The following is a 72,089-nucleotide window of genomic DNA, read 5'->3' on the forward strand; positions in this document are numbered from 1 at the left end:
AATATATAAAAAGCAACAAACGGTGGTAGTGCAGCCAGCAAGTGGCAAAGTGCTGGGTGTAAGGGAACAGACAGGGTGTGTCTGGTAAGTGTAGAAAAAAAAAGGGGGGGTTGGGGTGAAACTGTATGGTTACAGATACAGACCCCAGCGCAAGGGATTGCCTGAGGCAGTGCAGGTGGGTGGCAGGATGAGCAGGTACCTGGGCCCGGAAGTCAGAGGGTAGGCCAGGTGCAGGGTGCCAAGAGAGATCAGCAGGGGAGAGGAGGGGCAATGCCAGAAGCAAAGAGGAAGGTCTTGAGGTGCTTCCGGAACCGGAGATGGTTCTCTTCAAGTTTCAGAGTGGCAGAGAGGCTGTTCCACAGGGAGGCCCCAGCCAAAGATCGATCTACCCCCAGCTTGTTTCTTTAAAAAAACGACAATAGTGATATAGGCGTGCAATAGTAGTGATAAGGAGGTTCTGGCGGTGCAAGGGAGAGAAGACCGCAGAGGAGGTAGTAGTGTCAGAGGAGGTGGTGGTAGTATCATATGAGGTGGAACCAAAGTAGGGTGGGGGGGTCATGTGTCAAAAGAAGATGTGGTGGTGCCATCAGCACAGGGTGTATTAACAAGAAATGAGGGAGAGTGGAGGAAATCGTGGAAGAACCAATAGTTGAGGGGAGGGAAGAGGGCAACCCTTTAGCCGATAAGGAATGGACAATAAGAGGAGGTTGAGTTGGCCCAAAGCAGGCAGAGGACAAACAAGATCAAAGCAAGGAGGGCAGAAGAGTAGTCAGGCTAGCATTGAGGGGGGCAAAGCATTGAGGGAGTTGTGACCCCCGAGGCAAAGGGCTTTGCCAACAGCCAGTGGCAATGACCCTGGGACCGCCACACCCTTTTGCAGAACTGGTACTATACAGCAACTACCAGACATTCTTGAAGAATTTGCTCAAAAGACCAAGGTTAGGCGATCCCTTGGAAACCTACAGCACCATTAGAAGACGATGTTATCAAAGTTTTTGGTTATCCTTCATTCCAATTTGTTGACTTGTAGGTCATTAGAAGCTTGGGAACAGCACTTTCCCAGTTCCTTCTTCTGTGCATCCTTCATAAGCCTGTTGAAATGGTAATAGAGGGTGCTGCAAAATACTGTTGCAACATTTTGGAGGTTCACACCAGGCATGATCAAGGGAGTTGGTGGTCAGGATTGAGGCGTTTGAGAAACCATTTCGCCGTGTTTCAAAACCAGAGAGTAGCGTGCAGATGCTCGTGAGTGGCGCACCATTTGGAATGGTTTATAGCAATGTTGGCTTTAATTAGTACATGCATTTCCAGGAGTGTGGCATCTAAAGCGCGATAGCGGGGGGTGCTGCAACTCCACGTCAATGCACCATAGGTTGACAGACAAAGTTCTAGAATTGCACCAGTCAGGATAAAGTTGCAGACCAACATGGACGTTTAAAGACCATGTGCTTCTCGTGTAATTCACAACCTTTCAAACATTCACACACATTTTCAATAAAGGCAAAAAGCCCATGGTAGTATTTCTTTTTTTAATAAAAACTGTGTTGCATAACTCCATAGACTTACACATTGTCACAACCAGGTATTACGTGGTGGAAAGAGGGGCAGCTGCCATGATGGCAGAAGATACACACATTAATTCTTTATTTTTGCATTACAGCAAACTCTTTTCTACATGCCTCAAATCTGATACACCCCTAAACAAAGCCTAAAAAAAAAAAAGACGCCTTGCTTTAGGTATGAGCTACCATCGCAGCCCTGTGGGTGAGCTCCTGATAGGACCTAAACCGAGGTTGGGAGGGCACCATGCGGTGGGAGCAGTACACGATGGCTTTCAGGAGGTGATCTAAATAGCGGACCTCAAACATCATCCAATGTCGCTTTTTCCATACCGAGACATTAACAGCGAAGAACATGTTCCACAACCACACTACAGCCTTTGGACTCGGAGTTGTATTCCATTTCAAATCCCAGTGCAATGTTCTATTCATCTCTCACATGCGATCCAGTCCAACCTCCCAAAACGCCCACTGTTCCATCCCAACCTGTTGCACTTTGTGCCTTACAGACCCCGATCAAGACAAACCGGCTAGACTCATCAATAATCTTATTTGGTTCTGGACGACTGATTAATCCACATGATGGTGCTATAGGGGAATTATTACGTATATACATTAAAAAGGGGGCATTTGCCAATGTTCACTTGACCTATCATGAGAAGACTGCAATTTAGTTGCATCCGATTGTATATTGTAAACCCAGCTAGGCGTTTCCCTAGCTCTGAGCCAGGCACTTCTACAGGAATGCACCTGGAATGCGTCTTCTTGCAGAGCGATCCTATACCCCTTACCCACCAATCTCCATTGAAAAGGTTTGCCCTCAAAAGTCTCGACGGCTGTTGGGGTCTTGGGTGGCAATACATTGTGTTCTCCTGTCAAGTTTAGTCAGTGACCATACAGCCGGAACCCCCAAAGCCATACACTGACATTTTCCACCAACTGTTTACTTGTAGGCCCGCTTGTGCATAATCAAGCAGACTTCTGCAGTGCAGAAGTACCTAAAATTAGGACCATCAGTGATACAGGAGATTCCCTGTATGGAAAATGTCACTGGATGAGGCATCCAGGCTGCTCCTCTGCTCAATGCAGAACTCAGGCAATCCATGCAGGCACCTTAAGTGCCCTAATCAAGGGGATGGAATATAGAATCTCAGACGTCATGATCCACTTCCAATGAGCGAGTTTTCAGCCGGCCGAAACTGACGAGATACATTAGCATTGGAATACGTGAGTCACCCACAACCCACGCAGAACACTTGAATTGGCAATTATGAGCTTAGCAGAGTCTAAGAGCAGGACTTGCAAAGAGATCATACCAGTTTGTACATGCATGCATCCCAAACGGGTAGAGGTGAGCAGGTTTGGGCACTGGATGGTCACTTTTTCCCATGGGGAAAGGCAACCTCCCATCATGTTTTATTCTTATGCTGCAACATCCCATCTTGGGATAATGTACCAACCCCATGCATCCATTGCAAGGTTACTAATGCCAACACGGTTTCCAGCCACAAAAGCATATGTGGCCTTGCAAGGAAACAATGGAGTGTGAGGAGTCACAATCATCAATAATATTATTCTCTTTGGATTAACATTCTGCCTTCAAAAGACTGAAAGGCAGGGGGACTATGCCAGAATGTCCGACAGAGGACATGGTGATCCCCAATAAATTCTTTCTCCAATTGGTCACAAATGTAACCGAGATTGGGAGTTCCCACTTACTCCCATGTTCTGTCCCAGTTCATGCCCTGTAACCTTTGATTCTTCTATATTGTAAGCAATGCTTTTCACAGGGCATGCTCTGTGTGGTTCTGAGTATTTTTCCAGCAAAGCTTTTGCTATACTAATCTGCTAATATGTTGACCTGGAATCAGATTTTAGCACAGGGGCAGGATGGTTGCCATTTGTTTACACCACCCTGAGCCTCTTTTGAAGAGCTGACTGTTTCACTGATCTATCCCCGCCAGGCCAGTCCTACGTGTGCGATGCCCCTGAAGGACCATGGGTTCTGCTCGGCCTGCTATCCTGGAAATTCAGATTGGTTTATGTTCCTTGTTTATGATGTCCGTCTTCGTTTTGGCAGCTCATAAGCAAATCTGACAATTTGTCCTGGAACTGTGTCGCACCACGCAACCAAACAAAATGGCTTCCAACAGGTTAAGACACTCCCAATTAATCTTTCGCAATGCTCTAAAAGGATTATATCATTGGACAAGGACTGTTCCATCTTATTTAGGGTGCGAATCTACACTCTACAAAGGTGTCGGATGACAAAACTCCCAACAATAGAGCTGGTGTAGAGGAGTGCTAAGATAGTCGGACCAAAGCTGGGATTTTAATGTATTATTGTATTCTCTACATGAAACACCACCAACCCATTTGTAGAGACGGTTTGGGTAGCGGTCATGTCAGGGATTTTAGCAATGAAAATGCAACCCCCTCCCCCAACAGTAACATGTAAAAGCTACTGAAGCTGCTTTCATAACATTTCTGTCTTTCTAAAGCGCAGTAGGACCCAGGCACAGGTTTTTCCCCCCCATCACGAGTCTGTGTTGCATGAGACAATATGTTCTTTATCTTCTATTAAAAAGAATGGAAAATTCCGCCAATAATGCCTCCAAATAAAATGTCCGATTCTTTTATGAGAATGACTGCAATGGCATGGTTCATAAAAACCAAGTCTTGGCGGAAGTTTGGCCTATCCCACCACAGTAGTGAAGAACAGAAAAAGGCACGTGTCAAAGGTTGCAATGAATTCATTTTAAGGAACTTGAGATACAAAGGCACGTTTTGAAGAACTGCGAGATTTCCTGGTTACAGAGCCTGCAGGGCAACAAATGTGCTTTTAACACTAGGCCGTTTGAGATCATTGCAAAGCGAGATTTCTGCCGAAGGCCACAGCCCCGCTTGGACTCAATTTGGAAGCAGAAATGACTCCATAAATATGCCTACATTTGCGCTGTAGAATTAAGAGGCATAACGCACTAGCGCTACGAGTCTTGGAGCAGACCCGAAGCATTCCTTAAGGCTGCAACCTGTAGTTCTCCGACATATGCAGGTCGGACAGTGACCATAACCTACTTACACAGGTGTACTAGGATGATTATCCTCAAGACCATCGATTTGGCCACTGCAAGGCCTGTACCCAGGAGAGAAGCTTAACCATTCTATACAATGAGACCATCCAGCATTTCCGAAGGTCCACTTAATGCTACAAGGAAGCAGCTAAGAATTAAATTAACTCACATATCACGCCAATCGCGTGGTCTGCGCCATATAATATCGGGTTTCATTTAATCATTTCAGGGAGTTCTGTGGACTAAAAGCACAAATCTTGGAGGACTTCTGTTCTAACTCGGTGAAATGACATGAATGGAATATTTGCCTCTAACCAAAGGCAGATCATGGACCCACAATTCAGTTGCATAGAAAGATAGCCAAGGATAGCCTTCTGCTGCACATGAGGACGACGTATGGACTTTAGAAGGACTTTTTGGCGTAGCATTTTAAATAACTGGCGTTATGGTCCCAGTGGGGCAATGAATAAATTATATTCTCAGGATTTTTAAAAATCTGTTTCACTTATTACTAACTTTAAAACGGGTCTTCCCTGCCACCATATTTATTTCGGTCCCCCCAAAACAATCCTACAAGGTACAGTGGGTCGACTGCATGGAAAGTTTGTTCTGTGAATTTCTTTTTTGGTATTGTGTGTGCGCTGAAGGGAATTTTGGCTGTGTGGTGGGAGTACGAAAACAAACAAAAAAACGCAGACGGTGATGTCTCTTTAGAACGAAAAGCTGATGCACAACGTCCACTATTTTAAAGCTCTTCGTGTATCCGTTCCCTGTCCTCGTCCGTCTTCAGCTTCAGCTCCTCGGCTGTGATCTTGCCATCATGGTTGCGGTCTTGGTTACCGAACATGTCCGCGATGGACTTGTCTTGGTCAGCTCCAGGCATTAGGCGGCCCTTGGCTTCAGCAACTTGGGAAAGGATGAAGGTGGAGAACTGCAAACAAAAGGGAGAAAGGGAAGAGTTTAGGAAATGCCTAGTTGCCAAAGATGGGGCAAAAACCCAACTATAGTGTGAGGTGGCCTCTCTGGTTCCATCCTGCCCGGTTTCCTGATTCAGGAAATTACCATATTGGGGATGCAGCATTCTTCAAGGCAAAGGCACATGATCAGCTCAAAGCATGCAGGTGGAGTGGTCGCTAAAAAAAAAACCAGTGGCCATTTGTCAACCGAAGACTCTACTACAAACGTGTTGCAGGTGGTGATCTACAGCTCCCATGGTGGAATAGAAACAAAAGCAGTGGTCCCCGAATGTCCAATGGTGCTTCCACACCGACATGGTTCTCCAAGGAGTAAAGACACGCTTGACAACAGGAATATATAACATGGAATGGGTTTCTCTCTTTAAATGCATTTTGGCACAATGTAATGCGAGGAGACAACCCATCCATATCCCCCCCCACTGTAATTAATCCCCTTAGTATTTACATTTTTTTTTTTTAATGCGTTAAAGAATAAAAAAAATGTGATATGGGAGTCTAAAATAAATGGGCTTTGATGTTTTGGTACAATTCCACAAGGAGAACCTTGAATACTCACCTCCTCGATGGGAATCTCCCCACTCTTGTCCAGGTCCATGGCCTCGAACAGGTTTGCTGGAGGATCTTCTAGCCAGACGAACATGTAGCCATCAGGAATGCCGGCTTCCATGTGCACTAGTTCAATTTCGAAGAGCAGCACCGCACTGCCCGGCACGCCACGGGCTGCAGATAGGAGACAATAGAAGAACAAAGCCAAAGTGTAAGAAAAAGGAATATTGTGTGCTTTTATGGCCCTTTACAAAAAGCAACTGGGGCCAAGAAACCAAGAGTGCTCCAAATCACACTCCCAAAGGGGCAGTGCGGAAAATGGACAAGGCAAGACAACTGGCCTTAGTGTAACAGTTTAATTTGACATGAAAGGTCTCTGCCCCCTTGCTCCTCCTGAAAAGCATTCAGTACAACAACACAGCACACCTAGGGCCAGCTTTCCTGGCGCAGATCTGTCACCGCCATACAAACCACCAACCCTACCCAATCACCCTCATGCTCAGAATACACACAAGACGACAAAGGCTCCACTTTCTACCACGATATAACACACCGTACGTAACATTTACCCACTTAACCTTATTGTGAGCTTTGCAATAATGCCAACTGTTGGGACGAACATATGGAGTCTCAACCTTTCCAATAGCAAAAACCAGAACATACAAGGCCCCTCCCACCCCCCCTTCTTTTCAGACGTTAAATTGGTTCCTTTTAACACGCTTCATGCCGGAGGCCAGCCTCGAGCGCAGGCATCGAATCTGTGCCACACAGCATAGTTCTGTATCCAAGACGAGCACGTTGCTCTTGAGCCATTCTCCCAGCCCATATATAGTAGTAATGCTATTTATGGATGTCTTGGAGAATATTGACCATGTCAACATTTACAAAAAAATCTTCATCCAAGGCGGTAAGGGCTTGGATTAAGGCAAATGCCCTTAATACACAGACAGTACATGTACTTAGAAAGCATGAACCACTAAGCAAAATTGATCCAGAAGGTCCCTTACCTCCACTCTCTCCGTGGCCCAGATGTGGTGGGATAATGAGGACTCGCCTCTCCCCCAGGCACATGTCGGTCAGCCCAGTGTCCAGGCCTTCAATCACCTTACTCGCCCCCAGGGTCACCTGCTGAGCATTTTCATAATCATGCCTGCAATAAGAATTCAACAGGCATGAGTTCAGTTCAGGGATCAATTTGCCCCAACAGCGTTTACAAAACCTCACCAGGAGTACTATCCAATGACTGCCCGCCAGGAAGATGATGGCTGAACTCAAAATATGGTGGCACTCATTTAGAGAGTATGGCAGTGCAGTAAAAAGGTGGTGCAATGGCATTACTGCGCTCTTACTGCGAGACTCAGGGCGGTGGGACACGAGGAAGAAACACCTCAGCATTTGGGTGGATGCATTTCCTCCACATTAGCCCCCAAAACTGGAGGCATCACTGCTGCGGAATGTACACCGATGGTAGTTCCTTCAGAAACTCGGAGTTCTACGGAGTAACAGTAGACAAGTTTGGCAGCATTACTGGGGGGGGGGGGGGGGTAACATTGCTAAACTCATAACGTCCTCCATGGTTGTTTTTGCAGTGCCATAGGTTTTGGTAAAATTACATATTCCGATGCCAGAAACCTACAACTCTTCTGGAAGGATTTGACCCTGCTTTGGGAGAGGATGCAAACATAAGGGACAGTTGATGCCATGAAGGGCCAATGGCTCCTTGAAGGTAGACCACTTACGAGGAGAAGAGCCTGGTGCCGTCCATTAAGCTGCAGTTGTAGTGGTATTTCACAAAGTCGCCCTTCTTGCTGGTCACGTTACAGTCCTCCGGTTTGTGGGTTACTGTGAGCTCAACGGTGTCGGTTGGGTTGTGGAAGTCGATCACGTGAATGTCAAAAACGAGGACAGCTGAGGCTGGGATTTTCTCACCTGCAAGGGGGAAAAAAAACATTTTTCATCGGATCATTGCTCACAGACTGGTTAAGACCTACAATGCCTTTCTGTGGATTGGAACCAAAAATGGACTGAATGCATTTGGCATCCCAGGACCTGATGGCATTTGGCACCCCCCAGGTCTCATGTAACTGGATGGCAAGGCCCTTTAGGGACCCACATGGCTGGGCAATATGGCACCCCACAGACTAAGAGGCTTGACAGCATGATGCCTCAATGAACTTAAGTGCTTGATTACATTTTACGACCACCCCCCAACCCCCACATCCCCCTACCTGAGGGGCGGGACAACGGAGTGCCCCAGGGAGCCAAGGGCTGTACAACTAGCATCCAAATGAACCAATTTACGGCATTGTGCCTCTGGGGGCAAGCAGCATAGTGCCTCTGGGATTGCATGGCACCTGGAGATGCCCAAGAGGCTGCTTTAAAAACCCCAATAACGTGTAGGTTTGAATGGCACTCCAGTAAGATGATGGGATGGGCATCATGGAGTCTTGATGGATCGCATGTTGGGTGAATGACCCTGCAAAGCTGTACGGCATTGTGCCACAATGATCCAGGAGAGCTGAATGTCATGGCGCCCCAATGACCTCACAGGGCTGAATGTCATGATGCTCAAAGAAGTTCCATGGCCCTGGGTGGCATGGTGTCCCCAATGACTCCCATGGGCCTGGACTGCAGGGTGCACCAATGACCCCCCCCCCCCCCACCCACCCATCCACCCGCAAGGGTCTAGATGGAATGGTGCCCCAATGACCAATACTACATAACATTTAGTTAAGGAGTTAAATGATATGGCACATCAGACCTAAATGTAGGTCAGCACAACACTGGTGGCTGGACAGAGTGAGAGCCCAGTGAGGAAAATGGGACTTGGATGGCTTGGCATCACATGGACTAGAGTCTGCGTTTCACAATACTTCAGTAATCGGAGGGGGCAGAAGGCCACCCATGAGCAAAGAGTTGGGCGAGATGGAGAAGCCTTACTGAGGGCATCATTGATCACCTATATAACGGCAGACCCTTAAACCGCAGGGTTTTTAAAAACTCTGTTGGTGCTCCCTACCCCCAATATTGCAGTGTTGGCTAGACAAATCATTGATTTACTGTTCCAATCAGCGATTGCACCAAATTTTTCAAGGTAGCTCTCTGCAAACCAAAACAGGCTTCGATTACTCCAACAAAAATAATGTATGCGCCTTTCTGCTGAAGCTTGCAGACAAGGCAGCCTAGTCAAAAGCTGATGAGATTCTCAAAGATCAATTGTCTTAGATTTTGCAGAAGCTCAGCACATCACTGAATCAGTGTTAATCGGGGACCAGGACAGCACAGCCGCCTTGATTCTACTAGTTTTTCGAAATGCAGGTTAGGTAAAAGCTTACCTGCACCTTCCTCCCCATAGCCAAGGTGGGGAGGGATAACAATGCGCCTCCACTCGCCAATGCAGACCCCCTGCAGGCCCTGGTCCATGCCTGGGATGATGTACCCCATGCCGATATAAGTGTTGTATGTGCTGTTCCTTGAGTAGCTGTGGAATAAAACATGGGCCATTAGATTGCACCATACCATGCAAACTAAAACGCAGACACTGCTTTCAAGCAGAAAAGGGGGCTGTGCTCTAAAGGACATATTTCCTGTGATCTGGATGATCTAAAATTACCAGAATGTAAACTATTCAAAAATGCTGAAGATTCCGTTCTCACACAGGAAACAGATTTGTTTTATAAGAGTGAACCTTCCAAGAAGGAAGGGCGGTTTTGAGAGACATGGTGTGTAGACTCACAAAAGAGATTGCAAAAACATGTAATTGTACTAATCTTGAAAGTGTCTCTTAAAATTTGACAATATTCATGTTGATAATCATTTTCAGTATACATTATATTATATGATAATAACACGTGTTTTACTGAGACAGAACATCAGAACCTAGAATCACCATATCATTGTATTTCTGCAAGGTTATCAGTCCAAGATAGACACTCCTATTCTGGTACACTCCTAGTCTACTCTTAAAATCTCTATTTAAAACGAAGAATGGGACAAAACAGCAACGCGAGCTGCATGGTCTCCATAAAATCAAAGACATAGGCCCTCATTACGAGTATGGTGGTAGCCATGGCGCTAATTGCTCCATGGCAGCCTCCCATACCGTGTCCAGTTTGGTGCAATGGGGACATACCGTTCTAGTCCGACCCTGGCAGGACCAGTAAGTACCCATTGCACCAACCATTCCCCATTCCCATTGGGCCCCCCACAGGGCTCAATTGGAACGGGGAAGGCGCTATTTACGGGCCCGCTAATGGCAGGACCGTAATTAGCGGCTTGGTCCCCCAACGGGACCCGTAAGGGAAGTGTGGTCCGACCACACGTCCCTAGCGGTTCCCGTTAGGGGACCTTGGAATCGGGCGGTAGGGGATTACCGGCCCCGGTCTCCTTACCGGTGCCGGGTATCCCCTACCGCCCGACTCGTAATGAGGCCCATTGTTGGGAACACAATAAGGACCCCAGATCTTAACATTTCACAACTAGGACTTATAAAAAAGGCTTGTATGCCTGAAGCATTTAGTAGATAAGCACCAGGCTGCGTGTGCATGACTTCTCTTCATCTCACCCTACCTGTGGAGTGTTTGTAGCCATAAATCATACTTACCTATTGAGTCTGCCTCCTTTGAAGGCAAGGATGGAATGGTTGCAGCTTTTGTCGCACCCTCAGCCACTGGACTAACCTTTCACTGCATTTTCCTATGCACTTACATTTTACTTATTTGACAGTGTCTTTTAACCTAATTCAATACTCAATAAAAGTTCATCTCCCGGGAGTATAGTATTCATCTTTTCAATATTTCTGTGCATTTATATTTATTTTTAGTTTGGGCTATTAGATGGTGCTTGGGACACAAAGCTTGGAGGCATTTGTTGTTTTGCCCAGTTCCTGCCTCTACCCGCCAAAAACACCTGCGAATGGGAACTCTTTGAGCCCCCTTTAAATGAAGCCTTACCATCAAACTTTGCAGTGGGAAGATGGACTGGATTTACACTTTCAACTCATTGAATCTTTTGTGACAGGAAACTGCAAACAGGCCATATGCTATATGCAATAAATTACAGTCTTTCCCGGGCGTCATTTTCTTCTTCACCATGGGTGGTGAATGCACAAAATCAATAAAAAATGGCCCCCATAATAAAAATAGCACTAGGCCCCTCTATTTTAATGGCGGCAGCCATTTTCTTTTTTTGATTTTCCGTCGGGAGAGGTGAGCACATCTTCCATCGGAATGAAAAATGAAAACGTTCCGCACCCCAGGAAATCCGAGGGTGCAAATAGCATTCATGCTCCGGCGGGAGGGGGGGGGGGGGGGGGCGACAAATACATGGAATTTAACAGCCTGCGTCCCTAGCGGTGGCCCTCACTTTGCTTGGGGCTACCATGGCTCGGGCTGGCGGGCCGTTACCAGCCATTTCCACCCCCTGGCCAGGACATAACTCATTAAAAAGATTAGAAAGATATTGACGCTAACACTTTTAGGGGCTCAGCAACGAAAGGGGCAGACTAATGCCGTAAGGGAGAGCTGGTGACAGTCAGCCTAACTTCATATCCATACTCGGCCCCAAAGACCTCTTCTAGTCACCACAGTGGCTACCGGCCTCTTTACTCTGTGCTGCCAGGCTCCTTGAGGTAGCTTTGGTGCCGTTAGTGTCCAGATCGCCCAATAGAAAAGAAATCAGGGCATCATCTTGGCTACCCAGAAGACCTTTTTTTCAGAGAGGTACAATGCTTTGTGCCCTAAAAGAATCGTAGGCGGGGCCTGCTAAAAGGAAATGGGACATGTCCTTTCTCCACCATGCACATTGGATATTTTGAATTCAGGTCACCTGTCCGTTTGTTGGTAATGGCTGCTAGAGGTAGGGTATTGGCTTTGGCATGGGCAAAAGAAAAAGATGCCTCGTCTGCGGGTTGGCAAGTGCCGACATGTACCTTTGGTGGCCTCCCCCTACAGCCATTGTCAACCCAGGGTATATGTGCTACACCAACCAGCTCCTCGCCCTCTCTAGTCTTTGCCCGTGAGCTTCTTTAAGTTTGAGCAGCAGGGACCTGTAAGCTATCAGTTGCATAAAAATCTTCCTCCAATATAGGTCCAAAGCCCATTTCGGTCAGATCCTTATACAGGTTTTTCCTATGGTTCTTGGGGGATAGAGGATTCTGAAAAGTGTGTCAGATCCACCAATTTTCTGGGCTCAGAGGGCGCCCTCTTGAGTGCATATCTAGCAGGGCTGTGTCACACTTTTCCCTTGCTTCTGGAAGTTACAACTGCGCGAAGGGCAGCTGATGGAAAGCTTTTTGGTAGGCACAAGATATTCTTCGAGAAGAGCCGTTTGCATGGGCAGATTTGGATGGTTTATTTCAAGCCCCCATACCTCAGCCCATAAGCAACTGTTCCTCCAAACTTTGCACATTAAACCTTCTCGATTTCTACAGAAAGTTGTTCCCGTGTTTGCGAACCAGCTTATTAATAGCACTGCCTACAGCAGAGGCTTTCCCAGAGGCCAGTTCTATGTGAGCTTTCCAGCAAAGATTTGAGGTGAATGAAACACCCCAATAGAAGCCGTCTACTACTTCAATTGGTTCCACCTCTAGCATGAAACTGGGTTTGCACTTGCCCCAGTTCGGATTTCTGAAAATCATTACTTTTGATTTGCACTATTCAGAATGAGAGGTTATGTGAATAGAGACTGTGTCCTAGCAAGTAGGACAGAGCCATCGTCGGAAAGTTTCAATCACTGCACTATTTCAATCACCCCCTTCCTGGGGAAACTGCTGGAGAAGCTGGCCTTGCCCCAACTCAACTCGCACGCTGAACTTGTTGGTGGTCTCCACAATCATCAATCTGGATTCCGAGCATCCAGAGGCATGGAAACAGCTCTTCTAAACACCTGTGAAGAACTGCTTGCATCCTTGGACTCCAACTCCCCAGCTGTCCTCATTCTACTTGCCCCCTCTTCTGCTTTTGACACATCGACCATTCCATCCTCATACAAATGCTCCACAATACCCCTGGTATCTTGGAATGGGTAGTGGAATGGCTGATCTCTTTCTTAACTGACCGCTCTTCCCATGCCATCCTGGGCACCTTCTCTCCACCTGTGGTGTCCAAGGATCTATTCCCCCTACCCCCCCTGACTCAACCACCTTGCTCAGCTGGCATGCCTCATCTCCTCCATGTTGTGCAGATGACACTCAACTCTTTAAGACTTCCTGCATCTAGGGTTGATGCTCTTCCAATGATCTCTGCCTCAATGTCAGCAAAACAGAGATCCTTCCAATTGGGAAACGTGCTCCCTCCTTCTCTTCTCTGGCCTCCCACCTTGGCCTCTCCCCCTGCTCCTCCTTCTGAAGCCGGAAACATGGAGTCACATTGCTCCCTCACACGCAGGACATTGACAAGAAGTCCCACCTCCAACTCTTCCTTCTCAAAGGAATTCTCCCATTTCTAACTTTACCCCCAGAAGCTCAATGTTTCTTGAGCCCTGGTTCTCTCCAGGCTCGACTATTGCAACAGCCTCCTCTACAATCTTCCTTCCACTCTGTGCCCCCCCCCCCTTCAGTTAATCCAGAATAGAGCAGCAAGACTTCTCCTTGGCCTTAAGCCCAGGGACTGCAACTCTCTTTCCCTAAAAAGCCTCCACGGATACATTAAAATCCCCATGCATCATCCACAACGCTATCTGGGGACCACACTATCTGCAACTCTCTTACCAAATACTCTCCTAGACCTCTATGCTCCCCTGGCACCAACTCTGTGTGTAAACCATTTAGCTAAACAGAGCAGAAGACTGTTCGCTTTCCTCAGCTGGAACCCTCCTTTGGAACAGCCTCCCCTCCCTCTGCGTCTTGAGCAGGTCCCTCTTAAGTTCCAAAAGCACCTCAAGACTGTCCCCTTTTCCTTCTTCCTTCCTCTGCTAATCTCACAGTTGCTGTGATTGGTGTCTTGGACCCTTATGCATCCTCGGTGCCTCTGACCATTCACACCCAATCTCCCCAGCTTCCGTCTTCCTTCAGCACTTGCCTCGGCACATCCTCCACCCTGGTGATGACTTTCAACCCAACACGGCTCCTGGCCGCATAGCACCTACCGGGCACTTCATCCACGTCTCACCCTCGAGCACGGACACCACAGCACCTAGCCCAATACTCCTCTTCCTTGCTGCACTTGCACGTTCTGAATACTCACAAGGCATAGTCCGTTCGGCCGTCCCTTCCCCATTATTATTTTTTTATTTAATTGTACTGCTATCCCATGTTCCCCCTGTTGCCCTCTGGGTGCTTTGAAACAGAATTTATTTCCTGTATAAGCGCCTAACAAGCAAACAATAAGTGCGTGCCACAGTTTACAAAGCAGTCTAAGAGTGAATGACTTGGAGGTGTGAACGAGCTACGGGTGTAATAACCAGGTCTGCCTTTAGCCAGTCGATTTATAAGCACTATGCATGTCCGTCACAAAAACAAGCATTGGCAAAGCCAACAGTTTTGGCTTGCATATAGGTATTAGGCATTTGCCAGGAACTGCTATTAGATGCCAGGTACTCGTATCATTTTGCATCCGCTACCATCTTTGGTCAGTTAATACCACTATGGCTGTGCATGGCAGGTGTCTTTTCCATCCAATGCTTGTTTGGTAATGTTATTTTAATGTATCCAGTTATTTTTTTGCTTTTGTAAAAAAACAAGCTGCAACAAGTACAATTCCAAGTTTATCGAAATGAAAAATATAGTGCTTGAATGCTTTTAATTGGATACTCGCAGCGCTGCGTTGACGCAAAACTAGGCAGGATTTGCTTTTAGATTAAGAAACAAATGGGTGGTGCTGCTATTGTTCAGAGCAACAATGCTGTCATAATTGAAACAACTCCAAAAATGGCGACTTTGGAGAGCTAAGAAAGGGGCCTGTATTTCCTCTTTTTCCATAGTTACAAAATAATAGAGAAGTGAAGCAGAATTATTTCCGTCTGGATTTATGTGTACAAATCAGTAAAAATAGGACTCTTCATGTGTTGTGTATTTTACTACGTCTAGGGGAGTTATTGTACTTTGGTAGCAGCCTATCCCCTCCCAACAGTGCCGATGCTCTGCTGCGTTACCCAGTGAGGGAGTTTCAGTCCAACTCGGTGAACACCGTTCCTTCCACTTAGGCCAGGTCTCTTCACCACCATCAGCAGAGGGCTGTGGAAAAACCTTCCAAACCGGGGTAAAAGTTTATTTTGGAATGCATGGCCTTGGTTCCACTCGATTTTAGAACCAGTGCATAAAAGAAATGATGAAACTTATAAATGGGTCTGATCGATCCTGAAATTCAAGGTGGGATGAGAGGACAACGTAAGCAATAGACAATTTCAAGGCCATCATAACATAATGTGGGAGTGGCATTCAGGGGATGTGCGGCCCCAGCTGACTACGCATCAAAGGTGCCCAGGTGCCCTCTACATGAACCACGTACCTGGAATCAAACAGGACACCGTTCATCAGCGAGCCATTGAAGTGATACCGGACAAAGTCTCCTGTGACCGCTGTGCGCTTGCAGGATTCTGGAATGACCTGGTTCAGGATGGATATCCCGTCTTTGGGGTTGTGGAGATCCTCCAGGAGGACATCGAAGACCAGGGATGCTTGTGGGGGAATGACCGTTCCTGAGAAGGGGATGTAAGATGTAAAAAGATGAGCCAAAAGTGTAACCCTCTCCAAGCAGGGGACTCAGTAACATCCTCCTCTCTCATAGTGGGTGGAAGAAGGCAAAGGAGGTAATCACTGTGGCAGACCTGGGGTACTCAGCTAGAATATCAGACTGGGTGAAACACGGGGAAACGTTTCTCAAATTCATGAGTCCACCTTCCTCTCCATACACCTGATCCCTTGCATACAACACTCTTTATACCCATCTCCAAGACCTCCAACATGAAACCTTTAATAGTGGATCCTACTCATCATCATCTGGCTTTTATTCGACATTTTGTCATTAGCCAGAAACACAAAAACATTTAACAATGTAGATTAAAACGTTTACAACCAAGCAATACTGCAGAATGACAGTTAATAAGAATGCAGAACTTATTAAACACCCAAAGAAAATCCTCTTCATGTAAAAAAAAAGTAATGCTTTGGGTCACAACTGCATCTCTACACTACCTAATAAAAAGCTACGTGAACTCGATAACTGTTTTCACTCTTCTCTCAATTGTTTTAGCAGATTTTTCTGCAACAATATAAAGCATGGAGAAAAAAAAGGTATTCTTTACAGAAAATACATGTAAAGAGAAAAATGCATGTGGCAGAACGCCATCCCCTTGTTTCCAAGATAATTAGCTCAGAAGTCCTCCCACAAAACTGAGCTGTCCCTCAAGTTACCCAGGATGACAGTTAAGACACTAGAAAATAAAAGTCAATGGATGTGGCAAGGCAAAACGAATTAAAATTTCGGATTGGTCTTGAGGGTGCCCTCAGTGGAGTCCACATGCGCACAAAAAATGTGCAAGACGGACCCTATAAATCCTTGCAAAATAGCAATACAAAGGATGATAACTTGCCTTTTTAAGGATTATACCAACATGATCTGGACAGAACATTCGGTTGAGAGAATGACAGTTCCAATCATTATGTCCTAGTTCTTGCCCCCAATGCTCAATTTAATTGACAAATGTAATTAACGGAGGGGTGTGCAAAAATGGCAATACAATTAAAGTGCAATGCATTAATGTGCTAGCAGCATAGCTGGAAATGGAGAATTTGATCTTTGCAAGTTTTCTCGAAGTTGCATTTCTCCATTTAAATAACAAATGTCATCACTAAACCCATCAGGAATGTGCAAAACGGCATACAAAGAATGTACTAGCAGCATGGATGGAGATAGAAAACGGTGTCTTTACAAGTCTTCTTGAAGATGCATTTATCCATTATACAATTAAATCCTAGGTATTAACTCCAGGTTGTACAATCTTATTTGCTAGCCAGAATGATACCCTTCAGCCACCACCCATATTTAAGAGATATATGGGAACAGTGCAGCCAGAGACAAACAGGATCAAGGGCGGAGTTAATGCAATCTTAAGGGATTCTCAGCAGAATTACCTGTGCTATATTTTGGGGCCTCGATATTGTTAAATCGGGTTAGTTCCCAGTTTCGCCACCCTTCAACAATCTAGATCGTATACACCACGCCCGATTAAAATGGTTGGCAACAAAATATAGAATATTATTGTAATTCCCCCCCCCATACCCACGTTGTACAGTGCCCCGTTGCTTGACAGCTAGGTTGACGCAATAGAAAACCCAGTATGCACACAGCGCCAGTAGGCGGTAGTTACAATGAATGCCCACAACCTCCATTAATCGGCAAAAGACTCCACCTTCCCCCACCACCACGAGCACACATCCCTGAAAGGCATCTGGTTACACTCAAAGATGCTGCTTCGTTCGCATCTTTCCCCAACAACCCTCACAATATGCCAGTTCTCTCAAGTGAACTTCTGCCACTGGAATTCCATGTGCAAGGCATGCGGTTGTGTTGTGGATCATGCCAAAACCATGGGTATGCAGAAGGGTGGGGGGGGTCGGAGGGAGGGTGGGGGTGGGATTGATCCTGTCGAGAGAATTGGAATAGCAATTATGAGGACAGCCACGTTGTAAGTCTTTTTTAATCAATCTTTATTGAAATGGCTGTATTTGAACATTAGCCTGTTCCCGCCAATACAGTCAAAGCTTTACCCTAAAGAGTTTGTTAAATTTTAGTATTACAAGTTTACAGGCAGTAGTGAAGACTATGGCCCTTATTAAGAGTTTGCCGGTATTACCCGCAGGATACCGGCAAACTGCCCTTACCGTCTCCGCCACCCAATATCCCGGGATATTACGGGCAGCAGAGAGCTGGTATTCCCATGGAGTCCAATAGGACGGGATTTCCTGAATCACTGGCACTGGTGTTCAGGCATTTCTTTGCTGGTGGGGGCCTGATCTACCCACAGGTCAAGCCGGCTAGGAGATCTGTGACCCACATTGGCAAACATGTGTTTTGCCGGTCCAGAAAATATGCCGGAATCACCAGCATTTTTTTCTGGACTGGCAAAACCATAATGAGGGCCTATGTCTCTAGAGGGCTTTTAGGGCTGGACTCCCTCAGAGGATAATAAACATTAGTTTGAGAAATGTTCCTTGTTGCAACTTTTCCCCCTTTGATTTCAATGCAACCTCCAGCATGTTACCTATTTTTTGCCACCCTGGCTCTGCATGTTGTGTGAGAGGGAGTCCTTTTGTAAGCTCACTTGCTTAACTCCTTTATTTTGGAAGCACTGGTCAGTCTCTCAAGCTGCCAGTAGGGAGCCAGGGTGGGGGTGTGAGGGTGTTCTCCCATTTGTAGTTTCCTGTGTTCTCACTTTGCAACACACCCCACCCTAAGTGGAGAGTTGCAAGAACACACTGTCCCTTTTTCTTTTCGATTGTCAACATTGTATATGCCTGTGTGATGTGCTTACAGCAGGCTGGTAAACCTTTTCTGGTGCACAACCATACACCATCTTGTTTTACCATCATATTGCCATGTTGGTAACATTCGGAGCATGGCTCCTCTCCCTTGGCCATCTTCCTGACTCCATAACAAGGGCATGCAAAAGCCTTAGATTCCCAGTCAGTGCTTTGTGCGACGGACCTGGTTGAAACTGGCATGGAGATTCTCTGGTCTCATCAATTTTTTCTCCCAGTGGCAGTCTGCTGCTGGACAGGTGCGGGGTAGCTGCTGGTCTATGATTGCACAGCCACTACCTTTTTGAAATGGTGCAGATCCGTGTCATTGGAGGGCTGCGGTAAAACCCCCCTAGCCCTCCCCCCCCCCCCCCCCGCTAGTCTGAATTTTAGATACGAGAGGGTCTGGGCCCATTCTGGAGGTCACCCACTAGAGCCAATAATTATAAAGTCACTGCTGTGAAAAGCCAGAAGACTGCCGCAGAAAAAACAAGCATTGGCCAAGACAATCACAGGGGGGGACCCTCTGCTACATCTCCAGCCAGCTGGATAGTCCCTAGTGCCTTCCCTCTAAACTGGTGCTCTCCAAGCTCACATCCTACCTTTGGTGGACTTCAGTAGTGCCCCTGGATCCTCTTGGGGATGACTTTCTACCGACAAGGCACACTCACTGCCTCAGACACTGTCAGAGCTGGAGATTAGGGCATGGCAGATCTTACACTCTTAGCCCAGGAACCGTGTTGCCTGCAGCAGCTGCTCCCCACATGGAAGAGGGTCTTGTCTGAAGCCTGTGTCCCATTGCTGCCAAGTCCTCATCCTGCTGACATGGGTTCCTTAGCCACCACGTCTCACCTGCCAGTCCTTCATTGTGGGAGAAGCAGTGGTCATTGTTCAAGGTGCGTTGTCCTGTCCAGCTTGGAGTATCCTTAAGGGTTTTATGTGATGTGATCGAAATGTTTAGTGATTTTTTTTTTACTTATTGATTTTGCCACAAATATGTGGGTGAGACCACTTACCACCCGCACTCCACTGTTAACACCCCTACTTTCGTTATTCAACTAAACCCAACCCCACATATATATTTGGGGTCGAAATCGGTTGTAAAAAAAATGTAAGGAATTATTCAACAAAACCTTCTGCTCTCCTGAACACCTGTAAAGATCTGCTTACAAATCTCTATTCTAGCATTCCATCAGTCCTCATCCTCCTGGATCTTTCTCTGCTTTGGACACTGTTAATCATGCCATCCTGATAAATAGTCTGAGAACCTGGGCATCATGATCAGGCCCCGCCTTGGCTTACCACCTTCCTCCTGGACTGATCCTGGTCACCCCCCACATCCCCGCCCCCAGGTCCAACACAGGTCCTTTCTTTCCACCACATGTGATGTTCCCCAGGGCTCTAACCTCTCACCCTAGCTCTTCAATGTCTACTTGGCCCCTTTGGCCCACCTTCTCTCTACCTTTTCCTCTAATGTTGTGTTACACTGATGACTCAGCTCTCCGTCAGGCTACCCTCAGCCTCCTCTCTCGCTTATTCCCGACTGCCCAGCCGCGATTCAGGAGTGGTGCACCTTCTCTGCCTTAACACCAGCAAGACTGAGATCCTTCTCATTGGGACCCCTGCTCGCGGTTTCCCTCTCACTCTGGCCACCCTCCTTGGGCCCACTTCCTGTGAAGCTAAAAACATTAGTGTCATGTTCGACTCCTCTCTCGCTCTCCTCATATCACAGATGTTTCCAAGAAGGCCCACTACCAGCTGCACCTCCTCAGAGGTATTCTTCTTTTCCTCACTTTCCCCCAGAGGCTCACTGTCTCCAGAGCCCTGGTTCTCTCTAGGCTGGACTACTGCAACAGCCTCTCTCAATCTGCCTTTCTCTACTCTCTGCCCTTTGCAACTAATCCAGAACAAGACTGAGACGTGTCCTTGGCCTCAAACCCAGGGACCATATCTCTCCAGCCTTGAAATCTCTCCCTGGCATCCAGTGGCTGCAAGGATTAAGTTCAAGACCCTCATCATCCACAAGGCTTTCTGGGGCTGGCACCCGGGCTACATCCAATTCTCTTCCTAAATGCCTTCCTTCTTGAGCCCTTCACTCAGCCACCTCCAACTCCCAGGGACAGACGTTCCTACCACCTCCAATTCTGAGGGTCAGACACTTCTCCAGGCTGAGAGTAGTCAGTCTCACATGCTGCGTTGACAGCTGCCTAGCTACTCAGAGCCTCGTTGCCCCGATTGCGCCGCTCCCTTCCCTCCCCATGGAACGTCCCCTCTCCATCCCCTGGCACTTGCATCCCGCACTTGCAATCTGAATGACACAAGGCCTAGTCAGGTAGTGTGTTTTTCCCTCATCTTGTGCCTAGAACTTGTGTACAGGTGTGTTATAAATAACTCATCATATCCCTCCTTAAGTACATCTGGTTCAGAGATTGCCACCACCACGTAGCCAGACCAGAACCCCATTTAAACAACTGAACCTGGGACTTCCTGGATCTCCTGCAACAGGTGCGAGTAGCCCCCAACAACTGACTTATTCACGATGGTTGCTTCCAGAATCTGAGTAAGGGGTCCCAGTGTTTATAGAACTCGGGGTGTCCCTCTTACCCTAGAGGGATGAAGGTGGGGACAGGTATAAAGTCAATTTCCTGAACACTACTCTGACCTCTTCCCCCTCCCAAGAGTCGTAGTTCTGAAAATCTCACAAGTTTGGTGGAGGCTTTTTGTGGACCAGACTTGGATTTTTCCATTCTCTGGCTTCATTAATGGTTGCACTGACAATGACATTTTGCAAAAACAAATTGATTTCCTAAATAAAACCACCACCAAAAAGCAAGGGGATTTAAATTGTTTAGAGTTCCTGCCCGACCGAAGGCCATGGTTGAAAGGACAATGAAATGTTTTGGCCCGGACATGGATGGGGCACGGAGCTATTAGCATCCCCCAAATTTCAGTTGTAGCTATATACAGAAATGGCAAACATCTATTAACCTGTAATCTATACTAGATGGTGGCCTATGTGGATCTTAGCAGATGCACGAGCCTCAGAAATATATATTTCACCTGCAGGCAAGGTGTGCTGCAACAGCATTGCTGATCCAAGATAAAGATCTGCCCAACTTCTATTGCATGTGACTGCATATCATTTGCTGTGCCCGTGTGCGGAATGCAGCACTGCACCGCCTAGTATACAGCGGAGTCACAGTTTCCGCCGCCGCCACATAATCTCTACCATGTGCATGAACACTGCATGTATAATATAGCAGATCCCTCCACTGTAGGCGGAGTCCATACATTATTAGAGCCCTGTGCCCCATAGCATAGAGCAGAGGACCAGGATACACATTCAGCCAAGCTGTGACCTAGTTTCTATCATCTTTGATAGAATTGTTGCCCCTTCTCCATACTCGCTTCGGCTTCCAACACCTCCGCACTAGACTTCTCCGCTTTCCGTAGAATATCTAAACTTCATTTCTGCTGCATGCATTGAGCTGTTGGGTCTGCTGAAGGGTCGTGCATTCTACAGATATTCAACGCCATTACATATGGCAGGAGACACTGTACAAATATATATTACATTACACAAAAATGAAACGTATCTGCAGCCTCGATTTCTGGCTTGGGTTTAAGCAGCGATGTATAAAATAGCACTTCCCGGTAAAACAAAGACAATTTTCTGGGGGTATAAAGGCTGGAATTTGACTAATTTACATACCCACAATGCTTTACTCATGTGAATTTGAACTGGAAGTGTATACTTTTATGCCTGTGGGGGAGATAGAATATCTCAAGCATTTACCCAGTAATGTTCTGTGGCTTGCATCGGATTGGAATCCCATGCTTTGCATAGGCCACAATCTACTGGTTTGCTTGGAGTATTACTTTGTTTTTAGTTTTAAAAAAGGGCATCAAGAGGGTTGTTCTTGTCACTGTTCCCATGTTGAGTGTACATGGATCCTTCACGCAGATTATTTTGGCATTATGGGGCTCAGAGTTTAGCGGTAATACCGCCAAACTCTCTCAAACGGAATTATCGTTACCACCAAGACATTACAAGTGGTGGTAGGCAGTGCAAAACTCAGTCGAGTACACAGGACTATGGGGGTTTCGGCTGCAATTGAGCAGATTTTGTGGCAGAAACCTCCACCTCATGGCCAAACTAGTGCTGTAAAAGTGGCCTAAATGGAATTATCACTTTACCACACCGCCAAACTCGGAATAAGCCCCTTTGTGCGAGTTACAAATGCATTTAGAAAGTATCTGACAGCTTGTCTGTCCCCCTTGCTTCCATGCATGGAGGCAGGTCGGGTGCGTTGGGATTCTAAGCAGATGCAAGCCACGAGAAAGTCAATTAGTGGGTAAACAGGACTGCACTTGCAAAAGTGCTTAATAGATTGTACTCATTGGGTCCACCAAGTAGTCCAGCAAAGTTAAGAAAAATTACTTTTATTGAGGAATAGGCATCTCTGAGCATAGCATTTGATGAGTTCTACAAAACTGCACCATCAACAGCAGGCATTTAAATAGTCACCCAAACATGAAGGATACCAGACAGTCCCTTTTCAATTTTCATCCAAACTAGTCCCACTACAATTTCATTGGCATTAGCCACAGGAGAGCCATCTTGGTAGTTGGCAACTTCAGGCTCACATGTGGTCACTAAATTAATAGAAGTATATTCATCTTGGAGATATAAAGTAATGAGAGTACAACACACCTAAAGAGTATGTGATATTAATGCCTAATGGTTTTTGCACAATAAAGACGTTATTATAATAATTCCAATATATTGCGATTTATTCTGCCTAATGGGTGCAATAGTATTTATACGTACATTTAAAAGCGACAGATGGCTTCTGCATTTCAGGGCTATATTGCAGCCTTACCATAGTGTGCTGTTTTCTGTGGTAATTTACTTTGACAGAATTTATTTATGAGGTTAGGTGTATAGGAGGGGGCCAACACACGCACACTTTCCAGGCTCTCTGGCCTAAGGTGGTGTGTCTCCCTATGCGACTAGTCTGGTGATTGGCTGGTGGACCCCACCCCGGAGGATGACTTGCAGCTTAAATTGGGTGTTGGGTTTGGTTAGTCCCGCCTCGTAAGTGGCCTTCCCTCCGCTTGCCACATCCTGGCCCAGCCCTCAGGGGAGACTCCCAAAGCTTGATGCATGTACTTCAAGACCTTGTGTGATGATGTTTAACTGCTCATGGTTTATCTCTTGTTCCAGGTCCACCTCCCACCGTGCATGGGCTTTCTGAACCCGTACGAGGTGAGCCAGCATATTGGTGTTGCCTGCACTAAAGGACTGCCCTCCTTGACTCCAGTAAAGGGACAGGAGCATTTATATTTAAGGTGGCAATATATCAAGCACTTGCTTCCAGTCTGTGGCATCATGGGCTAGCCAGGGCGGGATCCTACCCATGCCACCACTGGTACCAGCATTACCTGGCGTGTGGTGGCAACAACAATCCCCCTCCTCCAACCCCAATGGTGACCCCAGCCATCCACAAGCAAGGTTAGGCAGAGTCACAACTCCCAGGCTAGGGTTACAAGATTAAAGCGGGAGAATTGTTGGACCCAAGCACAAGGTTTCAAAGGGTCTAGCATCCTTGATGCCATCTTGGCCACTTCCACTCTGTAAGATCATTCAATGAGAAGAACTACAAGGCAAGGTCTATTCTCTTCATAGAGACCGACTGCCCAGAAGCAACCCTCTCATTCGAATGATGAAGCGTGCATCAGTCCCTGCATTTGCTGCCACCTTCATTCCCTCCTCCCTCCTCCCTCCTCCAACTCTCCTACCCACGCTGCACTGGCTAACCTCCATCTCTAATACGCTGACGATCCTTGCCCCTTCCATGAGAATCCTCATGAAGCCTGCCTCCAAATGCAACTTTGATAGGACTCCAACTTGGCAGCCTTGAATTCTCAGGAGGATAGCTCAGCGGCAACACGCTTGCCTTGGAAGCAAGACAAAGCAGAGCAACACAGATTCAATCCCCGGTCCGCACTTAGAATCCTCTGGGTATTAAGCGCATTATAACCAATTAAAAACGCAAGTGTAAAGCTGCCACGCAGAATTGGCAGGCCTCAAGTACATCCTCTGACAAACGTGCCTGCCGCCTGCTCCAAAGGCAATATCGTCTCGTCATCCACTCCAAGAAGGGGGCTCATGTCCAAGCCTGCATCTCTGGTGCAACAAATAACATGGCTGAATTTTTAAAAATCTGTAAGTCACTTGCCAATCCTACTGCAGTTTCCTCCTCTCCTCTGCCCTCCCCCAGGCCCACTGCACTTGCCTCCCCCTTCTCCACTAAAACTCAGGACTTCCTGTCCTCACCGTCATCTACTCCCCACCCCCCCTTCTCCATTCTCCATCCTCTTCTAAAAAAACGCTGTCTGCAGACCTTTCATGCCCAACCAACTATCGTCCCATCGCCATCACCCCTTCCTTGGGCAAAGACAGAGAAGTTGGACATCCCCGCTCCCCCAACTGACACCACACAGAATCCGCTGGCTCCCTTTAAACCACCAGTCTGGCTTCAGAGCATCGAGAGGCACGGAAACTACTCTCCTTAACACACTCTCAAACCTGGACTCTAACTCTCCCTCTGTTCTGATCCTTCTTGATCTTTCTTCTGCCTTTGATATGGTCAATCATGCCATCCTCATTGTCTCTGTAATACCCTAGGCATCATGGACTGGTCAATGGCATTACTAACCTCCTTCCTTTCAAACCAACCCTCCCAAGTATAACTGGGCCCTTTACTTTCCTCCACCTCACTCTCTACCTGTGGCGTCCCTCAGGGCTCTATCCTATCGCCATGGCTCTTCAACATCTACCTAGTCCCCCCCTGGCTCACCTGATCACCTCTCCTCACTTCCAGTGTTATGCAGACAACACTCACCAATCCTTTAAGCCTCCATCCTCTACCTCATTCCTGAATACTATTCCAGGTGTAGTGCTCTGATAACAAGCCCTCCCTTAATGCCAGTAAGACAGAGATCCTCCTTATTGGGACACTTACCTCCTGCTGCTCCTCCTCACTCTAACTTTCCTCCAGAAGCTCAATGTCTCAAAAGTTCGGGTTCTCTCTAGGGTGGACTACTAGGACAGCCTCTCTCAATCTGCCCCCTTCTTCCCTTCACCCTCTTCAACTAATCCAGAATAGGGCTGCAAAACTTATCCTTGGCCTCAAGCCCAGGGACTGCATCTCTCCAGCCCTAAAATCTCCACTGGCTCCCGGTGACCGCATCGCTACCAGCACCTGCCCTTCGGCACCCCTCCCGGACTAGCCTGAACCTGGGCCACCCCTCCTCGCACTTCTCCCTTTCTCACTTACCCTGCACTTGCCTTTTGTGGCTCCCCTCAACACTTGCACTTCTGTCCTACCAAACTGGTATCCTCCCTAGCGCTATAATATTTCTGCGTTAGCTCCTCAAACTTTCCACTCGCTATCAAGAATCCTTCCACAACATGTAACCTTCTCTGGCATAACATGTTGCTGCGAGAAAAAAATGGAGGACACTTGAAATGAAACGTGTGCACTGCATCCACAAGTGCGTGTGTTCGCTCATGTGGTGGGGGGGGGGGGGGCACTGCTCACCTTGTCAGTTTTGCTTTCCCAAGACATAAAAATGAAGTACCAGAAAAGCAAAGAAAAAAAATTAAAAAAACAAAAATAATTAAAAAAACAGGCCTCTATGGATTCAGCCCCAATAATTCAGCCACAAGATGAGAGGGCATTAGCCAGCTTTTATTTTAATCCTTCATATAGTGCCTTTTGTCAACGCGCTGAAGATCTCTGCACGCGAGACCACCTCTTACCGTATCCTTTCTCTCCGTAGCCCAGGAAGGGGGGCACTATGATCTTCCGCTGCTCCCCCACGCACATCCCCAGGAGCCCTTCATCCATCCCCTTGATCAACCAACCGGACCCAACATAGGTGTCGTAGGTGCTTGAACGGCTGTAGCTGCGGAGAAGAAAACACATTGCTTTTGGCACCTACAGCAGAACTCATTCAGGGAATGTAGTCTTTGGGACAATGAGCGTACACGTCTAGTTTTGGGGAGCACCTCCTAGTACAGGCGCATACACACCCAACAAAACAAAAAAAAGACAACAAAAATGATCAGGGGTGGGGGTGACCAGGGAGGTTGCATACCCTGGTGCAACAATTTTTAGATGCATAAGATCTCATTAGCAGGTATTGTTTTTAAAATATCACCGAATCATGATTTGGGATTGATCGCATGGGATTTTTTTAATGGCATATGGGTACATACCCTATATTTACTGCATGGAGTACTTACTCTGTACCACGTGCCGTAAAAAGCCCATTTGATACAAACTCATAATTCAGTGGTATTTTAAATTTCACATGCGTTTATTGTTAATCTCACATTCACAATGCGGCTGGAATAAGTGATTTAAAATGAGGCGCTAGGGGTGCTAAACAAATCGAAATATATTGGAGGAACACCAGCAGAATGCGCTGATACAAAGGCAGGGTAGTGCTGAATACCTATTACCTTTTGGGGTATCAGTAGAGACCAACAAGTTTTTATTCTTGCATGGCAAATGATGGGGGTTTCATTTCAAAAGCAGTTTATTGCAACTTCTGAAAGATGCATACATCTCAAACTCAGCAGTGTTCACTCATATCTCTGGGCCGTCCTCTTTATTACGAGAGATCCCCGCCACTCAAATGCAAGTCCATTACCACCAACACATACCTGGAATCAAAGTAGGTTCCATCGAGCAGGGTGCCGTTGTAGTGGTACCGCACGAAGTCTGTGTTCTGCACGGTGCGGTTGCAGTTTTCAGGCTTGTAGACTGTGGTGATTTGCAGCTTGTCTTCCTTGTTCCAAATGTCCACCAGGATGATGTCAAAGTACAAGGTGACATCGGGGGGGATGAGGTCGGCTGAAACAGGAGTTGGGACCGTTAACACTTGCAGTAAACTCACTCTGGTTGAGAGCAAGTGTGCAATTCAACTGCCTCCCCCAAAAACACACAGATCCTAAGGCACACCGTCTATTGCTCAAAGGAGAGGCTGTATTACCGCCCCCAATGCATATCAGGGTGCTCGGTTACATTGTGAGGGCTACATCTGGAGAATTCAGTTTGAGGCCCTGTGGGGCATACAGTGTCTAGCTCTGCAGGCCCTCACCGGGCATTGTGTACAGTTCTGCAAGCCCCACCTGGAGCCGTGTGTCCAGCGCTAGAGACCCGATTCTTAGTTTTGATTCAGTTGCTGGAGGAGCTGGCAAATGTCGACAGTTGTCCTGAAGATGAGAGGACTTGGGTGTTGCTAGGTCTGGAAAAGACCTGGGGCTATGCTAATGTCAGAACTGGGGGCTAGCTAGCCTTTTCGTTGAAGCTCCTGAGATTCTATCTGGGGCTACAACCAAAAGACCAGGGGCTATAGCCCCCACCGCCCCCTAGCAACGCCTCTGACGTCAAGACATTCAAAACAGTGTGTATCCATAAGCATCCAAAGTAGTGTAGGATACACGTAGCATCGAGGGCATGTTCCTCAAAGGATCAGGGCATTCACAAAGCATAAATTGAGGTGCATCTGTGCAGGCGTTTTTCACATCCCACACCAGCTTCACAATACTTGTCCCAGGGTGTGAATATATAAAAATCGGGATTGCCTATGAAAACCGGATTGACCTAGTCAATGATTGTAGAGTGTTTTGTTCAGCTCAGGGCGCCTCAGAGTATTGTGGCAAGTTCTCCAGATCTCTGGAGTATCGTTACCAGTTTATCATCATTTGGAGTATCCCATACAAACAGGGGAGTCCAACTCCAGGCCTCGGGGACCAGATCCATGTCAGGTTTTCGGGATACCCCTCAATATTCAGGAGATACATTTGCATACAATGATTCTAAATGTATGCAAATGTTTCCTTATGAATATTGATGAGTGGATATTCTGAAAACCCCATCAGGATCCCAGCTTTCGAGGGCTGGAGTTGGACAGTCCTCTCCTGCCTTGCACAATTTTCTCCCGTTAGCCTCTTTTTTTCGTCCTCAATCTTTCCATGCGCTTACAGCGCTTTAAAGTGGCTAAAGGGTGACATGCAGACACTATACAGGGAAAAGTAAAAAGTCAGGATTCAGGCAAGTCTTAAAAAATATATAGGAGACCTAGTTAAGAGCTGCCCAAAAACCTAAACTTGTAGACTGGGGATCGGAGTAAAGGATGCAGAGTATGACCTGAAATTATCAAGTGGAATATACCCAGTATAAGGGGATCATTGTTCTTGTGCACACGTGTTACTAGAACTCAAGGGCTCAACAAGAAATCAATGCGGTGGAGGTCAGTCCATGCCACAACGTGGGTGTACAGAAAAGATCATGGGGAGGGAAAACAGCAAGCAGTGGCTTGTTAAAAGAAGACGCAATATTACGAAAGGTGACATGCTCTTCAATTGCGAGAAGCATCGGCGGGTTGGATTTCCTTAAGCGCGGGGGTCTGCACCTGCCACGCATCATCCTCAGTAATGCGAAAGGCAGAAGCCCGGAGAGAGCCGCTGCGACGTTTGATAGTGACATTCTGCAAGCATAGAGGAAGCCTTATACCATAAAACTTTGAAGGTAAAATACATGACATCCATAAAGTCAGATATGGATTGTGAGACAATTTAATACATTCAAATCTGGTGCAAGGAGGAGCAGGTATTGTAGTTTCCGATGGAAATTCAGTGCAGGTTCTCTATTGTGACCTTTCCAGGGCAATATTTACTCCAAGACAATACAGAGTCCAGCCATGATCGAACCCTGGTGACTTGTAAATATAGGACTTGCGGCCAATAGGGAAATACTCCAGAACACACATTGATAAGCTAGTCAAATATTATGGCACACGTGCTATTTAAGACGCCGCCTCCCACCACGAAATAGCTGAATACGCTTTCCTGTGTTGTGTCCGACTGTCACTCAGGTCAAAAGGGAGCTGGATGCCGAGTAGGCCGGCAAGCCCATTATAACATTACACAGTAAATCAAAGATTCCAAAATCATTTTTCTATTGGTAACAGCATCTAATCCGCCTGTGCAACAAATTCTCTCAACACTTTGGTGTGACAGTCGTTTGTTTTAGACAAAAATTAGCCCTCTTTGGGTCTGCACGGATCATATATCTTAAGACATCAAAAATGATGTAATTTCTGGGACACTAAGGGGTAGTTTCCCACAACATTCAAATGCATTTTATGGCCGAATGTATTGTTAAATATGAAAACAAGGTCAGGCATTTACTTTTCATGCTATGGAGTATCCTTACAAAAGGGCTGGTGTTGGGGGCGTGGCAGGGCCTGCCTCGGTGCAGTCATGGGGAGAGATTAGTCAGTGACTCACAGGGCCAGATATCATAGGTGGTTGGAATTGCTTGAATTTGGTTTACGGTGAAATCGGGTAACAGAAGAATTTTGTAGGATGGAAGCGCTCACTCACAAAAGATCTTCCTTTGTAAGACTACCAGAAGCAAATTGCATGCTCTTGAGGATGTGCTTATTACTAAGAAATATGCTACGGTTTTGGTCCAAAGACTACTCAATTCCACCAGTCTTGCTTCGAAAAGTAAGAACTGCAGTATCCACAAGGCAGGCAGTAGACCACAGATTTCCTCTGGATGTATGTTGTGAAGTGCATTTATTTTGTGGTTTAAAGCGTGGACCTAGCTGAAGAGCAGCAGACCACTGTATACAGTGCGAGGGCATCCACTACCCCGTGTTTTAGGAACGTATGGAAAATCTCCTAGGACCCCCACCAACCACAAAAAAAAAATAAACAAACACATTTTAAACCCTTTATTCATCCCAACTATCCTACTTGGACCACAGTCCTGTGCCAATTTATGTGGGAGCTTCTTACAAGACTAAACAAACACACTAGAGTAACAGGATAAAGACAAGATTGAGATGTCCAGTGTTGCTAAAACATACTTTTTTTTTATTTTTAGAAAAGGCCATTATCTTTATATTTCTTAACATCTACTTTGTAAATAGCAATAACATATCACCCTTGGCCGCACCCCGTCCCTTCTATATATTGTAATGGAAGGAGTCATCTGTAGCCTTTGCAAATACAAACTGGCAGAAGTAGTGCTTGGACTCGATTCCTCTGGGGCTTCGAACTGTCCAGGGCAGACCCGCTCCATGCGCGGGGTGCTAATTTAACCCACGATAGATCACACCATCCCCGCCATACTTTTAATCTGAGATTTCATGTTCTAGGTGCAAAGCCATTTTTTTTTTGTTATAAACAGACCACCTTGGCAGAACCCTAGAGTTGCTAAATGCCGGATCATATAGATCTGTTGACAAGGAAAGAAATGGTCATTCTTGGGGGTCTCCAGAAAAGCAACATGGGCATTCGTCCTCTGAAACACAACAGAAGAAATTAGGCCTGTGTGCGTTTCTTTATTATGCTGTGACCAGTTCAAAGGCTGCTTCAAGCATGCAAACATGCCAAGGCATGCAGGGGTGTTGCTAGGTCTGGAAAAGATCCGGGGTTAGGCTAATTTTGGGACGGTCTTGACTGGGGGCTAGCCAGCCTTTTTTGGTTGTAACCCCTGAGCATCGGTCAGGGCTACAACCAAAATGCCCAGGGCTATAGCCCCCCCCCCCCCCACCCTCAGCAACGCCTCTGAAGGCAAGAGAGGTAGCACCAGTGCCTCAAAGGGAACAGGCTGGGAGCACGGATCACTCCCAAGCCTCCAAAATGGGGCTGGGCTCTCCTGCATTTGTAATGAGATTTGCCTACATTCCTGGCTGGGTGCAGTGGGTTGACCAGAGCAGCACTGAGTTCCAGGCCCATAAACCCCCAGTGTTTACAGGTGGATGGCCCCAAGGAGGTACGCAAGTAGTGGTGGAGAGCTCGGCTTGGTGCAGTCGGCTCCTGGCAGCCCTTGTTTCCTGCAAGCAGACTTTGGGGGGGGCAGTGGGCTGTCATGTTCAAGACTCTAGGTCGCAGTTAAGATACACCGATTACATCGGGGAGTAAGTCAGCGTATTCATGGATGTGCTGAGATAGTCCACGAGGGTCCAGGACGGCTTCATGTTTTTTTTTTATTTTTTACTGCAGATCTTTCTCAACGCAGGAAGGTTATTTTTTTATTTTTGAATGATTTTCAATTCAGTGTACAGCAAAATGGGAGGGAAACACTCCACAGTCCTCCATTCTCCTCAACCACCCACCCAAGGATCCCATTTCCCCAAACTTGATTGGAGGTGAATTTATTTGAGATTAATATTCTGTATTGAAAATGCATGTAGCGAATATTCTGCAATGAAAATCACTGGATCCCTTGGGGACATCTGTGGGTGAGCTGAACCCTCGAGTCGGCCAAGAATACAAATTTGAACGCCAATTGGGAGTCATGTTGATTTATACTGCGCACTGACACACCCACAGGCAGTCTCCAGGTGCTCACACGGATCTGTAAGGGGAGGGCAAAGGGGGACAGGGGTTTAGTGAGGATATGATGAGAGGATAGTTTCAGAACTAGGAGGAATTGGCGTCTTAGTGTTTAGGATGTGGGAGTTGGTGCGGGAGGCCCCATGCGTTGTATTCGTATGGGTAAGACTCTGTGCCTCGGGTGTGTGCTAGTGTTGGTGCGTTGTGTGATTTTGGGTGAGTTGTGGTTGTTTGCACTGGTTAGATTGTGTCCATAAGGGAACCAGAGTCGCGGGTGGCTGTATGATTATCTGTTGTGTACTTGTGTCATTGACAGTTTTATGGACTATGTGGTGGATGGTTCACTCTAGGTGTGCTTCCATAATCGCAGATGGTGGGGTGTCAACATTGAATTTATTCTTGGTGTGTTTATGTGCAGTGTGGCTATCCAAAGGTCTAGTGTAGTGGTGTTGGTTATGTTAGAGGAGCAGGAAGGGGGAGTGCATTAATAAGTCGGTTTTGTTGAGCCGCTTGTGTGATTCTTCGGTTTCTGCTTGATGGCATCTACACATGTTCTTGGGTGGCCATCTCGCCTCCTCTCCAATCACTTTTCTCTGATGTTATTGCAGCCAGGGTCCCTTTGCAGTTGTCATTGTCTGTTGAATAACCAGGTTTTGAGTAGTTTCCTGAAGGTTGTGTGTTCGTCTGTGGTTCTAATTTCTTTGGTAATGGTGTTCGAAATTATATGCGAGAATGCTGGTCTGCCGAATTTCCTTTTTTAGTAATGTTTTGTCTTCATTTGTAGGTCGTTGCTGGATCTTAGGTCCCTTCTTTGGTTGTACCGGCTCATATTGTCTTCGGCTCTTTGTCTGTGCAAGGCTTTGTGGGCGATGCAGTGCGCTTTGAATTGAATGAGGTTTTTTTTTTACTGGTACCCAGTGTAGGCTTTTCAGTGCTGGAGTGATAAGTCTCTTCCGTTTAGTCTTAGTAGGATCCTGGCTTCTGTATTTTGTGCCCTTTGGAGATTCTGAGTGAGTCTTTCTGGCATTCCTAGGTAGAGGCTGTTTACATAGTCATTTTGTGTGATTATCAGGGATATGATTGTGAGGGAAGGAGAGCAATCCTCAGTAGTCTTAGGAGGAAGAAGCATTTTTTGTGATTGCGTTGTCTTGTGGTTCCAGGGATAGTCAGTTGTCCGCCAGTATTCCTAGGTTATTTACTATGTCTTTGTCCCTGGTTGCATTCCCAAGCCGGTCAGTCCAGTTGTGGGTTGCCTGCGTCCATTTCTTCTGATTGAGAGCATGATGTTCATTTTTGCTGGGTTCAGTTTAACGTTGTCATCCAATTGTAGATGTCACTGAGGCAGTTAGTTTGTTCCTGGGTTGGGTTCGGTTTCACAATTGGCTGTGGGTCGTCTGTAGTTGTAGGCGGCTAGTCTGTGGGTACGAATGATTTTCATCAGTGGGCACATGTAGATGTTGAAAAGCAGCTGAGAAAGGCTGGATACCTGTGGGACTTCACCTCAAACACCAAAAATATATCCTCTGAACAGTGGTAGGTTCTTCGTTTTGTTAGGAATGAGGTAAGCCACTTTAATGCGGATTCCTGTATGCCACATTCCATCAGTCTTTTTATTAGTTTTGCATGGCAGATTGTATTGCAAGCCCTTAATATGTCCAATAGTATGAGGGCTGATTGGGCGCCGTCATCTGCGTTTATTTTCAGGTAGTCCTAGATCGATACGAGTGCTGATTTTGTTCCTCTCATTGGTCTTGGGGGAGAGGTGCATATTGTAATGAATTGTGGAATCATGTGTGCAGTTCAGTATGGAGAAAGCCAACCAGCCCTGCTTTCTTTTTTATTTGGAATTCTGGGATTTGGAGTCTAAAATGGAAAAAAAAAACAGAACTACAAGTTCCAAAATTCCAAGTAAAAAAGCAAGACTAGATGGCTTTCAAGCATGGACTAGAACTTGAGAGCCCTGGATAGGCGCCCTTCGATTTTGAATGTGTGCCTGTAGGTTAGACTTGGAAGGCACCTGGTGTGGAGGGTAGCAGCTCAGCCCTGCAAGTTAATACTTACTAACTCCAATGCTGCCGTAGCCCAGATGAGGGGGGACAATGACGTGGCGCCTCTCATTCACGCACATTCCTTGAAGCCCTCTGTCCATCCCAGTGATCAGGCGACCTACACCCACAAAGCCGGCCACTGCGTTTCCACGGTCATAGCTAGAAAGGAGAAAAGAAATTGAAAAAAAAAAAAAAAAACAGATTTGGTTTGTGTGGCTTTAACAATTGATAATCAGATGGTACAACTGGATGGACCCTGCTCTGCAGTTACATTCCCGGGCGTAGCAAAATAAAGTAGCTCATCAACAATATATTGTACATGCAAGTCTCTCTAACACCTTCATGTCCTTTGCTATTGGAGTACGTAAAAATTATTGCAAGGAGGTTTGGGGGTGTTCCCCTGCTGTTTCATAATAGTCAGGGTCGAGGAATGGTTATCACCCCACCTCACCTCACAGAGCCTTCCCTCCAGCTCCAGGGGAGTCTCCAAGACCCCCCCGCCTGCCCCGGGGCCGGGGCTGTGGTAGAGGTAGGAAAAGCGCATATACCCATCACTGAGTAAACAGCTACCTGCAGTGAGCGGCTACTCTCATCTGCACAGGAGTGGTTTGCTAATGTCACATTTTATTGATGGTCCAATGCTCAGACCTTCCAGTAACCCTGTGTGTATTAGAGACATGCACCATATATACCATATCAATACACAGTACATTCAAATAAATGCCCCACACATCATGCTCTTATTAAAATGCTTTTGACAAAAAAGAAACTGAAGTAGTTCTTGGTTCTTGATTGTGAAATCTACCCATTGCCTGAAATGTGCAATGCACATGTAATTCTGCTAAATTAACATGTCACCGGCTCAGGATGCAGGTTTTTATTGGGAACTAATGAATAAAGCATCTACACTCACAAACCAATAACCCAAGGCTTCTTTCTTCCCCTTATACTCATTATTGGTCTCATTGTGTGCAACATAGTCTGTGGTGACGGTTGTAGCAGCTATGTTGGCCAGGATAATGGGACTTGAAGTAATGAGTAACCATTCTCTAAATGGGCAACAGGTGGCCTAAAGAAGAAGCTACATATAGGTTTGCCAGAAAAGCTAGTGGCACAGATGGGTGAACATCGCACAGAATTGGAAACAACGAGATCCCCCACCAGTGTTTGGCTGGCTTCAGAAGGTGTGGACATTAGTGACACAAAAGGTTAACGCATAATCTGCAAGACACAAGGGGGTCCTTCAAGAAAGAATGGGGTGGGGGGGCGGTACTGGAATACCTCCAAATCAGACTACATGGAGCAGTGGTGCCCACACAAAATAAGAATTCTGGACATATTTTCGGTAGAAATGCTTCCATAGAAGGGTCAGAGATCTTCCGGAGGGGGGAGTGGAGAGGGTTGTGGTTATGTTGTTTAATAATACTAATTGAGACATGCTTTCAACTTGATGTTAAGCGGTGCACTACTTGAAATGCTAATAAGAAGTTTTAAAAAAAAAAAAATAGAATATTTACTGTACCGTTAGTTTGCATCAGGGTTTGGAGCCACGGAAACGCAACACCATTGTCAAATCTCTGACCGCTCTTTGGTTGATAGTTACGCTACATCGTCCCCTATGAATAGCTTTGGTCTTGAACGGGCACCTGGTCATGAAGCTGGACGTCAAGAATATTTTAAAGGCAGCTAAATGGCATCCTTTTCACCTGGGGAACACTAGATTTTCCCTCCAAGACTGTTTTTTTGTCCAATATCAGGTCTGGCGATTCCTGGGTGCTCTTACTTCTAGCCTCAAGGGGGGCTCATATCGCACAGCATCTTCAAACCCCGTCCAGCCAGTGGGAGCTTAAGCAGGGGGAAATAAGACAGCAGCCCCAGACAGGCAGGTCCCGCCCTCCAACAGTCCCTGCAGGCATATTGTTTCCACGCGCTCCTTTTCGGACGGATACATTTACCTGGGCAGCTCACGGCTCAACAGGTAGAGGGAGGTGGAGCGGGAGTTGTGTTCGCTGCACACTCCTTCATTTCCTTAGCCAGGCGGGCCTACTGGGAGGACAAGGATATCCGGCTTCCAGGAAAGTCTCCCTCTTTGGGTACAAAGACAGGCTGCGACGCCCACCTAGCCTAGAGCTCCCGGGTGGTACAGATGGCCTGATCCTGGATTGCTTGTGCGCCAGCACCGTGTATGCTTGGGGCGGTGGGGGCGTGGCTCCAGTGGACACCCTACCTTTCCCCATTCTTTGGTCGAGGCCAGAAGGTTGCAGGTTCTAAGCCTGCTTGAAGAGCTTGTTTTATTGGAGAGCCAACAGTCTGCTCCGAGCCGATCGGTCCCCATGTTTTTTTTGTGTTTGAAGTTTTGTTAATGATCAAGCGACATATATAGCCGATTCCTGGCTGGCATCCAGTAGCTGGCCTGTTTTGGCATAAAGTTGGGCTCTTTGCTCTAGGAGTTTTTGAAAAACAAGACAGACGCCTAATTCACAGAAGCCGGCAAACCCCCATTGGAAAACGCTCTGTGAATCAGGGCCCGAGTGGCTATAATGTGTCCCTCGGCTTCCCTGCCAGCCAATGAGGTGCTTTCACGGCCGGCTTCACATGGTCCCTTTAAAGCAAATTTGTGTTTGCTGGGTTTAGCAGTCCAGGTTTTGCTCTGAATGTTGTTGTATACTTACGGATGTTCTGGTGCGTCCCTGTGCTCCTTTTGCATTCAGCAGGAAAAAAACATTATGAGCAGATGTGCTCGCTGCCAAGCCCTCACTTCTCTCATTGCTCATTTTGGATCCATCGTCCACGCCCCCTGCGCCCGGGGTCTCCACACAAGGACCGGGCCTAGAGATCATTCACGTTGTATTGTGCACCTTGCAAGCAAATCACTTCCATGATTGGGACTGCGATGCTGCCCGTCTCTAGCCCCTATACGCGCAGTCCACCCCTCAACTGGTCCCCATCATTAAATTTAATCCCTTATACGTCGTTCTCAATTCCGATTGGATAAGCATTGTATATAAAAAATGCTCCATGTAAAGCGCTTTGGATGAAGTGGTACATCAATGTCGGACTATTATTATAATACAAAGAAGCCACTGATTGGATCTTCTGTTCAGCACGTTGATGTGTGACCTTTATCACCTGCTGCAACGGTAGCTCAGCAGGTTAAGTGACTACTGCTGAGCTACCCTCGCAGCTTCTGTATTTAGGACTATACCTCCAACTTTCAAAGAATTCAACTTCGGTTTCAGATCCTTAATAATGCATAAATCGCTGCATTATGTACAGGATTTCAAATCCAAGGTTTCATCACCAGCCACATTGACAATGTGCGCAAGTTTAATTGTAGGGTGGGCTGTGTCAGCGGCATAGGAGGTGTGGAGCCTGCCCCCATAAAAAATATGCAGCGAGTTGTCCAAGATGCCTGCAAGCATCCTACCTTCCCACACTAAAAAGAGTACTGGAAGCCATCCAACCTCCTCTAACCTTGGGGCGAGTTGTAGAAGGTTTCCCCTCCACCCCCTTCCCCCCGAATAGAGACTAGAAGAAGTAATCCTACACCCCAAAAGAACAGTAAAAGTCAACCCACGCAGATCCATCTATTGTAGATTAATGGAAGCCATCAACTTCCTCAAAAACCCTTCAGAGTAGTGGGGACTATCCATCCTGCCCCAAACCAGTGTGGGAGTGAGTAGTGGAAGCCATCCAACCCTAAAGAGGCTAGGAACCTCCCCAAACAATGGAAAGAGCATTGGAATCCAAACAGCCTTCTCCCAACCCTCAAGTAAAGGGAAACTACCCAACCCTGGACAGAGTAAGGCAAGCTATCCAACCTACCACCAACCCTGCAAGCCATGGAAGGCATACTAATCACTAATCTCTTACTGAGAAGAGCACAATGGGTGCCATATTATCCTCCCCTGTCCAGGGGAGGGCATTGGCCGTCTTACTTTCCCCTTGACCGACAAAAACGCCGCAGAGGATCTTTAAGCCTTTCAGGCAGATGGACAAACAAGTCCCGATAAAAGAAGACTGATGGAAGCATTCGGTCTTGGATTGCACCCCAGGAAACCACCAACTCTTCCTGTGGCATGGCTACTCCTGGGTCATTATGGGTCCACTCCATCGTGGTGTAATCGACTGCATGTTGCAACCGTCATGAAATGGGCTGTCGCCACACGCTTAGGGTAACTCCTCCGTCTTCACAGCCCTGTGCGCGAGCTTGGCAGGTGCAACATGGCAAACACCACGGCCACTCCTTCCCCCCCAATGCATTTCATTGGATTGGTGCTGTAGCAAGAAGCCATCCAATCATCTAGATTTCAGTGACGACATCTACATACATCACCACCACGGGCGTATCATGCACTCTTACAGCCCCTCCTCCCACTGTATTCAAAGCGCCCAGCCCAATCTATCCCAGGTCTGCCATGTGTGTAGCCGTGTCCAGAAAGGTACCACGTTATTTCAACACCAGCCTTTTTTTACCGACAGTAGTCTCATGGAATTTTTTTTAGTAAAAATGCCATCGAAAAAACTCATCGAAATATATATGGAGATCACCAAATTTTGTTTTTTTATTTACTTTTATTGAGTAAAACAAATCCATCGGAAAAACTACTGTCGGTAAAATGACAAACCACATTTTCGGCCGAAAACACCCTGCCCATATATAATATATATATATATATATATATATATATTTTAACTGGTAAATCCAGCCTGTGCTCTGTGAAATTGAAGAGGGTCTAGAACGGGATGGGCTGAGCGTGGGAGAAAAAAAAAAATTTAAAAAAAAAAAAAAAACACAACTGGAAAAGGCACATGATAATTAAAGGTGTTGCCCAATAGAAGAAATGGAGGTTTCCACTATTACAAGATTTACCTCTTTATTGTAATTGGTTATTTATAACGCGCTTATTACAGAGGTTTCTAAGTGCGGACCAGGGGAGCCAACCTGTGTTGCTCTGCCTCATCTTGCTTCCAAGGCGAATGCGTTGCACACAAGCTATCCTCCTGGTCAACCTGGCCTTAAAGGTAAGATACATTTATTATGTAAAAAATAATCAAATTAAAGTCCATTAAATTAAAAAATGTTCCCCAAAAAATGTAATCAAAACAGGTCAATGCGGGTTCCGATTCCTATAGGGTGTTATAGTGTCTGCTGCAGAGGTATGCATGTACCCTGAAGGTCAGAATTACCCAACCTAGTAAAATATGCCTGCTGCATTTTTAAGTCAGAAGGAGCTTAAAACGAAGGCGTTCCTTCTCCAGCCCTCTGCTAAGAGCGACGGTAAGTGTATGTGTCTAACAGGCTCCTTTCGGGTCGTGTTTGAAGGCTAAAACAAAGAGGTGCGATGGCTGGAAGCTTAGAATGAATCTTAACCTCTGGCATTACTCTGGGCAACCCACCAGACCATCTTTCTTTACCTGCCAAGCCACTGCAGAAAGGTGAAAGACCACAGGCAAATCAGGCTTGGTCACACCCCCTAAGGGGCAGTCCTGCCCAAACGGCTAGGTCACATCCCTTCTGCAGGAGACCACAAGCATCCCCAGACAGGTTTTGTTGCAGTGATGAATAGCTTGTGTCTCCAGGCCCAGCAGGCACGGGAGCCATGTCTGTGCATGCGCGTCCCACTCAGGGTGGCTAAGCAAAGCTAAAAAGGTGATGACTGGAAGGTTCAGCATTCATCTTAACCCTTGTGTTTCCAGGCTTGCAGGGGCAGCAGTGGGGTTCCGGGATCTGCCTGTAGTCGGATCGTTGTCCCTCCAAACCCCGACTGAAAGCCGAATTTAAAAGTCAGCCAACTTAAAAACTGCCTGGAATCTGCAGCTGGCGGCCTGTGAATGAAGGTTGAAAGATTAGAACGGCTTTTGGCAGGACTCAGCAGGCCTGGGCGGGCCCGCGACAGAAGCTAGCCTGGGGCCACGTGTTTTCAGACGGAAGCGTTCACAAGCTCTCACGAGAGTGAGTGCAGACAGCGCGTCTGCAGATGTGGCTCTGCGTGAACTGACCCACACCCTTGCCCACAGGGCTTATCCGGCAAGCTAAAATGGAGGCTTACAAGTCAGGACGCTGGAGGGCCTTAACCCCCTTAGCTAGCTCACCCCCAGAAGCCACGTGCTCAGCATGCAGGTAACTTTACACAGCAATGGCCAGGGCTCTGCAGCACAGGAGGGCTCAAGGTTTAACTCCTAGTGAAGTTCCCAAAGCAGGATGGGGGCTGCAATTTAAGGGCCTCTAGATGATTTGGACTTCGACTCCCATGATCCTTAACCATTGACTATGCTAGCTGAGACGGATGGGAGTTCAAGTCCTGAAACATCTGGTAGCCAAGCCAGCAGCATGGCAGGAACATCTGTTGGGCTTGCCAGATTATCCATTAGTCGCACTACAGACCCACAAGGCTAGGGGGGGGGGGGGCTGTAGGTTCCAGACCATACATGCACTAAACTTGCTGTTTTCCGGGAGGATAGCTCAGGGGCAACGTGCTCGCCTTGAAAGCAAGACCACACGGAGCAACACAGGTTCAATCCCTGGGTCCGCGCTTAGAAACATCTGGGTATTAAGTGCGTTATCCCATCATATTCACTGCAGAAGCAGCAGCACATCTGCTGTGCACACTGCAATGCTGGTGAAACAATGCAAAGCTACAATGGCACTTTTGCAAAGGACTACATTTTCTAAATAAAACATCGGTACAGGATACAAAGGAAGACTTCCATTTGTGAGTAGCCATCAGGACTAGACTTCAGAAGCGGTTAACGGGGTGGTGGGGGACAGAAGTTACCCTGCATATAGAACTGCAAAGGATGTGACTGGAAGCCGGTTACAAACAAAGCAGCTTTTGCTCAGATGCCACAGGGCCATTCGCCAAGCAGTCTCGGCAGCACAGTCAGTTAATGCACGAGCCTTTCAACTGAAAGGACGTGGTTTCGAGCCCACCCAGGGGTGCTAGAGGCCTGGCTTGCGTTAAAGTTACATTACTCTATTATAAGCAATTGTTTGGTTTAGAACGGTTGTGTTGAATAGTTTGTAAACGAGCAACTACATTCACAGCTGGGATTCTGTCAGAGGTCACACCCTCCCCTTCTCCAAAACCGAGGGGGGGGGGCGGAGGGAGCCCAATTCTGCACCTGGCCACCCTAGGAATGTTGCAGCCAGGGGCGCGAGACTGCAATTGGGCACAGCGATGTTTGTGGGCAAATGGTGAACACTTGGAGCTTCACTCTAACTTGGCATGGTAAGTCCAGTGGCGGGCCCTGGTTCTCATTGTGTAGGGGTCTTGATGTCCGAAAAGGCAGAAGGCATGGCTGGGATCGCCCCAGGGGATTGTCTGGCATTCTGGAGCTAGACTGTCCATGCGGTTGGTGACGAGGGGAGACTAATAGGCAAATGGTTACCTCTTCTCTGGTTTGGCACAGAGAGCTAAGGCATGATTGTAGTACCCTCCCGAATGGGGGCCATTCCACAGGCTATTATGCCTGGTCATACTTGGCACCACCCAGGGGGCACTAATGCCATACAGGCTAGACGTAGACCTACCCCCTCAAGAACTCTGCCCCTGCAGGCCTGGCCAGGAGCTTGCATCAGAATACTACCTACAGGCCAGCCATACCCCTCTCTCCCCTCCATGCCCAGGGGAGTTGCCCCTGCAGCACAGACTCGCTCTGTCGGGCTGCGGCTCTGCACACAATGCACACATTCATTGGCCGACAGAAGCCAAATTCCTCTAAAAGTTGCACAGGGGTGTGGATCCGCCCCCATAGCCCCGGGCCCGTCCTGCCAAAGGGAAACCCACCTTTTCCACAAAATCCCTACTGCCCATGACTCTTGCGAGACCCCCTTTCACCCAGACTCCACCAACCCCCACCATATGCATACACATTACACAATCTCAAAGGGAAGGAGGGTTGTGCATTTTCTACCCTGGATGGGAGTGTGTGCTGCCCTTTCCCCTTAACCACAAGGTGGCAGCAGCAAGGGCGCCATTCCACAAGCAGGCCCTCAGACTGGAAGCAGGGCCATTCAGCCTAGATCACTCTAGAACCTAGCTTGGTATCTAGGGATTCTTCTGCGGAAAACCTACCTCTGCTGCAGGGGTTTGCAAACAGTGGCTTTCCAGGTGTCGGACTACGACTACTGATCACCCACCATTGGTTTTGCTGACTAGGGATGATGGGAATTGGAGTTCAAAACATCTGGAGAGCAAAAGGGTTCAGAACCCTGCCCTACTGGCCTACCCCCGCACCCCCCCCCCCCCCCAATACCCCTGCTCCCCGATGCAGAGGCTACCTTACTGCAATGCAAATTGACTGCAATGGAATTCCGAAAGACTATCCTACCAGGCCACTACTGCCCCCATGATAGACTACCCAAGAAGACCCTGAGAGACTACCAGATTGCATCACTCGCGGATAGCTCACCCTACTCTGCCAACCCCCTCCCCCCACACACACAGGAAGTACCCAGCTGCAGCTCCTTTCCACCACACACCAAGGAACGACCCGGTCTCGTTGACCTGCCACCATTTCAACAAAAGAGGTCCCTCCCCTGGAGCTTCAGGAACTAAAGGAACGTCACTGCCTGATGGCATGTACAGCGGTAAGCAGTAGTCGTGGACTCAGACAACCCACCAATCACATCCAGACCTCAGCCAGCAGGCCGCCTCCAGCTCACAGCAGCACCCATGCACATCTCAGCAGAGGCACCACACAAGAAGGCCATTGCAGCATCCATGGCCAACATGGGTACCCAATCTAACAGGCTACCCGACTGCATGGCCCTGTGACCCCTCCTCACCAGCCACAAAGGCCCACGTGGCAGGATACTTTACTGCATGGCTCTCTATAGCAGGGAGGGAATGCTCTGCCGCATAAGCCCCCCCCCACCACAGACTGCTCCACTGCATAGGTCACGATGCCCAGAGACGACTTACTGCATAGCTAACCCGGCCAGGGGGGAGATTGCCCACTGCATGGGCCACTGGACGCAGAAAGACAGCCCAAAGCATAGAGCACCTTCCATTGAGAAACGGTCCCACCGCTTCCTACACTGCAACATAATCCACTGAAACACCACCCTACCGAGTACATCCCCCCACATTGCGGGACCACCCAGGTGCATGCGTCCTGGTCACATTGAGAGATCACCCTGCTGCATCCGTCCTGGTCACATTGAGAGACCACCCTGCTGCATGTAGCCTGGTCACATTGAGACCACCCTGCTGCATGTATCCTGGTCACACTGAGACCACCCCACTGCATTTATCCACCCTTGTGATAACCAGTGTTCTACTACTGCCAAGGCCTCTATGACAGACACTGTCCCACTGCACAGAGCTTCCATAGGTCCACGTTGCAATGACAATCTATGGCATACGCACACGTTTATACATTAACGCAGTTGTATCTGCATTTACATGCGTTTTGCTCATTTTCAGGCAACAAGCAAGAGATCAAGGGTACGCGAGTAAAGAAAAACTGAAAGGGGTGGGGTATGTGGGGCTTATCCCCCCCCTTAAAAAAAGGCTAATGTACAAATTTAAGGACATAAAATCACTGTGTAGCCTGTGACATGGAGACTGACCCACTGCATATACCTGATAAAACTACTTACCACAAAGGCCCTTGTGGCACACTGCTCTGATGCCAAGGCGACTATGCCTCCCCATTACTGCACAAGCATATAATACACCGACAGACCAACAGCTGCACAGACACCCGTGTAATACCAACTAGAGACTCACAGCTGCACAGACACCCGTGCAATACCAACTATTTAAAGGTGTTCTAAAATAGACATACTGGCATTTTTTTAGGCTTATTGGCGCGTGGGTCTGAAAGAGAGGGAGATTTAGTAGAGTCAGAGTGGGGCTGGAAACAAGTACAGATCTTGATGTGTACAAGCCAGAAGTACCAGAGTTCTGTGTGCCAGTATTTCTCCTATGTGGTTTATGGGGATAGCCCAATGTCTGAGGGCCCATAGTGCGGGTACACCCCAGGAGACATACTGATCTGCAAGATGGGGGTGCAGCATGCTACAGGGAGCTCTCTATGGCTCTGCTCCGTTTAGTCCCGTGCTGGGTGTCCTAGCAGGCGTTAGGCTGCATGCATGGGAATTTGTGCATATGGTGGGAAGAGGTAAGTAGGTTACTGCAGGGGGAGGGCGGGAATTTAATTGGGACCCAACATAAAACATCAGCACACATCTGAAGCATGGAGTCCAACCTCTATGGTTACAACAAACCGGGCCTCTCAACCAACTCCCACACGCAAGACAACTCACACAGAGGCCAGTTCCTCCTGGTTCTGAACCTATCCTATCCTCACTAACACACCCCGCCCTCTTTTCATACTGAGCCACGTGAGCGCCTGGAGACCGCCCCGGGTGGTACCGCTGCGTGTATAAAGCAACATAGCACGGTCAGGTGCTCACTGTTCTTAATAAAGTTGTAATGTTTGGTTGGCAGCGTTCAACTTCCCTTGGACCCCGTTTGCTCTAGGCTTAGGGTGATGGTAGTGGAGCTCCTGTGTCCCCCGTCGGATAGGCAAGAATGTACCGACAGGGCTCTGGTGTAGGACGGGGAGTAGCAGTGAGGTCAGATCATCCTTGTGTTTTAGGAGGAGAGCGTTGGAGGGAGGATTAACAGTCATTTTAGTCCAGGCCTGGTTCTGTGTTTAAGGGTTGGTGTCGACCTCTCACGTCTGTTTTGTAGGACCCCAGGGCTGTTACGTCTGTCCTAGGCCCATCCTGGTCCAGTGCATCTATGTCACAGAGCAGGGTGGTAAGAGTGTCCTGTTTTATATGGAGGGCGTGTGTGCGAGACGGACCTGACTGAGGCCCATCTTCGTAATGCCCGTGTTTGTATGTGGTGTTCTACTCAGGAACCGACCCTAATCCAAAGTCTGGAACAGGCAGTGTGTGCAGAGGTCGAAGTGAGCAGGAACGGTCGGGAGCGGCGTTCCACTACTTTTTGCAACCACTTTCACCATTCCGGAACTGTTCTTTGTGAAGTTAAAGCACACTTATGGCAGTTACAGCTAAAGTGAAATCTGTTTCAACTCAAATGGCTGTCAGTCTGCAATCCTCGAAAAATGTCCCGCACGGCGCTCCCTTGCGGGCTACTATGCCCCCCGCCAGGGTTACACTGTGCCACTATTTTTTGTTACACTGAGTGAGCGAGTGCTGTACCAACTCGCCTAGGCCTGGTTTTTGGAGTGTGCATGCTCGCGCAAGTTGGTCTGGGGGGACCTGCTGCATAGAGCCCTGGGGCCGCTTCACACTACCTAGAGCAGTGGTATTCAAACTGTGGGTCGCGACCCCCTAGGGGTCCGCGGGTGCATCCCAGGGGGGCCCTGAGAGCTCAGCATGAAAATTTTTTTTTTTTTTTTTTAGATTGGAAGAAATGGGCAGGGGTGGCCCACATGGGCGGGCTGAAGCATGAAACTGTCTCAGGCAACAATGAAAAAGTGGCCCACAGTTGTAAATGGATATTCATTCCTTTAGTCACAGACTGGGCCTCATTACTACTATGGCGGACCAGTAACAACGGTGCTGGTAAGCTACCGGCACTGTTGCTACCGTTCCGCCATAGTAAGAGTTGTGCTCGTGGGTGCTTGACAGCCCCCGCCAGATCTGACCTCAGCTCGTCGAATGCACCAGCACCGTTATTAACGGTGCCGGTGCATCCGAGCTCCCCCTTCCCATTTGAGCCATATGGGGCTCAAATGGGAATGGGGATCTAACGGCACCTTCGAAAGGGCAATTATCATGTCTGCCTAACTCGGCATGACCTAGTAATTGCCCATTCGCGGGTGCCAGACCCGGATGCAACTCCAGTGGCAGCCGTGCCGGTTTTACCGGCACGGCTACCACCAGAGTAGTTATGAAGCCCGCTGTTTCAATAGTACCCAAAGGGGTGCTTTGTGTTAAAATGTAAGTAAATTGTGATATATTCAGCAACAATGGTCAACATTACTAACTGCATAGTGGCCCCTCACCCATTATGGAGGAGCTAAGGAGCCAGCCCAGTGAAACAGTGAGCACTCCCTCAGCTACTTTATCCAGCTAATGGAGTGCTCCTGGGCTGGCTGAACTGTCAAAGGGAAACAATGTTTCCCTTTGACAGTTCAGTTTAGTTCCCCAGCCGCACATGCTCACTGAGCCACGAGCGCGATAGAAATAAAATGTCAATGCCTGCCCCCTGGACTCCCAGCAACAATTGCAAACTGTTTGGCTATTTACCCATTTTTTGTTAAAAGTATGCTCTACAATGCAACATTTTAACCTATTATTTAAAAAAAATTCACAGGGGGAAACCCCCCCGAACCTCCCCTTAATGCCCCTCCACTTAAGATTCACCAGCCGCCACTGGCCCTCAGACTGTGTTGGGAACGGGATGGGGGAACCGAGGGACTATGGTGGGAGCACAATGGGCGGGAACCATGGGATAGTGATGGGAGCAGAGTGGGGAGAGCCCTGGGTGTGTGATGGGGTGGGGAGAGACCAGCGACTGGGTAGGAGTGGGATGAGGGAGCCCAGCAACTTTGATGGGAGCAGGTGACGGCGCGCAATATATACTGTCCATTTGGCATTTCTGGGGGGTCCCGACCTGCCCAAATTTTGCTCAGGGGGGCCCTGGCCAAAAAAGTTTGAAGACCACTGACCTAGAGGGATTGGACCATGCTGCTAATCTCAGAGTACCTGCTGCATAAGACCCCTGTGGCACACTGCCGATACCCCCCTGATAGTCTCGGAGCCGAATGCATAAACTCTTCCCAAGGCAGGAACTGTTACCATACCCCACAAAAAATGGAGCTTGTTGCAGTTTATTCAAGACTAGCGCCTACTCCAGAATGTTTGGCAGAGTAGCCCTTTAATGTGCGAATACGTATGCGGGGCGCCTTGAAAGTGTAATATTACTGTTGTGAATGTCGTTCCATCTGCATCCCGACAGCCCGTTTACTGCGAGCGCGGACAATCTGCATTTAAAGGAAACTCCACACGTGTTAAAACATTTTCGAGCGCGCCGCAGGCCTGTTATATTAAAACATGGATGCTGGGGTAGGAGTTTTTTGGGGCTGGAAATGGAATCCGTGTAGTAGGCACGGCTGCGGGCAGGCATGGCTCCATCCATCCATCCCTCCATCCCTCCCTCCGGGGCTAGCGTGGAGGATTCTGGGGTGACACGTCTACAGAGGGATCTGCTGCCACAGCTGCACGCCCCCTCGCTCCCCCCTCCTCCCCGCTATCCGATCAGATTTGGGCCCAACCACAGCCAGGAAACCGGAAACTGCCATGCAGTAAGGACCTACCTACCTAGCAGCCCTGCACCCGAACGTGTTGGGTTATAGCAAGCGATTTATTTCAACGTTTTAAAAAAAAATGGTGCTCTTTAGTTGCCACGAAGAAACTTCCAAGCCCCTCCCCTCTCCCTGCCACTCCAAGACCCATGATAGTGTCAAGCCTCTGGAAGGCAAGGGAAGCCAGGGTGAAACTGGTGGGCCTGGGCCATGACAGTAAAGAGCAGCTGTTGACACGCCGGAGAGCTCTTTAAACCGCTCTAGCAGGTACTGAAAATGGGTATTCTGGCTGGATAAAAGACCCAGCCGTCTGTAACTCGCTTAGATAACGCACATTTCCGTGTGTGCATTGGTTTGCCCGGCATGCAAATGGCCCACAGTGTGCTTTAGACTGATTTGAAAGCCTTTCCTTATTTAAGCCACTTTCTTTTTCTCCCCAAGCCCTCTTAGTTGCCAAAACAAAACGGCAGATGTGTACATGCATAAAATCTAATACATCGTTTCGACTGCCAACGTAATCAGCCGCTTGTCTTCTATAACTCAGTACAACCAATGTGAAATTGTGATTTCTAGACAAACGACGAGTACTCCCCCCCCCCCCCCATCTTGTATAAAATCAGTTACCCAGGAACACACAATCTGATGGTTTCTTACAGGAACAGAATTTTGATTCTCAGAAAAACGGGACCATGGGTAGGGTAGGGAGGATGGTGGGGGTGGGGGTGGGGGGTGCGCGCTAGTACAACGAGTGTTTTTTAATTGCTCAAATTGCCTGGGCTGCTTTACTTTAATGGCTATGTGTCTTCAATACACGACCCTAGGCTTTCATAAATCGCGTTGGCTATGCACATGTCATCCTTTTACACTGCGTTGTCTAAGGTGCGTGATGATAAACCGCTTTAGATGCCAGATGCTACATACGCTCTTTGCTACTGTGCACCCCTTTAGATACGATGCACTTTGCTCCTTTCTTTACAAACGGCCTTGGCAACCATACTAGGTCAACCCATTTTCCTTTCCGCAATAAATCGCTTAGACTTCCCTAAAAGACGTCTGCACGGTTCTCTTATAAATCGCTTTGGCTGCACAGCGAGACCAAAGGCGTGTAAATCTCTATGGCTGCCGTGCACCATCCCAGGTATGTTCTACTATGCACCTTGTTGATTAACATGCCGGGTGCTCGCTGCCTCCTCCCCTATAAACCGCGTTTGCTGCGCTCCGTACCTGGAGTCGAACTTCTTGCCGTCCTTGAAGGTGCCGTTGTAGTGGTAGCGGATAAAGTCGCCGATCTTCACCTCCCTCGGACAGACCTTCGGCACATCGTACCGATCTATGACCACGTCTTCCAGGGGCCCGGGGTCCCCCACCGCCTGCAGGGCGGAGAGGCTCAGGAGCAGCAGCAGGCAAGAGCAGAGCATGGTGGCGGACTGGGGGCGCTTTGTGGGGTGACTGGGCTGCGCTCTGTTCTTTTTTTTTAATGGAAGCGTTTTTAGAGGCTGCAAGCTCTTGGGGAGGCTGGAGTGTTTTGCCTCCGTGCTGCTCCTCTGCCCTGTCGCTGCTTTGTTCCCCGTCTCAAATCCCACCCCTGGAATTTATCCAGGAATTCTGCATACGTGTACAGTGGTCTTCGCGCTGCCGATGATGCGGGATTTAGCTGGCCAGCGTGATTTGGGGGGAGGGGCGGGAGGGACCAGAAAAGCAAACAAACTTTGCAAACTTTCTCCAAAGTTCCCCTCTCTCAGTCCGGAGACTGTACACAACATCCAGTCTGCAAGGTTTTGAGTTAGGGACATTTTTGTTGTTCGAACTTTAAAAAGGATTAATTTTAGCAAACTATTACAGTGTGAGAGAGGTCCTACCGAGCTGGAGGGTGGGATTCCAGTCTTCTGGCTCCCGGGTCCTAAAGCCCTGCTGTTTGCTCAATTCATGCTTCGCCTTTGAACACAGGTACCCCAAACTTCGCCTAATGGCCAGGAGTCTCGCGTCTTGGAAGAGGGCCTCTCTCCGTCCCGGCCAGCCCTTACCATCATACCTCTACAATAAAATAGGACCTGAGAATTCCCCCTCCAGAGTTCAGATGTTTGATCTTTGCCACGGTCATGCCCCCAAACTAGGTTCATAATATAGGGATGCAGAAATAAGTGAGATAGTGTAGTGGGTTGTGCCTCTGTTGAAGAGCCCTGCTCGTAACTCTAAATATCCCATGTTTGAATGCGTGAAATACGTTCCTTTGAGTTGGGCTAATAGTGCCTCGCAGATATTTAAGAGCCACGAGACACTGCATTGTGTTCCTCTTTGTAAATGGCCAGCATTTTTGCATGTGCACATCTTATTTTAACGTTGTTAAAGGACTCGCCCTTGCTGGTGCACAGTGCTGTGGATTAGTATGGCTTGGACATTGCCAGGGCCCAAATATTTTCTAGCACTCCTGTGACACTGCGGGTGGGCAGTTCCCCACCACTGCTGCCACCACCTGTGGCCGCTCCCCACAATGTTGCCATGTTTGGGTTACACTGCAGCTCACACCTGCTCATTGTGGTTGATGGATGCACTGACTATCACCACTTCATACTTGCAGTGAGTCTGAGACAATAAGTGCTGGGGGTTAAAAATAAGTGCCTGGGCTGAGCCCTGGCAAACACCCTCACAAGGTAAGCACTTTTTGTGTAAGAGTTGTGTGGTGGGCTGTGAGTGTTGCTAGTGCTGGCTGCGTCAGGATGTATTGTTTCCTTCTGAGATGTCCGGCTACAGCAGAGCAAAGTGCAGGGTTGCGTTGTGGTGTGGGGTGGACGATTCCAGTTGAGAACGCTGGAATGCGTTACTGTGCACATTGGTTTGTACAGAGTAGCCAAGCGTGTTTAGTATCATGAGGCAAGTGGTAATGTCCCCAGATTTCCATTGCCAGTCTGGCCATTTATTTATTTGTTATTTATATAACGCTCGGAGCCTGAAGGCATCTAGGCACATTTCTTGACAAATAACCCACAGAGCGAGTTGCATAGGTTACATATCCTTCCTCTTTGCCTCTGCCTTTGCCCCCCTTCTCCCCTGTTGATCTGTTTCTTCTCATGGCATTGTGCACCTGGCCACCCTCTGTTCTTTCGGGCCCAGGTATCTGCTCACCCTGCCACCCTCCTGCACTGCCTCCAGGCCACCCTCTGCACTAGGGTTTCTGTATCTGTACCCATACAGTCCCCTCTCCCACTTTTCTCCTGCACTTATCAGATATACCTTTCTGACTAACTTTCACCTGCCACTTGCTGGCTGCACTACCATGGTTTAAAGCCCGTATTTAATATTTATTCTATTTAATATTTATTTGTTTTTCTCTCCTCTGCTTTGCACTTTCTACTCCCCCCCCCCACGCTACACTTTTCCCCCATTTTCCTTTCCCTTGCACTTGCGCTTTATTAAATGTCACTGGGCATAGTAAGATTGCGGTTTTCTGTTTTTTTTTAATCTCCCTTGTTCCCCTCCCTTTCTGCCTGGTCGCGCTCTGAAACACTTGTGTACGAGCGCGATATAAATAAAATATAATTTGATTTCATTTCATTTACATAGGTTACATAATTGTACTTGACATGGTTGTGGACTTGAATGCAATGCATTACAGTGTTATACATAGAATAGTATGATTACATCGTTGCCAGTGGCAGACATTGCACTGCTGATGTAATACCGGGAAGCTCAGGGTGATAACATGTACTATGCACACACAAACACATAGATAGCCTTTGATTGCAAGTCGTTTTACCAGATTACATACATATGGTCTTGGCAGAGCACTAGCCGTCATGCTGTGATTATCACACAGGTAGTGGAGAACAAAGTGGAAGTAGGCGTGAGTGGATGCATCACAACTTTGTCATATGATAATCCCTGACAGCCGCTCCCTATCTCTGGAAAGCCAGCCCCTAAAGAGTCAGGGGTCTGCAACCTGTGGCTCGCCCGATGTTTTGGGCTACAACTCCCATGATCACTCACCATTGACTACACTGGCTAGGGCTGTTGGGGTTTGTAGTTTAAAACATCCGGAGAGCCAAAGGTTGCAGACCCCTGATAGATGAATAGTGCAGACCTGCTCATGCCCTGGGATCATTCGTTCTGGCAAAATGCTTTCTGAGGAGCTTGGGCAGAGAGCAGTGACTAGTAAGTGGCAGGAGATACTGAACATTTGAAATTGCAGTCTTACTTTCTCTTCAGTTTCCTGCTTCCTTGGTACCCCTTTGAGCCAGAGAGATGGACAGCCCAGCTTCGTGGGGCACTTTGAGGAATCCACACTCCTCATTTGAACTTACCTGCTTTCCGCATTTTAACACACCTTGGTAGGGTTTCAGCATCATTCGGAAACTGTAGTTATGGGATGGCCGCAAAACAAGGTTAAAGGTGGCAGGTAGGTGTGGGGGGAGGGATTGCATTTTGTCCTGTGGCTCTGTGAGAGGAGTTTGAGCCTTGAGGGAGATGCTATGGTAGACCTCTGGGAGAAACGACCACGGTTTCCGGCCCCTGCCCCAATCATTTGACAAAAGTCTTCCTAGGTCTCAACTGGCTTTGCAACAATGGTTTAAAGTCCCAGCTCACCAATGAGCATAGCCCCTGAGCAAGTCAGAGTGAAGTTTGAGATGTCACCCAATCTGTCACCCTACATACTAAGAAAGTTGAACACAGTACCTGAGATCTTCATATCGTAAGCAGCTGTTTCTCTGAACCAAAAGTTTGAGTCTTCATTTTGCCCTCTTCCCACTTCTGCCAATTCCCAGATCCTTATGATGCATAGGGTAAAATGTGTCTATAAGAGAGAGAGAGAGCGAGTGAGAGAGAGCGAGTGAGAGAGAGAGAGAGAGAGAGCGAGTGAGAGAGAGAGAGCGAGTGAGAGAGAGAGAGCGAGCGAGTGAGAGAGAGAGCGAGTGAGTGAGTGAGAGAGAGCGAGTGAGAGAGTCTCTCTCTCTCTCTCTCTCTCTCTCTCTCTCTCTCTCTCTCTCTAACAGCAGAGTCTGACAGTGGCAATGTGAACAAGTGAAATGGGACCTATTTGCAAAAGACGAGTTCTAGGACCATGGGAGGACACCAGGTTGTATGGTCTTTTCTAGATGTTTCTATGACCTCTACTACATTGTGATGTTGCTCATGCCTTGCTATGCCACGTTATAGTCTGCTATGTGTGGTTTTAGGTGTGTCTGCAACCCAAGGTCTCAACCTCATCCCTGCACTAATTCTCAAATTCTACGTTCCAACACAAACTACACCTTCCAACTAATTGACTCACACATGGTTGCTCCGGTCCTCTCTAGGCTGGATTATTGCATCAGTCTCTTTCTAAATCTTCCTGCTGCTACTCTGCAACCTTTACAATTTATCCAGAACAGGACTGCAAGGCTTGTCCTTGGCCTCAAGCCCAGGGATCTTATCTCTCCAACTCTAAAATCTCTTCACTGGCTCCCAGTGGCTGCACGGATCAACTTCAAGACCCTCTGCATTGTCCACAAGGCTTTCTGGGGCCTGGGGCCTCACTACCTCCAACTCTCTCTTCCTAAATATCTTTCTTCTGTAGGTCTTCGCTCATCTGCCTCCAAATCCCTCAGGGTCAGTTGCTTCTCCAAGTATTGAGTTGGTGGTAGATCTCTTGTTTCTGCTGGTACCTCCCTCTCTCAAACTTGCGCAGAATCACCTCCGGTTCCGGGAGCAACTCAAGACCTTCCTTTTCGCTTCCGCTTTCTCTCTTGCTCTCTTCCTCTCCCCTGCTGATGTACCTGACTGCTCCACGCACTGTTCACCTGGTCACCCTCTGAACTCGGGCCCAGGCTCCTGCATGTCCAGTTGCCCTTGCACTGCCTCCGGGCTCCCCAGCACTTAAGGGCCAATATCTGCAACCCTACAGTCCCTTCTCTCTGCACTTAAGAGCCACCCGCTGGCTGCACTTGTGAGTTAACTGCACTTCCCCTCCCCCTGGCACTTCTCCCTTCCCGCTTCCCTGCACTTGCGCGATCTGAATGACACAAGGCCCAGTAAGAACGTTATTTTGTCCTCCCTTGTTCCCACCTCCTTGTCTTGTCGCGCCTAGAAACACTTGTGTACAGGCACGTTATAAATACTATATCATATCACATGGCAAGTGAACATCCCTCACAACAGATATCAAACATCAGAGCAGTATACCGCTACAACCAACTTACGTAACACACCCCAACCCAATGCACCCTAGCACCACAGCCACACAATGCTCTCCTTCGGACTATTACCTCTACTGTGTTGACAATGAAGATCTAGAAACTGGCCCCCACACATAGCCCAGGGAAGTACTTCTGGTCTGCACTTATTAACATGAGGGCAAAGCGATCTTGCATTTTCCCTCTCTCCCTACTAGCTTCACTCACCCACCCTCTCATAACATAACCTCACATATGGATGGCCCATGCCCCCACTGCCCTTGTCTGTTCAGGTAGTCCGGGTCTCAGCGAGGCCTGCATCATCACAATAGCCAGCTGTATATAGAAGGCCACCCGCGCTTATGGGGCAAGTTACATCTTCCTCTGATCATGCCGCGATGGCTTGTTCCCTGCACCCGCCTGCACCTCTGGTCCGGGGCTGGGTCAAAGGCATACCAAGCAAGTCATGCCGCGCCATCTCTGCTGGCGGTGGGGTTGGCTAGGATTGGCTGTTTGTGGTTCCTCTACTAGGTGTTTTTTTGGTTCTGCCTGTAATGTCCTCCAGCCCATCAGATCCATATGCTATCTTCGCTGGCAAGTAACCCAAAGGGTGAGGGTTAGTGTTGGGGTAATAAATCGTGGCGGTAGATGGAGTGACGTGTACATGGTGGGAGTGTTTACTGTGATTTTAACGAATGAAAAAATAGAGAATGGCATTTTAATGAAACATAAACGTCCCCCACCCAAGCCCCCCATTTCCCCATGTTTAAAACCCCACCCCAATCACCTCCCCAACAGACTTAACCCCTTACCCCAACCCCATATATATATATAAATATATATATATATATATATATATATATATATATAGATATATATATATTTTTTTAAATGAGTATTTTTCGTTTGTTTTTTATTCGGTGGAAGAGGATGCAGGGGAGTGGAACACGGATGGAGGTATGTGATGTTGGTTCATAAAAGGGATGGCGTTGTAGGTAGGAGTTGATGTGGAGGTAGTGGTTGATGTGTCCTAAAACGTTTGTGAATGGGGTAGATTGGGGAGGGGATTACGGGGGGTGTAGTGTGAGGGGGAGTTGTAGAGTAGTAGGTAAAGAAGATAGACTTGACAAGTGAAAATGAGGTTGGTAGTAACAGTAGGTTCTGGGAGGTGTGGTAGATGGAGGCAGGGCACAAGAGCAGAAGAAGGAGGGTTGTGGGTTTGAGGGGGTTGATGGAGGGTTATAGAGGGTGAGCGGTAGTTGTAGTTAATAGAGAGAGGCAGTAGGCTTGGAGTAGGGTGTTCATACGGATCATAGGGTTGCTGTAGTGTAGGATTAGGACAGGTTTCAGGGTAGTGGTGGAGGTGGGTATGGCCAGCGATCAGTAGTTAGCATAGAGGGGGTTAGTGCAGGGGTAGGTAGCAGTTTAGGGAGAAGTTGGTGTAGTGGAGACAAGAATAGGCAGGTAGTCCAGCAGTGATGGGTTTAGGTAGTGTTATGTGCCAAGACGGGAGAGGGACGCATGAGGTAGAATCGTGGGTGATGGTGCGCTTGGGTGCAGAGGTGATGAGCAGGAAGATTGGTAGATTCCCTATTCCTTTCAGTTATGAATTAAAGTTATTTGAAAGGAAGGTTGGAGTTTGGTAGGCGGAACTCCCTCACTCCTGCGCACTCCTATTTTTAGTTTGGTACTTTGTTACGACCTGCAGCCTAGTTCTTGTTTGTCAGGGAACCAACTCCAGGGTTCCTGTTTGTAAAAACAATTCGTGGGGTTTTGGACAAACTATGGAACTTATAGGCGCTGGTAGGGTATCGTAGTCCTATATCCGTTGGTTAAGTAGAAATTAGTGGTGAAGGATGAGACAGATTAGTTTTGAATTTCGCACGTAATGTGTTTTATTTCTATTCGTTGAACAGCACTAATACAATTCTTAGTCAGTTTCAACACATGGATAGCTTTACACAGCCACAGCCGACGCGCGTTTCAACCTTAGCTCGACTATCCAGTCCTCTGGCACCCCAGCATGGGTAGGACCAGCACACCATTCTCTTGAAGCATACGATACAACTCAAAGGCCTTGATAAAGACTAAGGTTGAAACGCGCGTCGGCTGTGGCTGTGTAAAGCTATCCATGTGTTGAAACTGACTAAGAATTGTATTAGTGCTGTTCAACGAATAGAAATAAAACACATTACGTGCGAAATTCAAAACTAATCTGTCTCATCCTTCACCACTAATTTCTACTTAACCAACGGATATAGGACTACGATACCCTACCAGCGCCTATAAGTTCCATAGTTTGTCCAAAACCCCACGAATATGAATTAAAGTTATATTGAGCTTTGTTATTGCGTTTAATACCGGAGTCGGGAAACCACTAAGAGCAGGACTGGGTTTCGAACTCGTGATGCTCTGTATTCTCTTGCGTTGCCGATGAACTGTCGTCCCGGCCCAGAGATGGCATATGTCTATGTCAGACATAACCATTCCAGCCAGGACAGGCCTGGAACACTTATATTCTCACCAGGTGAGCTACCCATTATATTTCTTTTTATGATATAATTACAGTAATCTTATGTTATGCTTGTTTTCACACCATATTTTGTTTCCGTGACAAAGCAGTGGTTATGTGAATGTGCCAATTAAAGTACACAATGAGCCTCAAGCTGTCTTCTTGTGTGAAGCATGGGGCGGCCATTTCAGAACGGGTCTTTGCTACTCTGCAGCAACTTTTACAAATTTGCAAGATGAGATTGATGACTGGAAGCCTGACATTGTTCAGTCGAGGCCATATCCTGTGTAAAAAAAAAAAAAAAAAAGAAATAGAGGCACATATATTGCCCATCTAGTAATCTTAGTCTCTCTCCCTCTCCTCTCCCTCCGTCTCCTTCTCCCTCTCGCTCTCTCTGCCCCCCCCCCCTCAGATATCTCCCTGATATATATTCAATTTCCAGTTATACTCTCTACTGTTGGGGCAGTTATGTTGTGGCCCTGCGTTCACTTTCAGACCGGAAGTAGCCTCCGTTGAATAATGTCAGCCTTCCAGTCATTAATCGATTCTTGCTACTTTGTAATAGTTGCGGCAGAATGGCAAAGATTCATCTAATGACTGCCCACAGCATCACATGGGAGTCAATATGAGGGGCCAATTTGTGTGCTGCTTTACATACTGAACATATAATCCGAGGGGCCACAGATGAATACCGCAATGTTTCATAATATCCGACATAAAGAAAGAATCCAATTATGTGTGCATGGTAAATCTTTGCCACATAATGGTTATTGTATTGGTCAATATTTCTTAAGTGGCATTACTTTTACATTACTGTTCCGATTCATGAATGCTGCCTGTAATCCTTAACGCGATTTAATATGCCGATTGTTTTTATAGGAAATGAACAGCCTTCTATCAACAGCAGTGACAAAAGCAGCAATCCATTATTGTTTCTTTAAAGAAAAGCTTGCAACAGTCTAACCTATCCCACATAATGCACAGAACTCGGAGGTGAATTGCAGACTTGCAATAATAACCTGTGCAATCATGCTGGGATATGCTGCAGTTTTTATTTTGGCAGCCCGGAGGGTGGGGGAGAAGGGCAGAGAGGGCTGGTAAGGTGGTCTCCCAGCCAATCAGGAAGTAAAAAATGTGGGTTTTTACTCGTGGTATTATCTGGGTTCCAAGCCTCCTCAGTAGCGAGAGACCGCCGTTTTCCCTGCCAGGCAGCAGGTAAACACTCCCCGACAAGATTCCCCCTACCTCCCACCCACAATTTCCATCTCCGCTGCCCACTTGTCCCTCCTAATTCTTCCGCTCCCTCCCAGCAACTGGAACCCTCAGTGCTCAGGTGCTTCCCCGCTTCAGCAAGGGGCACTATCGAAAGGGAAAAGGGACTATGTGTAGTTCGATCAGGCTTGTAACTCGGCCCTGGCCCATTACCTGACCTGGTAATGCCTCGCACGTCAGGGTCTACTGTTCACATAATCAAGTATCCCTGCTGCTTTCATTCATCAAACCCTTACCCACATCACCTATCTGCGTTAAAGACAATGCTGTGCAAACACACAAAGCCAAATGAGCACCACCTCTAAAAATAATTGAGAGATCAAAGGGACCGCCTGCTGGAGCTGCCAGGGAGCATTGTGGCGTCACTATTCAGCTGTAATAATGTATTATTCTCTATGTATATATGTATGCGTTGTTGCTCCTTTACACCTAACTGTTGAATGTAGAGAGAAGCCTACTTGGATCAGAAACTAGGAGAGATAAACGCACATTAGCCACCAGTCCTCCCCACGTACATGCAAGCAGCCAGTCCTCCCGTCCTCCCACACATACATGCAAGCAGCCAGTTCTCCAACAGATAAATGCAAGCCACCAGTCCTCCCCCACATTCCTGCAAGCAACCAGTCCTCCCCACATACATGCAAGCAGCCAGTCCACCACCACATACATGCAAGCAACCAGTCCTCCTCCACATGCATGCACGCCATCAGTCTTCCCCCACATAAATGCAAGCAGCCAGACCTCCCACGCATAAATGCAAGCCACCAGCCCTCACCCACATACATGCAAGCAGCGAGTCCTCCCCCACATTCATGCAAGCTTCCAGTTCCTGAATGCGTGCATGCAAGCAGCCAGTCCTCCAATGTGTACATGCAAGCAGCCAGTCCTCCCACACATACATGCAAGCAGCCAGTTCTCCCACACATTCCTGCAAACAGCCAGTCCTCCTCCACATGCATGCAAACAGGCAGTCCTCCTCCACATGCATGCAAGCAGCCAGTCCACCCCCACATACATGCAAGCAACCAGTCCTCCTCCACATACATGCAAGCCACCAGCCCTCCCCCACATACATACATGCAAGCAGCCAGCCCTCCTCACATACATGCAAGCAGCCAGTCCTCCCCCACATAAATGCAAACAGCCAGTCCTCCCACGCATACATGCAAGCCACCAGTCCTCACCCACATACATGCAAGCAGCGAGTCCTCCCCCACACACATGCAAGCAGCCAGCCCCCCACATACATGCACTCAGCCAGTTTCCCTCAGAACCCTGGTGACCAGCACATGCCATCCAGATCGGTCTAGATTGGTTGTCGTCCCCTTTGTGCTGATGAACCGCCTGCTCAATAGGATCAGTATTCCTCATTTCCATAAATATGCCAGGCCTCAGGCGTGGGCCCTCAGGCGATTTCCATGAACGCCTTTCAGGTTTGAGGAATTTTGGTTCAACAGTTGTCCTAAAACGCACAAACACCTAGCCTTTTTCTGTGCATGTGGGTCCTGTGCATTACCCAACATCACTTGCTTTACCGTAGCATTGCTGTGAGTTACCGAATATGTAAAGGGCATATTGTGGCAGAGGGGTGTCATGCGAGTAAAGGTTTCATCTGCATTCTGCTGTATGGGGAAATAAGACATTTGAGAAGAGTGTTTATACCTTAATGATGGAATCCCCAATGCTTGAAGACTTCACATTTGTATAGGTAGTAAATGTAATTATTTAAAAAAAAAGATGTTTTTCCCCCAATAGCTTGCTTTTCTTTGTTGTTATTCCATGTGCATTCTAAAGAATGTTTCTGGTGTTTTCATTCTGTTCCTTGTTGCTTTGTTCTGTATTGGTGTCACTCCAGACCTGTGGTGTTTCTGTTTGGCAGGTTGACATTTAGTTCCATTTCATCCACTGTCTTCTCTATTTTCATGTGTTTGTGGTGTGTGCACCTGTTCACTATACACGGTGCATTGTTCTGTTGGCATGTATTGGTGTCACCCCAGACCCGTGGTGTTTTAATTTGTTCGGCAAGTTGACATTTAGTTCCATTTCATCCACTGTCTTGTCTATTTTCATGTGTTTGTGGTGTTTGCACCTGTTCACTGTTCACCTGTTCACTATACACTTTGGTGCATTGTTCTGTTGCCCCTCTCTCAAACTGAATGTATAGGAGATAGACCCCACTCCCCTCAAACCAAATGCAGATAACTTGTCAGGATCATCAATAGTTCAGAGTGTGCAAAAAATAGACTTGTAGGGCTTAAAAGGGCAAGAAAACACATTTTAAGGGTGATGTGTATTTTCTAGGGTCAGAATGTCTTGCGCAATAGAGAGTATGTCAAGTAGTACATGCTTATCATGGTTACTAAAAATCTAGATTCAAATCTGAGCAGGTACCAATTTCTGATCAAGAATAGGTTGGACCACCATTTTGTGATAATTAGGCATAGTCAGGCAATTTCTAAAATGGTGGACTTTTGCTAGTCATGATGATGTGAGTGGATAATATTTTAATAGAAGTTCATGAAGAGTCCACAGGTGTAGAATGAGTTAGGTGAAACCTGTTTAGACTAGTTGTGAGTGGCCGTTAAGGCAACCAACCAGGGATTGGAAAAGGAGTTGTCTTCAAGTACAAAGGCCAATCAGGTTGTTTTATGTTAATTACTAAATTAGCTCACTTATTAAGACTGTATATAAGGGACTGAAATCAGAAGAGAGTTGGGAGTTTCTGAGTTTTCTGCTGTGTCCTGTATGCTGCCTGCCTTGCTGTACCCTGGAAGAATAAAGATGTCTTTTGAAATCCAGCCTCAGTCTTTGCCTGCCTTCATACTTGGTCTCACGAATGCCTTTCCTGTTCCAGGGGTGCCAAAGCCCAGAGATTGTGTTGGGACCTTCTTTTCACATGGCGAGCCAAGCCAGGAGTCCTGAGATGATTTTCTCCAGGACCATCAATCCGCAATACAGGTACATGCTAACATGACTGGGGGGGGGGAGAGATATATATATGGGGGTAAAATGCAGATGCCGACACATCATTGAGGAGAGGGGGCTCCCAGACTTGATAGCATGGGAGGGCACCTTGGCAATTATGGATTAGGGAGGTATTTTTTGGAAGTATTCCATAAAAAATATTTAATTATTTATTTTTGGAGGTCTTCCAGAATAAATATTTTTGGATGATATTTTAGAAGAAAATATATATGTATATTGATTGATTATTTAATTATTTTGGGTGGTCATTAGAACTTGTTTTTACTTTTTTGGGGTAATCAATGGTTTAGAGTGTATTATAGTTTAGAAGAAGCAACGGGGGGTTGGGGTAAACAACTCAAGACGATGAGCGTGGAGTTATTAAGTAATTGACTTGAGGAGAGGAGCCAAGCAATTGAGAAACTGTGAGACGACGAGCGTCACAGTAGAGTAAGCCCAGTGTCCTGCATCATAGCACGTATCAGAAGGAGTCATAGCTCGAGCCCCAATTGTGGGTGTAGACGACGGACACATTTAAAGACTGTCTAAAAGATTGACTCAAACTCCATAGGAGTATTTGTTTAGGGGCAAGGAATAGTCTTGAGGATCATAGACTAAGATTTATGTGGCCGGCCAGACTGTCAAGTTTGTCAAATTGTATTGTGTGTTATGTGTTATGCGCTTGTATGAAGATTTGATGATAAAAAGTCAAGAAAAGATATGTTTATTTAGTTAAGAAAAAATTGGCACTCATCCAAAAAATAAAGTAATCAATAAAAGAAAAAAATATATATAAGAGCAAACTAGTGATGAGAGTATACTTGTGTGCATATTTAAATTATGGTAAGTGAAACATTAGGCGAGATAATGTTAGAAAAAGTCAGAAAAAGGCAGTCACTTTGAACCCATATAGCAGCCAGATAATGACAGGTGCAGAGTTAATTGTTATATTCATGAACAAAACAGCAAGCCAAGGAATGTTGTCTGATAGAACTTCACACTTCGCTTATCAGAAACAGAGAGCATAGAAAGTATGCTTTGTGAGGAAAAAATGATTTGTGTTTTACAAGTGCGCAGATACTTTAAACGTCTGCAGCAGGTAGATGTTAGGTTCAAAGGGTTAACCTCTTGTATTTATGTAGTTAACACCTTTAGGAACTTAAAATACTTCATACAATAGAAAACCACACTTTTTTTAGTGCTAACGAAGCCGAGAAAAGAGTTGACAAGAGTTGAAAAATGACTGAGGCTGTTTACAGCCAACTGCATAGCCTACAGAGGAGAGGGTTGTAATTCTGCCAATACATTCCTTTCTTGTTTAACAAAGTACAGATAATAAGATCACAGCACATGAAAATGTTGCAGAATAAATATATTTTTAAAAAAACTGAAATCAGTAGTTTGGCAGCCTGCCAAAAAAACACGTGCATGAGATAAATGTTTTTGTAGCACGCTTTGAACAGAACTATGGTGTCCCGCTTAAAAGATTGAGAGATAAGGTGATACATTCCAGAGGCTAATTCACAGGAATAGCCTCCAGTTTGCACGGTAGAAATGACAATGAACAATGATGAAACAAACAGATGCTAAAGGAAGCCCTTGCTTTTGACTTGAAGTGGGTGAAGAAAGTTAACCCCCCTGTTATGTTGAAAGAAACAAAAACTTTAGACTGAGGGATTTAATGGCTAGAATTTTGTTTAGAAAAATGTTGTCTTTATGATTTCAAGCGGTTCACAATGGTGAAGTCATGCAGGCTAGAGACAGCTTTAATTTTATTTATTTAAATGTTATTTAGTTTAAACAATAAACTTTACACATCATAACATAAAATTTACATATAGAATCCAATTTTTTTTAAACACAACTCAATTTCTTGTAAAACTATAAAATAAAGAACCATTGACAGAATGAACCAACTATTCATCCATTTGTTGAAACAGATAATTATCAAACTGTGGGCTAATACATTCAATTTATAGCTGTCACACCCTCTCTTGTACACACACCTGTTAATACTGCCACTCCTGCCATTGCCCAGAACTCTGGAATGACTATAGCTCGCCCCGCTCCCTCTGTCCCATCTCATTGCCCCTTCACAATCCGGCACTCACGTGGGCCTCCAGATGACTCACGTGCACATGCACGCTTCACTCGCAACAGAACGCTCTCCAGGTTGCGTCCTTTTTTGAATTGGCAGCTTCCTTGGCGCCTAGGTTATCGGAGGAACGCTACTATGCTTCCGCGTCACGTGACCAGCGCCGTGTGCTCACGTGATCTGGGGATCCGCTCACGTGATGCGGCAGCACATCATGTGACGGGAAGTAATGCCAGAAGCATGAGTATTTAAACACGGCTCTCCCTGTACTCGCTGTTTCACAGCTGTTCTTTGCAACCTGTTTGACGCTACGTGTTCCTTTGGATTTCTTGACTCTTTTTGGATTTTTGACCTTGGTTTGCTTACTTGGACTTCGCTTGGATTACCTTACTGGCTTTGTTACATTTAATTTGCCTGTGCTTTGAACTCGGACTGCTCTTTGGACTGCAACACGGATTTCTCTTTTGCATATGGTTGTATTTGGAACTTCTTGTTTTCAAGCTACACAGCTATCAAACCACGTCCTTGTCATCAGGTGGTTCTCACGTCATTATTGGGACTACAGTCTACCTGCCCACGTGAGTCCCGGACCCTTACCTCATAGGTTCATTGCCTTTTTCCTGACCTCTCTGGTAAGACCTTTTTCACGTTATTTTGGCACTGTCATTTACTGTCATTTGCTTGGTACTTAATCAGTATTTTCTTGCAGCGGATTGGGGTCCCAGAGGTTCGTGGTTCCGGAGTTGACCATCTCCACCTGTGGCCTCAACGGTCGCACAGGGAGTGACTTTGAGTTCTCTCTGTGTGGCATTTGGGGACAGAGGACTCTTCTGCCTACACGACATTCAAGTCTCAACAATAGCTCATTCTAATTCTTTCTATCTACAAATGGCTGTGCATACATATTAACTTGCAACTTCAGAGGCTCCACATATCTCTAGCAAAAAGGCTATATAATAGCCAAATGCTATTATTGATTACAAAAAGAAGGCACAGTAATTCACATCCTGTGTGCTCAAATGCAAATTCTATGGGATTCGTCCTCAAGCATCACAATCAATAAAATGTATTCCCCCAACAATACTCAATAATGGTGAAATGGGGCACACTTTAACTAATACACCATTGCTAGTTTAGTTATATTGAAATGCCCAAAGCCGTTTCAATTTTTAGCCAAACATTATAAAGAGCAGTGAACAATCAAATGCTCGTAGTATTGGTACAATAGAGCCAAAAAGACAGCTCCCCAATTATTTCCTGGTTATGGACATAATCCCCGAGATAATGCTCATAAGTTTGAAACAATGTAGAGCATTCAGTCAGGAGATGTTTAGCAGACTCTGGAATTTCATGGTTTTTGCAGAGTTGGCAATACCGTTCCTCCTTAGGAATCTTGTTGATAATGCCTGTCACAGTCAAAGTGGGAAGTTGTGCTACTCTCAATAATATTATGAAACGCCTTTAACACACTCAGATGGGTGTAATTCTCTAGCCAGTCCCATAGTTCAATTCACTTCGCTAGAGAATTCTGCATTCCCACTAAGTCATTTCCCCCTCTAGGTGACCAGCATAACTCAGAAAAAAATGTATCCATACAATCCCTCAGTACACATGAAGGAAGGAATGTAGATGTTTCCTGATGGATGGCTGTCAATAGGGCATTCTTTGCAAAAGCACAGCTTCAGGTAAAGATCAGCTCTCTTTTTTTTATTACAGATGCCTTTAAAGAAATGCATCCTAATTCCAATTGTATGAGAGCCATCGGGACGCAGAACGGTAGGCCCAAGATCTTTCGCCAACATTTACCTTCAATGATCTGTAACCATTTCAGGTCAATATGTAATGGGCTTCTAAGCCATAAATGATCTTTGGGATAAGGACTAGGATGTACAATTGTCGGGCACCCCACCAAGTATAACCTTCCTGTTTATTAGATATCAACGCGGTTACCTGGGCAGTTTTTGCACTCCGTGCCTGTTTACAGGCAGTATAATCGCTGTTGGGATCAAATTTAATACCAAGGTATTTAGAATAGGGAGCATACAAGATTTCAGCATCGCCTATGATGAGTCTTAAGCGAGCGGTTTTCTTATTAGTAAATCTCATGTTTTGGGACTTTCCCAGGCTGATTGTAAGACCATAATGTTGGGCATACTCCCAAAGTGCTAATGCTGATCTGCGTATACCACTAAATCTGTAATCGAATACGACCAGGTCATCCGCATATGCAAGGACTGGGCAGGATGCCTGGCCAATTTTAGGTGGACAGTTTTGGGCTCATGCGATCACCACTGGAATTTCATAGACATACAGGTTGTAAATCAGAGGAGGGTAGCACACCCATGTTTCACCCCTCTGTTCTGCATTACCTTGCCCGTCTTGTGGCCCTCTTGACCCAATTTGAGTATTACTGACGTGTTATGATGTAATAGTCTGAGGTAATACAGCAGACCTTCTGGGCAGCCCATTGCATTTAATTTAGACCATAGCTTTCCCCTTGGTATTGAATCGAACATGGCTTTAAAATCGACATACAATGCATTCAGAGGTGGATTACCAGTTTTCTTGGCACTGGTCCGCAATATGTCCACAATAATAAGGTTATGTGTGGTGAAGTACACGTTCCTAAAGCCGCTTTGGAACTTGCAGAGAATACATGATTTGTCTGCCCATGATTGTAACTCAGTGAGTAGAAGGGATGCAAAGAGCTTACCAGTAGCATCCAGCATAGATAATAACCTATAGTTATTAGGATCGATCTAATTTGTTTTTTTGAACAAGGGGACTAGAATGGCTGTATACCATGAAGATGGAATTTTCCCTTCAAAGAGCACTTTCTCAAACATAATTGTTCATAAATTGGGCCAAAACTCAGGTTGGCTCTTAATCACTACATTGGCCAGCCCATTTGGGCCTGGTGCTCGGGAAGATTTTAACTGCTTGATCTTACCAAGTACTGATTCGTTCGACACATCAATACATGTGGAAGGAGGGATGTAACCTAATGGGAGGCAATACTCCTCATTCTCTGGAGCATTACGGCTCTCAAGAAAATCCATCCATTCCACTGAGCCAATTGGATTGATTATTTGATACTTACTAGTGCCCCAGGCTTCACCTAAGAGGGACCAAATGCTTCTAGTGTTTTTCGAGCATATGGTTTGAACCAATTTTTGCCATCTTAGATTTTTATCTGAGTTTCTTCTGAGTTTGATAGCTGCTCTGTATCTATTTTTGAGTTCTGCTAGTCGCATAATAGAGCTCATTAGATGCCCTTAAGTTTCTTTTAGCATCCCTAATTTGTCTATCATATGGCACATTCTTGTTTCGTTCTCTAATCATCATACCCACAACGGTAGTTGCGTGTGTGCCTGAGAAAGAACAAATCCAATTCTCAATTGCGTTTACAGTCATAGGGCCTCATTCCGAAGTTGGTGGTAAGGGGTTAATGGCGCCGGTAATGGTGCCGGAGCCGTCAACCTCTTACTGCCCCATTACGAGTCTGCTCGCGGGAACTGCAAAGGGTGCCTTGTAAAACCAGGTGCCCTTAGCGGGTCCCACTAGCAGACCAGGGAGCTAACAACGGGCCCGTTATTGACAGGCCCGTTGTTAGCTCGCTTCCCATTCCCATTGAGCCTAATGGGGGCTCGAATGGGGATATACCTGGTCCGGGTTCCTCGAATGAGGAATTACCGGGTCCTCCAAGGTTGGAATGGCCCGGTAAATCCTCATTTAAGGAACCCGGACCCGGTACCCGGTAAGGGGATAACCATGCCGCAAATTGCGGCATGGTTACCTCCAAGGTCGTAATGACCCCCATATTGTGGAACTGAGAAAGATTGGAGAACCAAACTTCAGATAGGGCTCCAGCAGCTTGTCTTAGGTTCCTGTCTGACCAGTAGATTTGTGTGGCAGACCGGTTAGTAGACAAGTTCCCCATGGGTTTACAATTGGAGTGCTTCTCCGCTATATTAAGGGTAAAAAGCAGAGCATTGTGATCGCTCCATGAGTTGCATATACCTCTCAAATCACTTACCTGCTCTGCCATTAGCGGGCTGACAGATATGTAGTCTAGTGTGCTCAGTCGCAGGCCACTCTTCCATGTAAAATTACCAGGGTGTCGCTGTTTGTCCTACCATTGATCATCTCAAGTTCCCAGTGATCAAAGAACTGTAACCAACCAAGTCCCCCAAGATCATTTTTAGTGTGATGCATAATGCATTTAGTTTTTAACTTGGGATTAATGGATGTACCTCCTTTACCAATCATTTGACAATTAAAATCTCCCACTATCACCACAGCTCTGTTATCAGGGGCCATTGACCAAGATGCCAATAGCTCATGTAAGGCTTCATGGATTTGTTCACTGAATTCCACTCCTGGTGGATTGTATAAGCTGACAATTAAGAACCTTTCAGGATTCCCCTTGGGGGAGTACTGTACTTCCACGGCCATAAGATTGTCATCATACCGCGTAGGACCACGTTTAGAATGTACTGTGCGAGCCACCCCAATAATGAAACTACCACAGGGGTCTACCTCATTCTCCCTTCTTAACATAAGATTGAAAAACAGTGTATCCATCTAATGTCATAGGACTAGTAGACCAGGTTGCCTGTAGGCAAATACACGTATGGGTCGTGATAAATGGGAGTGAGCCAGAATTAGATAGGAGGTGGGAGAAACCTCTACAGTTCCATGAAAGAATGGTAAACTCTCATTGCTTGTTATCACCTCAGGCAGTGCATCTGTTAACCATTTCAAAACATTTTGTACATCCATCATGTCAATATTTATGCCTTTCCGAGGAAGAGGCCCGGGATCTTCTCTCATAGGCACTTCAGTATCAGTTTCAGGCCAATTTGGGTCTTCTGCATTCAAATCAGCATCAATTTCCACATCTACTGCCTTCATATCCTCTTTGTAGGTTCTGAGCATTTGGGCTGTCGCTACAAATGTACAGTGTACAGCTGAAACATTTGGGTTTGGCCCCTTCAGCAGTTCCACAAACTGAAAATCATCCGGTAATGAATGGAGTCTAACAAAAAATTCTGAGCGTGACAACCACTGGCGATCTTTGTATGGGTATACTGTAGTGATACACAAAATTGCAAATTTGCCAATCAGAGCTTTAGATGACAGCATTAGCCGCTGAAAGCCAATAGTTTATTCAAAGCATGTGCAAAAATGCTGACAGTAATCTGTTGTAGCACTTCCATTACGCAGTAGTGAGCTACAAGGAATATGCAGGCCTAGTAGCGGTGGTAGGTCACATTATGCATTGTAGATAGACAGGCAGGGCGAAGGCCCCAGTTCTGTAGCTAATAGACATTATTGGAGTGTTTGGAACATTATGGCACCTATCTTCTCTTAGAATATTCTGCCTTTCTAACTGTAGTCCTGCATGGCTTCGTAAACAAATCCTCTTTTCTCTGGGAAGGCACTGATAAGACATTCCTGAGTTTTTGTGCAGATGGGCTCCAAGCAGGGAGGGGCACAGAAAAGGAGCACAGTGGAAATTCACAGAGTTGGGTTTTTCCATGAGCAAGCCTATATTTTGCACAGGGAAAGTTCTGGAACTGTGCGACATGGCCTGACAGCACGAGATTATAAAAATGCATGCCCACATGACTCAGGTGGGAGATCGATCTGTGGACTTGGTTCGAGCAAAATCGAGTGTCCGGAACCTGCTGCTCTGTCGGCACCCTGCAGCGCTCTCCTCTGAGCGGGGCTTGTTACAGCTAGCTTATGAGGGCCAGGGTCTCCCAGTGCTGATTGAATGGGCGTAAGACTGTGTTTCTCTATGTTTCTCTAAGTTCAATGTTTCTCTATATTTTGTATTTCTCTAAGTTTTGTGTTTTGTAATCTTTTCTTACTTGAATCCCAAGATGTTGCTGAAATTCACTGTTTAGAATAAATACTAAAACTTTTTGAAGGTGTCATTTGTCACTAGCATGAGTTCACTGCTCGGCACAATAGAACCTGTATTTTGGGCTGAATTGGGTAATTTTTGCTCTCAAGGGCTGGTCCCGAGGAAGATTTTCCCAATATCAAGACAGTATACATTCTTTATTAGGCAGATAAGATTACCACAAGTATCTGCCATAATTTCCCCTGCTAATTCAGTTGTGGTAGGCGGATTTGTCAGCACCAGTTTAGGTTTATGAGGCACATTAGGGGTAGAGACATTATCCTCCTTATTCTGAGGATCTGATAGTGAAATATCAGGAGACTCCTTGAATTGCGACTCATTTTCTTTTCCAGGTAAGAGCCAACTGGTTAGACATCCTTCTCCATTGGCATTCCGTTTATGGGTCCTGGCAGCTCTTTTTTTGGCTTTCTTGGAGCGTTTTTCTGGCAAGCCAGTTTCCACCAATGGGGAGGCAACAAGTCGGGGCCTTTTACTCATTGATGCCCTTTTGGCCATGTGACGCTGTTTCTGTGAATATAATGCATCTGCATTATCAACTGTGTTGGTGTTGAGGTCAGACTCCATGTTTTCTCCTAGGTCCTCTGCAATATGGAGTGCTTCTGAAAGATTACAATCGGCTTCGTCTCTGGCTTTAGCTGTTGAGATGTTAGCAGAAGCAATAATATTCGTTTTTGCCAGGATGCGCCCGCACATTTTAAGAAGGATTTTTAGGGCAAATTGCAACAACGCCAAGGATGACTGAATTTTGGCAATTTCAGATGGATGCGGTACTACGCCTCCTATTTCTTCCGTTTCACTTTCGAGGATACTTTCAGTCATATTCCTGGCTAAGTTTGGAGATAGCGATAATCTGGAGGTATGCATAGAAGGGCAGGGCGGTTGTGTGCGGTCCTTGACCTAGGACTCTTCCTGACAGTCTGCATTACTCCCTGATGGCATAGGTATAGCTGAAGTCATTCCCCTCTGGATATTCAAGCAGAGTTCAAGCAAGGAGTTATTATCTATGTCATCTAGGTTGGTTGAAGACTGGGAGATGTCTTTCTTATTTCCAGACCCAACCACTTCCGCTAATGCCATAGAGTTAGTTTCTGGGTGTGAGTTAATTGGAAAGAAACCAGTAATGACTCCTTGGTTGGGTGGTACAGGCTTTTTTGGTTTCTTAGTTAGTTTCAAGTTAGCAGCCCTGCCCTCCTCTGGTGTGTCTTGCTGTACCTTGGACTGGCCCTTTTAATTTGAACAAATTATATTTTGAACGTGTTCCCTTCTTGCCAGATGGCATTCTGAGAGGAAAGAGTGCCAATTCTCAGTTATAACACAATAAATTCCAGCCCACAACTTTGTAACGTAGTTAAGGTTTGCAGACTGGCTTCACTTTTGTCAGAGGCGGAGGTCAAAGGCAAACCGCCCGCAGTCTCCCAGCCTCAATTAGAATAACCAAGAATCATCAGGCACACAGCCTAATAAATCAACAATTAAAACGCTGAAAGAAGCGAGCAGGGGCGAGCTCACAGTTTGATATGCAGCACAAACGTAGTAGCTCTGATGGTAAAAAAAAAGAGAATCGCAACGTTCGCCGCTCTCGCCTCATGACAGCTGGCGATGGGCTGCTACCGGCTCAAGACAAACGACGGAGCCCTACATCTCTAATATAGCAGCCGCTGGCAAGATCGCTTCGCCTGGCCCTCTCCGCCTGTTGATGCAAACTGTCCACCCCACGGACATGATCAAGCCGTCATGCTTGATCGAAAAGCATGTAACAGGGCAAAGCCTAGCCCAGGGGTGAGGAGGCGGGCCAAACAGATGACGTCAGCCTTCGTATCCAAGTATAAAAGAACACACTCTGTCAGCGCCGGTATATCAACACATCACAGTTTTCAGTCTCACCATGTTCAGCTGCTTGTCACTGCTCCCTCCGCCCCACAGCACCAAACAGCACTAAACAGCAGCCACCCTTGACGCAAGGGTCAGCAGGTCCTCATTAAATACGCTGTTCGCAGGAGAGATGTGACAGTACTCACTCACGTAGCTTTAATCCTGTTAAAGGCACAGTGCAAAATGAGCAGGGAGCCCTCTATGTTGTTCGTGTCAGGCACCACTTATGCACTTTTTAGCTCAGTTTAATAAATTGACATAATTTGGATGAAATACATAAATAAAAATAAATAAATAAAAAATTAAGCAATGGAAAAATGAATGAAGACATGATTGAATGAATGGATATTAAAATAAAAGCATAAAATAAGTAAAAAATCAAAATCGAAAAATAAATAGCACAGATTATGGTTGCTGGACATAATTGAAAAACATAGTGTATTATGAGCAAAAAAGCTAACTGGAATGATGACGGGCCACAGGAGTATGATGGGCCAAGGTCATTTTGATTATAGGGAAAAAACCTCTAGTAGAACTGCACGAAAGAACATACAAGGCTAAGTTAATTAACATTATTTGAATGTATTTAATGGTGTTGGTTTATATTTTCGAGACGAAGATTGTTGATCTTTCTTGAACACAGGAGGAATGTATACATTGCCTTTATAGGGGAAGAGACAGTATACTACGACAAAGGTGAGTGCTGGTGAATAGGGAGAGAAGAAAAGAGGCAAGTAGTGGTTTTCACTGCAGTGTGAGAACACACTGTGGATCCTTATTAAAAGTAAGAAGACCCAGGTGAGTACAGAAAGAAAAAAGGAAGTTAGGGATACAATGTTTCAATTATGTAGCTTACTTTCCCAAGATAGGTGCAAACAGGTATAAGCATAGCGCAGCATATAGATGCAAGCATGGCCACCTCAGACAACGCAGGACATAGAAGACGTCAAATAAAAGGTTCGTAACCTTTTTTAATTTTTGATAGTTGGCAGGATGTCAAAAAGGGTAGATTTGGCATACATATGGGAAATGTTTAGAATAGACAAACAATGAGTGTCTTATGTTAAAATGTGAAGGCACGTAGTAAGAATCGGTGCCAGATTCTAGAAAAACAAGGGAAGGCTAGAGTAGTGTAGAGCAGGGGTGCACAACTGATTTTGACAGAGGGCCGAAAGTACCTTACATGATGGCTATAGTGGGCCGAAAAGTAAATGTTGGTGGGGCGGTAGGCGCAGGGGGGGCGTGGCGTGGCAGGAGGCTTTTTCAACCCCCAATTATTATTAAACACATGGAAAAAGAATACGTTTTTGAGGTTTAATGATTTTTATTTGTATTTCAAACTTATATTTTGTACTACACATTTTCCATTGTTATTTATTTCTATTTAGTTATTGCATATCGCCTGTTTAATTAAATTATATATATTTTATTGACACTTGATTGGACATTCCATTATTTTGGACTGCTATACTTTGCTGTTTGGATTGCCCAAGAGGAGTATGGCCTTCGTTGAGTCAGGTTTCCACAAAAAGCAAAGGATGTACATCTCCTAACTGTGCCTGTCTTAGCTTTATTTTTGGGTTCACACTTGGAGTGCGACACTATGCCTCATAGCCCCCACCCCTCAACCAAACACTATGCCCTATGGCTCCCACCCCTCATGCAAACACTATGCCCCAAGACACCCACCCCTCATGCAAACACTATGCCCCAAGACACCCACCCCTCAAGCAAACACTATTCCCCAAGACACCCACCCCTCAAACAAACACTATGCCCCAAGACACCCACCCCTCAAGCAAACACTATGCCCTAAGGCACCCACCCGTCAAGCAAACACTATGCCCCAAGACACCCACCCCTCAAGCAAACCTATGCCCCATGGCCACCACTCCCCAACCAAACACTATGCC

At 46.7% G+C, this 72,089-nt stretch overlaps 1 protein-coding gene across 1 annotated transcript; it reads right to left on the reverse strand.

Moving 5' to 3' along the window:
* Positions 1-1,515: 1,515 nt before the first annotated feature.
* FKBP10 (FKBP prolyl isomerase 10) lies at positions 1,516-48,965 on the reverse strand. The gene is made up of 10 exons (XM_069634504.1): positions 48,608-48,965; positions 34,104-34,249; positions 27,351-27,540; positions 26,442-26,587; positions 15,603-15,792; positions 9,492-9,637; positions 7,896-8,085; positions 7,164-7,306; positions 6,167-6,330; positions 1,516-5,564 (listed from the first exon to the last, which is right to left on the reverse strand). Exons 1-10 carry the CDS (start codon positions 48,799-48,801, stop codon positions 5,379-5,381), a joined length of 1,695 nt encoding a protein of 564 aa, XP_069490605.1. The 5' UTR covers positions 48,802-48,965; the 3' UTR covers positions 1,516-5,378.
* Positions 48,966-72,089: the final 23,124 nt, after the last annotated feature.

Source organism: Ambystoma mexicanum, chromosome 13, assembly GCF_040938575.1.
Source record: "Ambystoma mexicanum isolate Mex_15411 chromosome 13, UKY_AmexF1_1, whole genome shotgun sequence".
Taxonomy (NCBI): Eukaryota; Metazoa; Chordata; class Amphibia; order Caudata; family Ambystomatidae; genus Ambystoma; species Ambystoma mexicanum.

What these genes read in the sequence shown, in the direction of transcription:
- FKBP10 (XM_069634504.1), bottom strand. Translation starts at nt 48,801, where the DNA reads ATGCTCTGCTCTTGCCTGCTGCTGCTCCTGAGCCTCTCCGCCCTGCAG. An exon ending in GGAACCTACTTTGATTCCAG is followed by an intron (nt 26,588 to 27,350) that starts GTATGTGTTGGT and finishes TCTTCTCCGCAG; the next exon opens with CTACAGCCGTTCAAGCACCT. An exon ending in GGGCCACGGAGAGAGTGGAG is followed by an intron (nt 6,331 to 7,163) that starts GTAAGGGACCTT and finishes TCCTATCTGCAG; the next exon opens with CCCGTGGCGTGCCGGGCAGT.